We start from the raw sequence: 72,089 nt of genomic DNA, 5'->3' as shown, positions 1-72,089 counted from the left end.
TATAAGCGTTAAACAATACTTATATAACCCATAATAATAGCCCAAGTACTTATTATAAGTTCCTAATAACGTTACTATAATTAAATAAAAGCTATATTAAAAATAGCGTAGGTGTAGCTCACTTACAACGAGTTTTATAGAAAACCGGGCTTTGGTTGGAGCAGCATTCCCGAGCTGAAAATCTCTTCTTCTTGGAGTCGTCGAGCACTCCGGGGCTTCCACCTCGTGCTAGGGAGGTTCCCTAGGCTTTTCGGGGGGTTTCGGGGCTAGAGAGAGGTTCTAGAGAGAGGGTAAAGAGAAGAAATAATGGGAAAGGTGTGAAGAAAATGAGGGTGGGAGAAGTTCTATTTATATGGTGAAATATGGCTGAACTTGGTGCCACATGTGACCATCTGGTGGCAAGACTTGAGAGAAAGCAATGGCCAAGATTGTGCCACCTCACTCACTTACGCACACCACACTTCTCACTTCTAAGATACATAACTTTCACATACGAGCTTCATTTTTGACGTTATTTATATCCACACGTAGGTAAAAATAAGATCTACAAATTTCATTTTAACTATGTTGGCTAATTCTCGACCGATCTTTAATTTATAGTACGAGGAGATTATACTGTTAAATGTCCGCGTAAAATTCATAACTTCTACATACGGACTCTGTTTTCCTATGTATTTTTACCGCTGAGTTCCTATTAATGAGATCTTCAATTCTCATTTAGGTCGCATAGGCTAAAAACAGCTCGATCTAAAGTTCGAGTTTCGGGCTGCACACTGCTAAGCCAAATCTTAGAAAATTCATAACTTCCTCATACGAAGTAAGATTTAGGCATTCTTTTTTTGTATGTTCTCGGTTTAACATATACTACAACTTTTGTTCAGATTTATAAGGCTAAAAGGTCCTCCATCGTAAATTCACTATTTACGTCTCCCGGTGTCGTGCCAATTTTGCTGTAAAACTTCGACCGACCATAACTTCTTCGTTATAACTCGGATTTCAGTGTTCTTTATATGTACAGGACCCTTGAGATGTATTCTACAACTTGGTTAAGATTATTTATTCTAAATAATCTTTTGTCGAAAAGTCGTTTTCGACCCCTATTATCTCTAAATTGACTAGCCCGGATCTACGGGCATTACATATAGCAAGGCAATTCATATCAAATAATACAATTAATTAACCTATTCAAATAATACAATTAATTAACCTATTATCTTAATATTTGAAAAATGTCCTTTCATTTCCATAACTTATGAGTTTAATGCTAGTTTAATGTATTAGACTTTTCATTTTTCATAACTTGAAGACATGTTATGGACATCATTAAAATTCATTAAGATCAGTTTTCAACAACTTGATCATATGATTCTATATTGATCTAGCTAAACTCATTAACAAGATAATATCAAGTCAACAATTTGCCAGCAACTTTTTTTATCATATAATAACAACAAATATCTTAAAACTTTGACAATTATCTTGAGACTGGATGATCATAATCACTACCATATCATAAAAAACAAATTTAATGATGTAAAACAGTTTGTAGTAGTGATTCTTATCCAATCCAGGCCAAGAAAACTCAAAATTCTGTACCCAGAACCATGGACTCGACGAGTGCATGAACTGACTCGTCGAGTTGCGCTTGTTACTGAGTAGAATCGTCGAGTCAGCTAGTGGACTCGACAAGTTCATCAGTTAGAGGCCAAAAATTTGATTTTTCCAACTCTAAAAAATAACAAGCATCAAGTATAACATAAAACAAATATGGCTCTGATACCACTGTTGGGTGTTCAGCAATAATACACTCATATGGTGCACATGCAACCCTAAATGCATTGGATCTATGTTTCTCTAATTATACATGCATATTTTCAATTTTCCAAAACATTGTCCTAACTAGCATACATTTGAACGATTGAATGATACAACTAGTTAGACGAATAACCTCTTAGAAGGACTTGTAGTTCTTGACCTTTGAAAGCTTGAGCACCTCAAGTGTGATGCCCCTAATGGTTCACAAACACCAATATGCGAAAGGTGGTTCTAGAGAATAAGTTATTTAGCTCAACTGAAGGTGTCCAGGATTTTGGTTCATGAGGGTTCTATTTATAGTGTTGCACATGCTAGGGTTATACTTTGTAAACCCTAATGACCCATGACTTTCCACATTCGCATGTTGTATGGATTTAACCTCCATAGACTATCCATGGATTATCTCAATGGATTAGCCCATCTATATAATCATAGATCATTGGCCCACACTACAAGAATCATTAATTTACATAATCAATCCTCATATATTTAATTAGTCTCTTTTGACCATAAAATTAATTCCAAATTAGTTCTTGACCAATACTAATTAAATAATTTCATATTAATATATTATAATTGTAATATATTAATAAACCATAAATAACCTTATTCTCAAAATCTATCCTATCAAATTGCATTGGTGAAGGTAGCCCAAAAAGGACCATGCTACAATCGGGCCAAGTACATCCCAGTTATAGTTATGGTATTAAACACCAAATCCAATAGTCAAACCACTAGATCTAGTTCATGGGGCAGGGCCGGTCCAAAGGTATATGAGGCCCGGGGCGAAAAAGAAAAGAGGGCCCCTTAAAGACAAATATAATAAAGATTTAAAAAAAATATCATTTATTATTCATTATAAACGCGTTCAATTAGCAATAACAAGCAAGCGAAATTGTTTGTTTTTTGAGCTAGTTTGAGTTTGAATAAACTTTAGACCCTATAAATTATTTAGGTAATAATTTCTTTAGATATATATATATATATATATATATATATATATATATATATATATATATATATATATATACATACACACACATACACACACTACATAACCCATAAATTTTGGGCCCCTTGGAGACTTGGGCCCTGGGCGGTCGCCCGGGTTGCCCACCGTCTGGACCGGCCCTAAAAGGGGTCCGAAACCCATATAAGCTAAAGCTAAGGGTCTAATGAACAAGGTCATAGCTTTTTACCTCAAACAAGCTGGAAATGGAGTAGAGAATCAAGATCCACAAACACTTCCTTGATCCACAAACTTGCACCAAACTACTTCTTCTTGATAATGAACCAAAACACACCAAGATACACACTATGAGCTAAAATCACAATAGAAAATTCTAAGGTTTCAAGATGAGGCTATAAGGTTAGTAGAGGCTGTGAAATGAGGGTAACATGAGCCATAAGTGTGATTATATAGTGTCCAAACCCTCCAAATTAAGGTTTAAGTCAGACGCACTACGTTGGGTGTAGTTTGATGTACGATGGGCATAGAGCCTTAGCCACCAACGTTCATTAATGTATTACGTTGGGCGTACGGAGCCAAACACATATTTCTTGCAACATGCACATGGGACCATTTTGCAAATAAAATTAACACAAGGGCCAAAAGTATAATACCTACAAATTATAATGTTACAACTATCTATATCAATCAAATATGAGTGTTGTATAAGTGGGAGATTGAAATATATATATATATATATATATATATATATATATATATATATATATATATATATATATATATATATATATATGCTTAGGAGTCATATTAAAATGATATTGTTAATTAACATATGATCCTAAAGTGTCACACTACCAACAAGTGGACACTATTGATTATTTATTAGAAATTGATTTTAATAAATATTCATAAACTTTTATAATTAACTAGAAATTATTTATTTGATGGAAATAATAATTTCAATGGCATGTAACATAATATATACATTATATGGTATGATTTATTAAGTCATATACAACATTTTTGACTAGAAAGACTTTTGTCTTTTAGCCAAAAGTTAAAATTTATATAATATAAAATGGGTTATTTTTTATAAACTTTGGCTCTTTTTTTTTTATCAAATGTCGTGGATAGGCATCAAAGAAGAGGACATGACTTTTGGTTTGTTTAATAAAAAAGGAATTGTAAGACTTGCAAGCATAAGGGACATATAGGTCTAGATGCATGGAGTGCTTAAGGGGTTAAGGACTCATAGGTATTGATTTCACTTTTTAGAATGTTTTCATCACTCATTCTCTTATGAACATGTGAATCGTATCCTTTCCTTTTCTCTGAAGAATTTTTCTTGCAAAGTTTTATAAGTTATTGTTTACTTGTTATCTTGGAGATAGATGTAACACCCATTTTTTTAACACAAAGTACACCTTGATTTTTTTTTAACTTGTAAACAATAAAACATGGTCTAAAATGATGCTAATCAACTAGATACAAGTAGTTACCATTAAGGACTACAACAACGATCGAAGTCGATTACTACGAACTCCAACCTTCTTTATGATGCTTGCGTAAACTTGAAAGACACAAAAACACAAAGGTTAAGCTATAAGGCTTAGTGAGAAATCCTTAATTACATTGCATATGAATATTATACACATTAGTGAAATAAATATAAGAATACTAGTTCCATCGAATCACCAATAGTTTTTCACACAATTCAACATCCACACCTTTTGCATATAAATATATAAACTCATACTAATCACCAAACATATACCTAGTGGGATGTCAAGCCCACCGAGAAAATTACACCCTTTGTTTGCAAATAAAATGTAATATAATGGTAAAAAGGGGTATCAATCTTCGAGAAAATGGTTGTATTCAGTTACTAATGCAATCTTATAAAACTAGTGTAAATAAACTAACTACAATTAAACTAAAAAGGGGGGTGTTGTGATTGCTTGAAAAGTAAAAGACTTAAATAACTAAAAAGCTTGCAATTAAGCAAAATGATGAGATGCTCAAATATTGATGAGAATTGGTTAACCAAGGCAATTCAACACTATGAACATTTGTGTGTTTATCATTAGGATTCAACATAAATCTGATCATTAATCCCAAATTGGTTATAGCAATCATGAATCATGATAAACCAAGATTCCTCATAAGTAGTATGGAGGTTGGGGGAAGCCCACAACACACATTCTTAATCAAAATCAAAGATTCAATTGAAGAAATTGAACCCAAGAAGATGATTAGCCTTAAGAATGAAGGAATCCCCAATTCCTAAAGGATGTGTAACAACCCGAAGTTTTCCATCGCCGAAAAACCGTTCTACCCGAAAAATTCGCCGTTTATCAAATTCGTTTCGTTTTCGTTTTGGGTTAAATTATTTAAACTTATATGTTTATTATAATCTAATGAGTGTCCAAACCTGTAAGGAACTCACGAAATTAGCCCAAAATGCTTATTCCAAAAATTTTAGAAACCTCCCCGCCGAGTTACGGAAACTTAATCGGGTGCGACCAAAAGCCCCGTTTAGTGCCGGTATCGGGTAGAATTCCATTGTGCCCAAGTTTTGGGACCTATTTAAACATGTTCAATATTTCATTTGAAGCTTTTTGCTTCATCTCTCTATTCTCTCTCTAACCTCTCTCCTAAATCAAAGTTTAAGGGTCTAAATCACAAGTTTAATGCTTCCAATCACCAAGGTACCTTCCTTAACTCATTGGGTATCATCTTTAGCCTTCAAATTCGAGTTTAAACCATGGATTAGGACCATTATCATGGGTTTACGACCCTAGAACTATCCTAGGCCGTAAACTCATTTAAAGGGAGTTTTTGAGCAACAAAACCCTTCCAAACCACAACTAGATTTTTGATATGGCTAAATGACTTCATGAATTGGACTTAGAACATTTTAGACATGGATTTTGAGGGATTTGAAAGAGTTTATGGCCCAAAAGGTGCCTAGGCAGTAAACACTAAATTAAAAGGGTTTTTAGCCCTTAAACCCTTACTACACTCAAACAAGGCTTAGGTATGAATTTTAGAATAATGGTATTTGCCTTAGAACATCATAAACATAATTTTTGAGGAGTAAATAGGAGTTTATGGCCAAGGCTCATGCTTAGGCCGTAAAACCCTCAAAAATGGAGAGTAAACCCCTTTTAACTTGTCCAAATGCCTTGAAACTCAACCAATAGCCTTGTGGTAAATCCTAGAGCCATCTAAAAATAGTTTGGGGACCATAAACACATCAAACATCCTCTTAATAAGATTTTACGGCCATAGATCATGCTCTTAGGCCGTAAACTCCTAAATGTGAGTTAAATGGTTCCCTAAATTCATAACAAGGCTTGGAAAATTAACTAGAATCACATGTGATTGTTCCTTGTGCCCTAAAATAATTATTCTCGACCATAGGAGAGTTTACGGCCGTAAACTCCAAGTTTACAGCCGTGAACTCCCTTAAACATGGTATAAGTCCCCTTAAATTAATACAAGGCAATTTAGAAGTCCATTCCAACATTTCCCAAGTCCAAACAAGCCATTAAACACTCAAAATCACACCAACATGAGTTCACGGCCGTGAACTCATGTATGTATGTGTTTTATGGTTGTAAACTCCCTAAAATGTTTACTCTTGAGGAGTAAACTCAAATCCCAAGTCCTTAGTACCATTACACGTCTGTAAATGTCACCCGGGTCACTCCAAACACTCGTTTTGAGGTGTTTAATCTCATTGGAGTATAATGTTCCATATAATTAGTGATTGTAAATCTAATTAGATATATATGGACATTATTTCATTTTACATAGGGACATCGCGAGTAATCAGGCCCCGAACCGACGTTTAGTGTCTGAAATCGTCACATTTCCGCGTCCGGTGAGTTCATACCCCTACCCTTTTTCCGTGTTTTCAATGGTTTTTAATGTTTTCAGGGGGGGGGGGGGAATACAAGCAAAAAGTACAAGTGTATTTTGTACTTAAACTGATTTTCAACTCAATGGTTTTACTTACTAAATGTCTTGATTTCCAAAGATTTGTGATAACTGACGTTTCGAATTGCAGGTTAAATACAGATTTCTTTTAAAGTGTTATAAACTATATTACTTTGTGTAAAAGAAATGATACTAATCATAACTAAGATTAATACTAAACGAATGCGAATACAAATATAACTAGTAGGATAGAACGAATACGAATATAACTATTAGGTTAGTACGAATACGAATGCGAATACGAATATAACTAATAGGTTAGAACGAATACGAATATAACTATTAGGTTAGTACGAATACGAATGCGAATACGAATATAACTAATAGGATAGAACGAATACGAATATAACTATTAGGTTAGTACGAATACGAATGCGAATACGAATATAACTAATAGGATAGAACGAATACGAATACGAATCTAACCAATAGCATAGTACGAATACGAATGCGAATACGAATATAACTAATAGGATAGAACGAATACGAATAGAAATAGGACTACGAATGCGAATTAACGCCTTTGGATGATACCAAGACTTCGAATATACAGTTAGTGTACCCCTTGAGTGTCACCAGAGTTTCGAATTAAATACGAAAATATGCCTCTGGACCTCTACTGAGTTTCGAATATATCCGCCTCAAAATGTCGACAGAGCTTCAATTACACAACTAATGTACTCTTTTGGAACTCAACAGAAATTCAAAAATACTGTAATGTACACTTCTATGTGATTCCAAATATTCGAAAATACAACTAAGTTAGTAGATAATAGTCATTCGAATGTAGAATAACTAAGCGTTTAGAATACTTAACTAATACTATACACCTGGTAATTACTAGTACTTCGAAATCAAACCTAAGAACCAACTCAACGCATAGGAAAATATGGGATTTTCCTGGGATAACATAACAACCAGTAACGAACTTAGATACAAATAGGCAACTCAACACATAGGAAAATATGGGATTTTCCTGGGTACCACATCAACTCATAAACAGATAAAATAACAAACGAATAATTAAAACTATAAGGAAAATATGGGATTTTCCTGGAATGACATAACCAACCATTTTTGAAATTGTAACAAAGGAAACTCGATCTTTTCAAAACTAAACCGCTTATGATCTCACCAACTTTATGCTGATTTTCAAACCGCTTGTATTCTCAGGTCAGCGTTAGACAGGTACACCGCCACCTTTTGGAGAAGACGGAGCGTTCCGAAGACTCGTCTTTACTTTTGTTCATATTAAATATGTAAAACACTTGTACAAATTTACTTTCGAACAGATGTAAACAATATTATGTAATGTAATGTTTTGTGATTACTGCTTTACTATGTGCATTGGATTTGATACTCAACGTGGAGTCAACCCCGGAAATGTTTCCGCCTTTGGTTTTCGGAGTGTGACAGATTGGTATTAGAGCCCTTGTTTATAGTGAACTGGTATACCAAAGCTTACATGGTATAGGACTATAAACATTAAAGGGCCTAAGTGCTCTGAACTAAAAGTATACTCTACGAATATAAGTATTTTCTAAAGTATACAAGTATACCGACCGTCGAAATCCGTAACTACAAGTAGAACAAAATATAAGTAAATGGGTGTTGTACGCTGCGGTTAAACCTGGGTAGTTATGTAGTCGTGTCTAGGATCAATATAGCCTGGCCAACTATATTCATTCGAGACACGGCCAACATGTGCTTGGGAGTGACTATGGTACGCAGCATACCTAAAACTTACCTAATATCCCAAACAACGAGTCGTCGCTGCAGCGAACCATGAAATACTATGGGAGTATTTCTCGAGCCGATCCTTTGTAGAAATCCTCGTATACGTGTTGTTCCTTGATCATTCCTCTAGCAATAAAATTTTCTGCCGTGATCACTCTTTCCTGCTTTATCGCTTAAGATAATGTTATATCTGTCTCGATGAGATATCCCCTGATCCATATCTTTTGATTCAATTCAGAGGACTTATGATCCTCTCTTTCCTGATCTTTTTAGATCAAGATGCTTCCGAGGAAAAGACCCAGCTCAAAGAACACCAACAACCCTCCACCACCACCACCTCCTCTTCAAATCGATCTAGAAACACTTCAGGCAGCCATTTCTGCCACCATATCAGCTCTCCTACCTCAACTAAACCCCAATGGTTCAGGAGGTGGTTCCCAAAACGAAAACCAAGAAGGTAATCAGGGACACCGGAAGGAGTGTTCCTATAAAGCCTTCATGAACGCAAAACCGACATTCTTCGATGGCACAAGGGGTGTCATTGCTCTAACTCGGTGGTTAGAGAAAATCGAATCTATCTTCGAGATTTGTGCCTGTTCGGAATCCGACAAGGTAAAATTTGCCTCCTGTACGCTCACCGATAAGGCTTTGACTTGGTGGAACAGCCGAGTCAAATCCCTGACTTTACCTGTAGCCAATGCTATGGGATGGGAAGTTATGAAGGAACTACTACGTGCGGAGTATTGCCCTCGGGGTGAAATCCAGAAGCTAGAACATGAGTTATGGAACCTGAAGATGAAAGGTTCCGATATCGCCGCTTACACTTCAAGGTTTGACGACTTCGCACTTCTCTGTCCGGGAATAGTTACCCCGGAGAGCAAAAAGGTAGAAAGGTTCATCTGGGGATTAACCCAGCCAACAAAAGGGAATGTTATACCAGCGAAGCCGGATACCTATGATAGCGCTAAATGTATCGCGCAAACCCTGATCGATCACAATGATAACCAAGAAGAGGCAGACACCACTCCCGAGCCAACAGAAAAGAGTGGCGAGAAAAGAAAGTTTTGGAGAAAGAAGAAGAAGAGTCAGCCTTCCCCAGAACCCTCGAAGAAACAACAAATAGTGGCAGTCTACGCTACCACTATTCCTGCTGCTGTTTCTGAAGTCAATTCCACATCCCAAGTACCTGTCACCGGATATGCCAGTATCCTCCCGTGGTGTGACCGATGTAACTACCACCATCGCATCCCTGGCCCTTGTCGTGCAAAGTTCTGTAGAAGTTGTGTCCAGGAAGGTCACCTCGCACGAACCTGCAAAACCCCAACCCCGTCAACTAGTCAAGCTTCCGGAGCTTGTATCGGTCAAACCTGCTACAGCAGTGGAGAGGTCGGGCACTATAAGCGAAACTGTCCAAAGACAGTAACGTCTGGCAACACCTGGAGAGTCCTAACTATGGGGCAAGAAAGGACAACCACCGATCCCACCGTTGCCACAAGTATACTTCTTCTCGATAAATCGTGTACCTGTGATCCTTTTTGATTCTAATGCTGAAAGAATTTGCTAACCATTCATTCAAAATATCTTTCTAAACTAAATCCTTCGTTAGTAATCGAAACGTGCACCGTCGAGATGACCAACCAGTGAGAAAGAGAATGTTAACGTCATACCTATAGATCATATCCTCAATTCGGATAATTATTCCTTTCCATTCGATCTAATGATAAACTTTTCATGGAAAACTTTGATGAAAACTCGGCATGGAATGCTTTAGAAAAGCGAAATACTTCCCTCATGGTACATTAGACCCTTCGCGACCCTTGTAAAATAGATTCCGTAACCTTCAAACTTCGATTGCCCTCGGAACTTAGTAGCACCCATCTGATACTTCACGTATCGGTCTTTGAGAAGTATCTACCTAACAAAATCAAGACGCGTCCCGATAGTGAGCGTTTGCTGAGACGTCAAGCGGAGACCCGATGTCACATAGGAGCGCGAAAACCCAAAGCAGCAAATCCATCCGTATCTCATTCAAATTCATGTCTTGTATTGTAATCATTGAATTTCGGGACGAAATTCCCTCTAACTGGGGGATAATGTAACAACCCGAAGTTTTCCATCGCCGAAAAACCGTTCTACCCGAAAAATTCGCCGTTTATCAAATTCGTTTTGTTTTCGTTTTGGGTTAAATTATTTAAACTTATATGCTTATTATAATCTAATGAGTCTCCAAACCTGTAAGGAACTCACGAAATTAGCCCAAAATTCTTATTCCAAAAATTTTAGAAACGTCCCCGCCGAGTTACCGAAACTTAATCGGGTGCGACCAAAAGCCCCGTTTAGTGCCGGTATCGGGTAGAATTCCATCGTGCCCAAGTTTGGGACCTATTTAAACGTGTTCAAGCTTTCATTTGAAGCTTTTTGCTTCATCTCTCTATTCTCTCTCTAACCTCTCTCCTAAATCCAAGTTTAAGGGTCTAAATTACAAGTTTAAGGCTTCGAATCACCAAGGTACCTTCCTTAACTCATTGTGTATCATGTTTAGCCTTCAAATTCGAGTTTAAACCATGGATTAGGAACATTATCATGGGTTTACGGCCCTAGAACTATCCTAGGCCGTAAACTCATTTAAAGGGGGTTTTTGAGCAACAAAACCCTTCCAAACCACAACTAGATTTTTGATATGGCTAAATGACTTCATGGATTGGACTTACAACATTTTAGACATGGATTTTGAGGGATTTGAAAGAGTTTACGGCCCAGGAAGGTGCCTAGGCCGTAAACACTAAATTAAAAGGGTTTTTATCCGTTAAACCCTTCCTAGACTCAAACAAGGCTTAGGTATGAATTTTAGAATAATGGAATTTGCCGTAGAACATCATAAACATAATTTTTGAGGAGTAAATAGGAGTTTACGGCCAAGGCTCATGCTTAGGCCATAAACCCCTCAAAAATGGAGAGTAAACCCCTTTTAACTTGTCCAAATGCCTTGAAACTCAACCAATAGCCTTGTGGTAAATCCTAGAGCCATCTAAAAATAGTTTGGGGACCATAAGCACATCAAACATCCGCTTAATAAGAGTTTACGGCCATAGATCATGCTCTTAGGCCGTAAACTCCTAAATGTGAGTTAAATGGTGCCCTAAATTCATAACAAGGCTTGGAAAATTAACTAGAATCACATGTGATTGTTCCTTGTGCCCCAAAATAATTATTCTCGACCATAGGAGAGTTTACGGCCGTAAACTCCAAGTTTACAGCCGTGAACTCCCTTAAACATGGTATAAGTCCCCTTAAATTAATCCAAGGCATTTTAGAAGTCCATTCCAACATTTCCCAAGTCCAAACAAGCCATTAAACACTCAAAATCACACCAACATGAGTTCACGGCCGTGAACTCATGTATGTATGTGTTTTATGGTTGTAAACACCCTAAAATGTTTACTCTTGAGGAGTAAACTCAAATCCCAAGTCCTTAGTACCATTACATGTCTGTAGATGTCACCCGGGTCACTCCAAACACTCGTTTTGAGGTGTTTAATCTCATTGGAGTATAATGTTCCATATAATTAGTGATTGTAAATCTAATTAGATATATATTGACATTATTTCATTTTACATAGGGACATCGCGAGTAATCAGGCCCCGAACCGACGTTTAGTGTCCGAAATCGTCACATTTCCGCGTCCGGTGAGTTCATACCCCTACCCTTTTTCCGTGTTTTCAATGGTTTTTCAATGTTTTCAGGGGGGGGGGAATACAAGCAAAAAGTACAAGTGTATTTTGTACTTAAACTGATTTTCAACTCAATGTTTTTACTTACTAAATGTCTTGATTTGCAAAGATTTGTGATAACTGACGTTTCGAATTGCAGGTTAAATACAGATTTCTTTTAAAGTGTTCTAAACTATATTACTTTTTGTAAAAGAAATCATACTAATCATAACTAAGATTAATACTAAACGAATGCGAATACAAATATAACTAATAGGATAGAACGAATACGAATATAACTATTAGGTTAGTACGAATACGAATGCGAATACGAATATAACTAATAAGATAGAACGAATACGAATATAACTATTAGGTTAGTACGAATACGAATATAACTATTAGGTTAGTACGAATACGAATGTTAGTACGAATATAACTAATAGGATAGAACAAATATGAATATAACTATTAGGTTAGTACGAATACAAATGCGAATATGAATATAACTAATAGGATAGAACGAATACGAATACGAATCTAACCAATAGCATAGTACGAATACGAATGCGAATACGAATATAACTAATAGGATTGAACGAATACGAATAGAAATAGGACTACGAATGCGAATTAACACCTTTGGATGACACCAAGACTTCGAATATACAGTTAGTGTACCCCTTGAGTGTCACCAGAGTTTCGAATTAAATACGAAAATACGCCTCTGGACCTCTACTGAGTTTCGAATATATCCGCCTCAAAATGTCGACAGAGCTTCAATTACACAACTAACGTACTCTTTTAGAACTCAACGGAACTTCAAAAATACTGTAATGTACGCTTCTGTGTGATTCCAAATATTCGAAAATACAACTAAGTTAGTAGATAATAGTCATTCGAATGTAGAATAACTAAGGGTTTAGAATACTTAACTAATACTATACACCTGGTAATTACTAGTACTTCGAAATCAAACCTAAGAACCAACTCAATGCATAGGAAAATATGGGATTTTCCTGGGATAACATAACAACCAGTAACGAACTTAGATACAAATAGGCAACTCAACACATAGGAAAATATGGGATTTTACTGGGTAGCACATCAAATCATAAACGGATAAAATAACAAACGAATAACTAAAACTATAAGGAAAATATGGGATTTTCCTTGAATCACATAACCAACCGTTTTTGAAATTGTAACAAAGGAAACTCTATCTTTTCAAAACTAAACCGCTTATGAACTCACCAGCTTTATGTTGGGTTATGAGCATTCTAACACTCCTAAGTGTACATGCAACCCTAAATACCTTGGATCTATGTTTTCTCTATTATACATGCAAATATGAACTTCTAAGGTATTATCCTAATCTAGCATACACAACAATGGATATAACAAGATAGAATACACACCTATTTGATGTAGAAAGTCTTCATGAAGCTTGAGTGCCTAGTGCCCCAAGTGTGACACCTCAAATGGTTCACACAACACCAAATACACTTGGAATAACTTGAGAGAAATCTACACTTCATGAAATCGGCTAGCGCTTTCTTTTCTCACTCTAGTGGCCGATTTTTGTCAAGAATAAGATCTTTATATAGTGTTACAATTAGGGTAAACCCTAATTGTCATGACTTTCCATTTCCTTGGATCCATGGGTTCAAATACACCATGGAGCATCCATGAACCATCCTATGGGTTTTAGCCCAACTTGATTATCCATGGAGCATTAGCCCACTATACAAGTATGGATGATTTACACAATCAACCCATATATTTAATTAGTCTTCTTTTGATTGCTTAATTAATCCTAGATTAATTCTTCACCAATACTAATTAAATAATCTTATTATTCTTATTATTAATATACTAGAACTTATAATATATTAATAACCATAAGTGTCTTATTTCTCTCATTATAGTCTATCCAAGTGCATGATGCCATGCAACCCAAATGGACCATGCCGGGTCGGGTCAAGTCTTACCGGTTATAGTTATGGACTTAGACATTAATCCAACAGTCTCCAAGTTGGATAAGTCTAAAACTATTATTGCGTATGACTTCAAGAACCAACTGGCAATCGTAGCTCTCAAAAGCTTCTGTCGAACTCTGACCTTGTAGATGAACTCTGACCTTTGTCAGTGACTTGTCCATTAGAGAAGGGATCATATGTTCCTCCATTCTAGATATCATATGGACTGAGACATGGATTATAATCATTCTCTCTGTCCATTTGTTGTTTCCCGATTTCCGATTTATGACGACAGACTAATTGAACAAATCAAATCAGTCCTGGCCCGGCCGAGCACTTCCATTTGTGATCATCAAATCATCAAGGAGCGCACAGATATCGCTTTTATCCCGAAGGTAAAAGGAATGGATAAACTTCGACTCATATGGCTTGTTCTACTACTTGTTGAATCATACACAAAGGCACGTTTTATAGCACCGAGTTACCAAATGCATTTTTGTGCAATCAATGTACTATCAACTCATAGTAACAACTCATATCTCTAGGTTTGAAGAATATAAGATATTATCGTCTCATGATCACTCGTGATAAAATCCATGAAGTGATTCCAATGAGCGCGGGTTGAATCCAATACCCAGAACTTATGAGCACTCATGAGTGTTGTAGCCCTTTGTCCAACACCTTAGACCTCTACAAGCCAACCCATGACAGTCTTAATTAGTATCTACTTCCAACATATGATCGACTGTGGATGGTTTGAATAACTTAGTCATTCCGGAAGAATAACCTAGTTTATTCTGGAAGTCAAAACATGAAAAGTGAAACACAATAATAATTGAATCCAATATGGTATCAAAACCTATGAACATAAATAAAACACCTTTTATTTATCACCATATGATTACACATTATTCATTGTATACTGTTTCAGCTATCAACTTTATTCTTGAATTTAAAACAATAGTCGTCCCATGCTTCAAGCATGTACACTATGTTTTCTAAACACTAGTCATGTCATACACTAAGTATGCATACTATGTTTGTCTATGATCTTTACTTTGTGAACTAGATCCATTGAACATAACTTCAATGATTCTCTTTTCACACTCCCAAATCCTTACTACAAATACAAGAATTCCAAATTCATGTCATTTACTGAAATCTGTTAGATTCTAAACTTATATGCATTGATCCTCTTGTAATGATTATGCACAAAGTCAGAAAGACTTGACAACAATCATTACAGAGTATTCCAAAGGAGATCAGCTCCTTGGAAACATCTTTTTTCCATTAAGTTTCCTAATCTTAAACAGATTGAAAATTCTAACTTTGAAAACATTTCCAGATTCCATTTTGACTATCACTTCTGAACAAGAGTTGCCTCCTTACAGACTATGTCAATATGGTCCTTCCAGAATTATCACTATACTTCCAGCTGTCCTTGAGCACCCAATCTTTGGTAAACCTTAGATTGTCCTCGACAACTGTTTAATCCTTTTAGTCTTATCCAGTTCTAAACCTTTTCCCTTCTTAATGCCCCAGGCATTTGGAAAATTTCAGAAAGGATGAATATAGCACATGTGATCGATCCTATAATCTGAAGCATATTGGAATCGATTCGAGATGTCTCACATAAAGACTAAACCAGTCTTTTGCTATAACATTTCCATTTCAATTTGCCAAGTTCTCATAATTCAGATTATGAAAAGGGATGCCGTAATCATAATCGAATTTTACAACGCAAATAATGGACTCATATACAAAATTTCCTTATGTTGAGCCATTCCAACATGAAATTCATATATATCCTTGACTAAATGATTAAAACCTCATGATCTAAGCTTATAGATTTGAGATGAAGTATAATTTCCTCTCCCTTAATTATAGCAAAACAACTTTTCCCAATTGAAACCTTTTGTTTTCTATAATTAACATTGCTAACTTGCAATACTTATCATAATTATCATGCTCCCACTAACATGATGATTATTAGCATAACACTTATGCTCCCACTAGCTTTGACATGTACTCAGAAATCTCAGCTGGACTTCTAGAAATCAATACTTCATTGACTTTCTTACCAAAGTTCAGATTTCTGATACTAGATTGTTTTGATAAGACTTTATCAAAATCATACACCTTCCCTTAGATAGCACACTTGTGTGTCTAAACAATTATGAAGAGGGATGCCATAATCATAATGGTTAGACCTTTTTGCCACTTCTCACAAGTCCAGGTTAGTGTGCTGGTAAACCACACACACTCCACTAACGACTTTGAGAATGCAAATATCACAATTGCTATCTAGCTAAAATCTACTTAGTGAAAGTGTTTCCTCACCATCATTTTCATGAATCGAAGAGAAACCTTATGACACTTAGATTTAATGGTGTATGTGATCTTATCCAAGTGAATTGTCAAAACCATAGTCATAGGACAAGGATAATGACAAATCCAAACTCATATGGATTGAACTCAATCTTAACTTCTTGCCACCTGGCAGCTGAAGGGCCTGCCATTGCTTCCAAGTTGTTGTGCAACAAATTGAGAACTCTAAGAACTCATATGCAAAGCCAACTTTAACTGAAATGGGCACAGAATATGTCATCACGATAGGTTATAAACCTCAAGTCGTGTGCTAGTGAGGAACTTCAGGTTTTATTCTTGATTAGTTCTTGAGACTTTCAAGACCTTTAAGACTCCCATTGTCCTCTTGACATATAAGACTTACTTGTCAAATATTCAAGGGATAGTGTGGATTCTAATCAAGACAAATACTTCACACAATTGGCCTTAGTTGGTCTTTGTTTTATCCAAAACATCACAACTTACCAATTTCAAATGTACAAGAGTAGAAAACTTTTACTCTTACATTTGACAAGTGTTTTAAACCTTCTTTGAGACATGTCACTCAAGTTACAATCTTGGAGTATGACTCTAAGACTTCTATTGGAACGAAGTATGACTCATCTTCTTGATTTAACCATTTCAACAATTCAAGATCCCTCTTCTTAGTCATAAGAATGCACTAAGATTTCCTTAGAGAAATAATTTTGATATGGTTTCTTAATCATTAAGATGATCACAAAACCGATACTAAAGTACTCTCCCATCTTTTCAGATTTGAGAAACTTTTATCTTTCTGCCTAAGTTGATTCTTCTTATTCGCTCTGTCTTACATTGGAACCTTTTCGAACGTCTCAAAGTTACACTTAGCTTGTAAGTATAATCATATTTACTAAGCTTTAGTAAACTATGACGAATAGTCTTGTCAATCTTTTGTGGTAGACTTAATCAGTGCACAAGAATGTGTACTCGATCCCTTAGTCCTTTACTTGACTCACACATCCATGTGAACAAGTAATTAGTCTTAATTTTTCCAATACTTGAAAGTTCTCATTCATCATGCAATACAACTTGTATGATTCCAAGTTTCTATCCAACTGAAACTTGGGTGATGAGAATCTTTCCTTATTTGGTAAATTTAGACATTACCACAAATGAAAGAATCAATTTCATATTTCCACTCTTGCTATTAATGGAATCTTATAAGCAACATAGATTTTCACAAATGCCATTGTAAGGATACATAAAATAAATAAAATAAAAATTTCCTATTATTTTAAAACTTTGCAGAAAAAATTATCCTTACAATCCATATGAAAACTTGTTGTTATCTATTCCTAAGCAAAATTTCATAACTCCTAAGAAGTAGCCCAAGAATCCGATCTTCAAACTATGCGATAGAAATCCATCTACGCGATCAGATTCAGCATATTCTTTCTTTAAGTTACTTTATTTTTTCTTTGATTCTTAAAACATCAACATGTGACCCAGTCACATCATGTAATAAGAATCTCAAAATAGAAACTTAGCAGAGTTAGATAGTGGACTTTACCTGAAGTAGAGTCAAACTTATTGACTTTAACATCCTTAGGAAAATTTGGCAGCTTCACAACCAATGCCCCTTTCTTTGACAATATAAACATATGGACCCTTTGATAATGGTACACGGGACTATCATAGACTTAGCTTTTCTCTTTACCATTTGGTCAACCGAGTTGACTATGGCCGATCCCTTTCCAATGGGAAGAGAATGCTTTTCTGGATTTCCTGTGTCACTATTGTCAATGTCCATCAAGTTTTAAGGAAGTTGATCTTAACAAATAGATAAGATCATTAAGGGTCTTGTCATAGTCTGTTTCATAGGTGTCCCAAAGGAACTCACTATGTGACTTAGAAAGTGATTGAACCACCAACTTTCTCAAGACTTTGACACCCAACTCTCCCGGCTTGTCAATATGTGACTACATCTCCAAGACGTGACCACACCTAGACCTTGCCTTGCCAATTGGGCTTGAGTGACCTTAAATTTTTCAAGAACTTGTGGGTTGGGGAGAATAATTGGAGGAGGTGAATGAAGTATGATTTCCAAGGGACATCATCTTCATTTAGGAAAGCTTGTTTCAAGAGATTTGGGAAGATCATAAATGTCTAAACCAGGCATCTTTTGGGAGATATTCAAGATAGTTGATTTTTAAGTCCTTCATATGACACCCAATATGAAATATTAAGGCTAGGACCCAACAAACTATTTTATAACTTAGAAGAGGTATGTCGTAATCCAAGCTATAAAATATTTGAAAGTAGGTGAACGAAGATTCACCAATTTCCACCAAGATAAATGAAATGTATTATTAGGTTTTAATTGGTTTTTGAAACTCCTAGATCTTTGAGATTCATTGAACTGTTCAATGGCATGTTTCAATCTCGAGTGTGCCCTTCAGGTTTTGTGACTGGGATGCCGAGGATCACAAAACAAGGTATGAAGTAACCATGCAAATTACTTGGTACCCTTAAGTGTTTACCCCTCATTCGATGTGCCGGTTAACCACACACGCTCCATCGATACTATGATAAACATTAAGTTACCCTTTGCCTACCTTGTTAAATACGAGTTAGTGTGCCGGTTAACCACACACGCTCCACTAACCGACTTAAACAAAGTGCAAAGTGTAATTTCATGGATTAGCACCTTATTCACATTTTCCTAAGTAACTAAGATTGGGTATTATTAAGAGTTTAGTTACTTAGTATTTATCATTAATACTTTTAATGAAGGGAGAATTCTAGTCCTGTCAAACCCGTTCGGCTAACGACCCTCCACCAGTCAAGCAAGCGGTGGGTGAGAGTGGACACCCATTAAGTTGCCATTTTATAGGCAACAACCTTATACCCACCTTATAGACCGACTTCGTGAATGAGGCGTAATAGCGGTAAGACTGGCATTACTCTTATACATATATATATTATTAACTTATAATATTATAAAGTATAAGGGTTGAATTATAACTTTTAAAATTCTAAGGGCTAACTTGGAATTAAAGTATCTCTTTAAATCTCTCAGTGTAATGTGACTTCATATCAACACCTGTGATATAAATAAACTGAGTGGATCAGGTTGGGAAACCTGGTGAGTACATAGGGTTTTCAACCCACAATAATATAATTATTAGGTTTAAACAATCAAGCAATTAAACCCCATTACCCATCCCCATTATATTCTCTATTCTTAAGGGTCTACCCTAAGAATCTACTGTTCCTCGTTCATACATTCCTAAGGATCATCCTAAGGAATCGGCACGAAGTCCATCGTCACCGGGGTTTAGGCACTAAGTCTGCATAGTCGCCAGAAATTATACAATAGGCACTAAGTCTGCATAATCGCCAGGGTTTTGGCACTAAGTCTGCATGATCACCGCGGTCTAGGTATCAAGTCTGCATGATCACCAAGGTTTAGAGTACACCGAGTGAACACATCATTCACAACACCTACAGGTTGCGAGCTTGCTAGTGTTCCACTAGACTGTCTAGAATAGTCCGTGGTTGTCATCCATACTATGCTGAATGACGGGGACATCGTTTGGGAAAAAGGCTTCTCACATCGTACACCTCTCACCCATACCTCATAGTCTATATGACCTCTCAACTCATCGTCCAACTCATTTTTCATCTATTATATCTACTGATGTTTTACCCCAACGTTTTCGTAGATATAAAATACATATACAGTTTAAATCATTTAAGACGTGTATAAAATCGTTCATCCAGCATAGACAGCAAGTACTCAGATAATACACACACATAACACATAATTTATATAGAATACGTCATATCTATGTGTAAGATGAAAGGGACCATGCACTCACCTGAAAGGTGGTGACTCAGCACTCGGACAGCGCTTCGATACTCTCAAAACGATTTCCTTCGATAAAACCTAGTACCAATACCACTAGGGTTTAGTCTAATGATAACCGCGGCAAATTAATTAGTCTGACTATTATTAAGCGTTAATAACACTCAATATAACTCATAATAATAGCCCAAATAATTATTTTAAGGGCCTAATAACATTCCTATAATTATTTGAAAGTATATTAAAAATTGAGTAAGCATAGGACACTTACAGCGAATTTTATCGAAAACCGGAACTTATTTGGAGCAACGTTTTGAAACCGAAAGACACTTTTTCTCGGGACTCTGGGAGCCTCGGGGCTTCCCTCGGGAGCTAAGGGGTTTAACTAGGGCTTAGGGGACTCAAAAGGGGTTAGAGAGAGAAAGTAGTTTAGAGAGAGAAGTGAAAATGTGTGAAAAATCCGGGAGAATTCGCATGGTATTTATAGGGACCGAAGTTCGGATTTACGTTGGGCGTACCGAGGGTACGTTGGGCGTACTCCTCGGATAAGACCACCAGCTCGGACCCAGCTGTCTTGCACTCCATCGGATGGATCAGATCGGACCTACGCGGGGTGTAACTTCTTTGGACGTGGGGCGTACTGCGAGGGTGGCGTGTCACAATCCGAAGCGAAGCCTTGGTCAACAAGCAACGGCCCAGATGCAGCCACGTCATCAACCTCGCAACAGGTCTCGCAAATTTACTTTCCGACTTCTAAAAATCATAAATTTCGCATACGAGCTCCATTTTTGATGTTCTTTATATCCACGCGAAGGTGGGAACGTACTCTACAACTTTTGTTTAGACTCCATCGGCTAATTTTGGCTCGATTTTAAATTTTTTATTATTAACAGGTCGGGACAGGATTGGGCCGTTAAATCCTCATGACTTCTTCATCCGACGTCCGTTTTCGTCCATCTTTTTCTCGTTACGCTACTCTTGACGAGACCTTCGATTCTCGTTTAGGTCGTGTCGGCTAAAAATCGCTCGATCTAATATTCAAATTTCGGGCTGTACACTGCTAATCCGAAACTTCGAAAAATCATAACTTCTTCATACAAAGGCAGATTTGGGCGTTCTTTGTATCAATGTTCTTAGTTTAACATATTCTACGACTTTCGTTTATATTGCTAAAGCTAAAACTCGCTCTATCGTAAATTCACTATTTATGCTTCCCGGTTCCGTCGCGAAACTTTGACGGGCCATAACTTCTTTGTTATAACTCGGATTTCGGCGTTCTTTATATGTACGGAAACCTTGTGACATATACTACAACTTGGTTCAAATTATTTATTCTAAATAATCTTTTGTCGAAAATTCATTTTCGACCCCTATTGCCTCTAAATTGACTAACCCGGATCTGTGGGCGTTACAATTATCTCCCCTTTGGATGATTACGTCCCGGAATCATCAACAAAACACGGCTCGTATAATGACTCCATACGTCATCTATTCATCCTAAGTCATAACTTCGATGTTTTTTCGAACGAGTGTCTAACTCTTAGACTCCTTGACTACAGGCGGTGCTCGATCTTGCATCCGCTCTCTATCTTATGTTAGACTCCAAATTATGACCTTCAAGTCACAGTGTTAATCCTCAGTTGATACGAACTTAAGATAAGTTCTTTTATTACTACAGTGGACTAATGTGTCATATTCAAATGACCTCTCATCGTATGTTGCAAAGCTAAGTCTCTTAGAGTCAAATTCTAGAACAGACTATACTTTCCTTCATGTTCTAGATCACATATTATAAAGGTAGCATTTCTAGCTACAAGCAACTATTGCGATACCTCTACCGATTGCTTTGATTATCTTTTATTTCAATCTTCCAGCCTAAGTCAGATGCTACATCAAACTTGGTTCTCTGAACCATGTAACATACTTATCATAGTCGAACTCATTTCGATATGACCACCAGGGTCGGAATAACAATCATCCTCGTTGTCATTACCAAAACGATGGTAACGACATGCTTGAATAAAATGAAATCATTTAGTAGCTTCTTGGTAACCTTGTGACTTTCCCTGATCCAAGCGTGAGTCTTGTGCTTCCGGTAGTATATGAATCTACTACCTTTCACACCTACTCATACTCGTCCCAAGTATTGTCTCGCAGTTTTCCAAGTCACCATACAAGAAAATCACATAACTGTTTAACACATCAGATAACAAAACAAAGCTTTTATTATTTCTTGAAACTATTACATAGGTGTTCAAGTTCACCCTAGACTATGCCTCTAATAGGCTACATCATACGATATTATGGCTACTGCATAACTTGATCTTCGGATATGAAGTCCTCATCCTTGATTCCTCGCATGGTTTTCTGCTTCGTCGAGGATCATGTGGAATGCCCTTGGCCTCGGTGGCGTTTCTGGTCTTGCTGCTTTATTTTTCCCCGGGCAGTCCCTAGAAATATGCCCTTCTTTGTTACATCCATGACACACCTTCTTGTTGGACGCACGCTTGCTGGCGTAATGCCCTGTCTTTCCACATTTGTAGCAAGTCACCTCCTCGTTACATTTCTCGAAGTGCTTCTTTTTACACTTCTCGCACCACTTGGTTTCACCTCCTCCTCCTTCTTCAGTCTTTGAGAATTTCTTTTCCTTTTTGGATTTTGAAGATCCCTCATGCTTCCTTTTCTCGCCAATTTCAGCTCTTTCTAGACCCTTCTCTCGTATCTGGGTCTCCACATTCTTAGCAGCCCAGATGGCGGCTTTCAGAGTGGTAGTTTGCTTGACCATTGGACTGAAGTCCGCTGGTAATCCGAGGGCAAATTTGTTAACCTTGGAGAGTTCAGTTGGGATGAGGTGAGGAACAAGCTTCATTTTCTCAGTAAAGCTTGCAGCGTATTCAGTAACGCTCATTTTTCCCTTCTTCAGATTTTGGAATTCGTTGTTGATCTCCAGAAGATCCTGCTTAGAGCAGTACTGCATTTTTAACTACACCAAAAAATCCTCCCATGACATCTTGCTCGCTTATCCTTTGGGCATCAAATCGGCTAGAAGCTTCCACCAGCTTAGTACTCCAAATTTCAACAAAGGAACCGCGAGAGCGGTCTTCTGCATGTATCTACACTCGTAACTCTCAAACGTCGTCTCCATCTCGTAGATCCAGTTCATGACTTCCACCGGCGTCGGGCTTCCAGATAGACTCGGTGGCTTGGATGCCATGAAATTCTTCTATTTGCATCCACGTTTGTTATTTCCTCCATCTTGGTGGTTTTTCCTAACTAGCGGTGGGTTGGCTTGACCAACAGTCCCACTGTAGTTTCCCTCCTCAGTCTGCCTTTCGTTCAACTCGGGTTGTTCGATCTGGATAGTCTCTTCCTCTCACTTTTGCTGGAGCAAACATCTGGTTTCCTCCATTTGACGATCCAGCATCACCTAGATCATCGCTTGCTCTCCCGCCATCGATATTGGCTCAGCAGCGGCCACCACAACCGGTATTTGCTCAATCACTGGGGGTTGGTTTCGGTTCCCGTTTGCATTCACGTTTCCGCTATGGGTCCTTGCCATCTTGATCTATACACCGAATAAGGTGAATCTAGATCTTTATTTAGGATTGACGTTTGAATCATCCTTATCACTCCGAAATGTTTACATGCTAGTTCTAATATTGAAGTCGTATGTTTAGAATCCTAAACACATAAGGTTTCCAGATACGTTTAGCAACAGATCATAGATCCGATCAAACTATAGCACAAAGCATAACAAATCATTTAGCACTTAAAAGCAATTTAGGCATCATTCCTAAAATAAGCTAGTACTCACACCTCACAATCATCGCTTAGCATTCTAAGTTTATGTCTAGAAATTTGCTACAAATTCCTAGTTCGCTTAAACTAATGCTCTGATACCAACAGTGAAATCCCGATTTTCATGCCAGAAAAGACCGATTGTGTTTATGCTTTATAAAAATTAGAGTACTTCTTTTAATAAAAATGTTCCGGAATTTGTTCCCAGAAAAACATGATAAATACGTTATTAAAACATTTTCTAAGAAACGTATTTTATTCATTTTAAAACGTTCGGGATGTCATCGTTAATACAGAAACATAAGCATAAACAGAACTTACATTTATTTACACTAGTGATCTACATCTCTTTAAATCTCTCAGTGTAATGTGACTTCATATCAACACCTGTGATATAAATAAACTGAGTGGGTCAGGTTGGGAAACCTGGTGAGTACATAGGGTTTTCAACCCACAATAATATAATTATTAGGTTTAAACAATCAAGCAATTAAACCCCATTACCCATCCCCATTATATTCTCTATTCTTAAGGGTCTACCCTAAGAATCTACTGTTCCTCGTTCATACATTCCTAAGGATCATCCTAAGGAATCGGCACGAAGTCCATCGTCACCGGGGTTTAGGCACTAAGTCTGCATAGTCGCCAGAAATTATACAATCGGCACTAAGTCTGCATAGTTGCCAGGGTTTTGGCACCAAGTCTGCATGATCACCAGGGTCTAGGCATCAAGTCTGAATGATCACCAAGGTTTAGAGTACACCGAGTAAAACACATCATTCACAACACCTACAGGTTGCGAGCCTGCTAGTGTTCCACTAGACTGTCTAGAATAGTCCGTGGTTGTCATCCATACTCTGCTGAATTATGGGGACATCGTTTGGGAAAAAGGCTTCTCACATCGTACACCTCTCACCCATACCTCATAGTCTATATCACCTCTCAACTCATCGTCCAACTCATATTTCATATATTATATCTACCCATGTTTTACCCCAACGTTTTCGTAGATATAAAATACATATACAGTTTAAATCATTTAAAACGTGTATAAAATCGTTCATCCAGCATAGACAGGAAGTACTCAAATAATACACACACATAACACATAATTTATATAGAATACTTCATATCTATGTGTAAGATGAAAGGGTCCATGCACTCACCTGAAAGGTGGTGACTCAGCACTCGGACAACGCTTCGATACTCTCAAAACGATTTCCTTCGATAAAACCTAGTACCAATACCACTAGGGTTTAGTCTAACGATAACCACAGCAAATTAATTAGTCTGACTATTATTAAGCGTTAATAACACTCAATATAACTCATAATAATAGCCCAAATAGTTATTTTAAGGGCCTAATAACATTCCTATAATTATTTGAAAGCTATATTAAAAACTGCGTAAGCGTAGCACACTTACAACGAATTTTATCGAAAACCGGAACTTATTTGGAGCAGCGTTTCGAAACCGAAAGACACTTTTTCTCGGGACTCCGGGAGCCTCGGGGCTTCCCTCGGGAGCTAAAGGGTTTAACTAGGGCTTAGGGGACTCAAAAGGGGTTAGAGAGAGAAAGTAGTTTAGAGAGAGAAGTGAAAATGTGTGAAAAATCCGGGAGAATTCGCATGCTATTTATAGGGACCGAAGTTCGGATTTATGTTGGGCGTACCGAGGGTACGCTGGGCGTACTCCTCGGATAAGACCACCAGCTCGAACCCAGCTATCTTGCACTCCATCGGATGGATCAGATCGGGCTTACGCGGGGCGTAACTTCTTCGGACGCGGAGCGTACTGCAAGGGTGGCGTGTCGCAATCCGAAGCGAAGCCTTGGTCAACAAGCAATGGCCCAGATGCAGCCACGTCATCAACCTTGTTAGGGCTTAAATGTTGTAATAGTTGAAGTGTCAGTTAGATTGTTACGAAGTTTATTTTGTCTTCGTAAGAAGGGTCTTCGGATGTAATGTTATTTGTACTAAGACATTATAAAGAGTAGTCTTAATGTCTAGTCCTTAGTATTGTTATGCTTTTGTTCTCCTATAAATAGGGGTCTGTACTAAGTGAGTAGAAGAACTTTTCACTCGGTCTTTCCAGATTATTCATTGTACTCTGTAAATTCAAAAGCATAATATGAGCTGAACAAATATTATATTTACTCTCGTGTTCATCATTTTTCTTCTTTCTGAATTCATACTTGAATTGATATTAAACTCGATTACAAATCTCATCAATTGGTATCGGAGCAGGAATCCTTTCTGTGATCTGATTTTCATACGTTCAAAAAGATTTTTGAATCCACTGTTTGATTCAAAAAGCTTCCGTTCTTTTTTAGTGTGAAAAATTCTTCTTGATCTCAATCTAGGATTTGATTCTGCAAAAATATTTGTAAATCGAGTGTTCTTTGTGTGATTCTGATTTGAAATATACAATTTGATTTCAATATTCTCAAAGTTTTTGTATCATCTTGAAGCTTTTGTCCGTACAACAATGGCGTCATTCAATCTGAATTCGATGACATCATTTTCTCATTTGCTTGGATCATCCACAAAAATTCCGATGCTTATTCCAGAATATTATGATCAGTGGGCAGATCGGATGGAAGATTACTTGAACGGATTGGATGAAGAATTATGGAAGTGCATCTCAGGAGAAATCAATCAACCTGCACAAGTTCAGCCAATCGGTATGTTTTCAAGCAGTTCGGAAGTCGATAATCAAACCAATCGTTTAAAACAATTGGAGAAGAAATTCATGAGGGAATTAAGAGGTGCGTTGCCTCCTGTTGTGTACAGTTATGTTAGAACATGCACAACAGCTAAAGAAATCTGGAACAATCTCAAAGACAAATTTCAAGGAAGTGAAAAGACGAAGATCACAATGGAGTACAATTTGATATTTGTAATGAGTCTATTGAAGCATACTATGATCGGTTCAACGAGCTAATCTATCGTTGTAACCGTTATAGTATAATAAGGTCATCAATGGAGTACAATTTGCTATTTTTAATGGGACTTCGAAAGGAGTGGAGGAGTCTGAGTATGATGGTGAAAAATCAACAGAGTTTTGATACTTCGACTTTGAATGACTTATACAATCAATTAAAATCTCATGAAAATGAAGTTAATGAAATAGCTGAGGAAGCGATAGCAAGTCTTGGTGGACCATTGGCACTTGTTTCAAAGGTTTCAGAAAGAGAGAATGAAAAATCGAAGTCTGATGAAGAAGAAGGTTTTCTGATGAATTCTAATGATGAGGTTGTTGCATTTTACTCAAACAATCGAGTAAAGAAATTTTTCAAGAAACCTTTTAATCCAAAGATAAAGTCATCAGATTCGAAGGGTAGTTTTGAGAAAAAAAATAAAGTGGATGAGAAGAAGAAAGAAGTGAAGACTGATTCGAAGAGTGGAATGGAGCAAATGAAGATGATGTTGAAAGGTGATACAGGGATTAATTGCCATTATTGCTATGGAGCAAATCACTTGGCAGTAGATTGCTTGTTGAGGAAGAAGGAGGAAAAGAAAAATAAAACAAAGGATGAAGCTTATTACACTGAGAAACTGGAGGAAGTAAAGTCGAAAGCAAAGAATTTGTCATTGGTGGCTCATGGAGAAACTGAATCGGATGGCACATATCAAATATGGTCTTCGGGTTCAGATGATGAAGAGATGAAAAATCCATCACATGGAGCTATGTATGCAAAGATGGAAGAGGATTCAGATAAAGAACAGACTTACGAAGTGTTTGGGCAATGCTTCGTTTCGAAGTCTACTGACAGGTCGCCCATGACTACCAAGGTACGTAACATTCTTGAATCTTTTAACATTCCAGTTTCTGCATATAATTCTGAGTTAGTGTCTTTTGATGAAACTGTTACTTACTTTGATTCAATTGTTGTGTCTGCTAGCAATGAAGCGAAAAAGTTAAGTGATCAATTACTAGAGACAAGAAAAAAATTGGATTCAAAAGTCACTAGGATTGATTACTTAGAATTGCAAGTTTCGAATATTATGGAGGATAGGGAGAGTTTAGCAAAGGAAATAAACTTGTTGTTAGCACAAAGAAATATTTTTTGTAATTCTGCGAAAAGATTGTATGGAAAATTAACTGAGTTACATCATTCGAGTGAAATAAGTAAGGAACAACATAGAAAATTACTACCATTTTTAGCTTATGATAGAGCTAAGGTAGATAGTATTTCATATGATTGTGAAAAAGAAATTTCTGATTTCAACAAAGTTCCAGATGATAGGTTTAGATTTGGAATTGCTAAAGTCGAAGATTATCTTGATGCTAATGATTTAGTAAAAATTGTAAATGAAACCTTATCTAAATCAGAACAACTTAGAATTTTGAAAAAGACTGAGAATTCTACATCTAATTGTGAAACTAATTTTGCTGATATTGAAGATAATTTTGATAATATTAGTGAAATTAGTGATTTAGAAGATGTAGATTGTTCTCAATTGTCTGTCATAAATGTAGCAAATTCGTTTAAAGGGAAAGAAAAATGTGAAGATTTATTAATAAAAATTGAAACTGATGAACCCTCAACTTCGAAAGTTTGTGATATGGAGTTTGTGGAAATACATGATAGTCAAACCGATGATAGTGACAATGAGGAAGCAAATACAAATTCGAAGCCAATTCAAAGGTCGAAAGAAATTGAAATTCCTCGAGTGGTTGTTGATCATGTTTATTTGGATACACAAGAATTTGAGAAAATTCTTAGTGAAAAAGGTGTTCATTATCTTGAATCGAATATTGTTGTTTATCCAATCTTCAAATGCACTGATGATATTGTGTTCCCAAATCAAGTCTTCGTAACAACAGGTAATGTTGAAAATATAAAGCCTGAATTCAAAAAGATGGTTGAAAAAGACAATATGCAAACTTCAAATGAAGGATTCTTTTCGAATCAAAGCACAGTTGAAAACAATCTTACAAAGAACTCATATAAATTTCAACATCAAAAACCAAAAAGAGTATGGGTTGAAAAGTCAAAAGTTGAAAAGAAGAAAGTTAACCCAACTGAAAATGTGTTTACAAAGCACGAAGGTGTTAAAACAGATGTTAAAATAGTCAACAAAGCAATAACATTAAATTCAAAAGAATTTAAAGCTCAAGTTGAAAAATTTTCAATGGAAAATAATATTTCAAAACGTCAAGCGAGAAAAACAATTTTTTGGCAAACTATTGAATCATTAAATATGAAATCAACAAATTTTTCAAGAGGAAGAAAAGTTTTTAGAGAAAAATCAAAGTCTCAAAGTTTTGAAAAGAAAAATGATTCATTTTCAAATAATAAAATAAAAGTTTCAAATAGAACAAAAACAACAATTCCAAGAAAAAGTTTTCAGAAAAAGGTTGAATCACAGATTTCAAAATCGCAAATCAATACATCTTATCATGAATCATATCTTTCAAAACCAAAAGTGGATTATGTTCCAAGTTCAGCAAAATGTTATAATCCTTTGAAGAAACAAGCTGACAAAGTCTCATATGCGAAGGGAATAACAACGAAAAGAAATATTGATCATTGGTTGGAAGGAAAAGGAAAAATATATCAATCAAGTAAGTTTTCGAAAGAACAGATACATGAGGCGTATGACAAGTATGCTAATCCTTCAACGAATGGTAGTTCGTCATCCAAAGAGTCAAATATTTCAGTTAAAGTTTGGCAGCCGGTCACAAAAGCAAAAAGGGAAGAATCACAAACTCAAAATGCGAAGGGTATAATTAGTGAAAATTTGAAAATAATAAAAACTCATATATCTAACCCTTCGAATAAAAATGTTAAATTTATTGACAGTTTCAAAACAAAAGTTTGTGATTGGATTAATGGTTTTACTTTACAATTGAAAAACAAACCTAATATGAATGGACCCAACAAGGCTTGGGTACCTAAATTTTTTCAATAATCGTAGGTACTTTGTGACGAGCAATATGATAACAAGTGGTATATTGATAGTGGTTGCTCATGTCACATGACTGGTAAGAAGGAAAACTTGCGTGATTTTCGAAGCCTAGAAAATGGAGGAGTGGTTAAGTTTGGCAATAATCACAAATGCAAAGTCAAGTGTTATGGAAAGATAACGAATGGAAATTTCACTGTCAACCGAGTTGCATTTGTTGAAGGTTTACAACACAATTTGATAAGTGTTTCACAATTTGTTGTGGGCACTGGAAATCAAGTTCTTTTTAATGAAGAAGGCAGTGTCATTTTGAATGTTCAGACAAAGGAAGTTTTACTTAAGTCAAAACGAAAAGGTGATATGTTTACATTGGATATTGTTCCTATTGTAGGCAAACCTGCTGTGTGTTTACTCTCGAAGGCTGCTGCCGATATTAGCTGGTTATGGCACAGGAGGTTATCACACCTCAATTTTGAAACATCAACAAACTTGTCGGACAAGAACTGGTAAGAGGTTTACCCATTCTTAAATATGATAATGACAGTTTGTGTGCAACTTGTGAAGTAGGAAAACAACACAAACAAGGTCATCCTATCACAATAGATTCGAAGATTGTTGAACCTCTCGAACTCTTGCATATTGATTTATGTGGTCCTTCAACAGTTGCTACTCTTAACAAGAAAAGGTAAATTTTAGTAATTGTAGATGATTTTTCAAGATTTAGGTGGGTTTATTTTCTCAGGTTAAAATCCGAAGTTTCACAAATGATGATTGATTTTATCAAGAAAATGGAGGTTTCATTGAAGAAGTCAGTTCGAAAAATTAAAAGTGATCATGGAACCGAATTCAAAAATCGTCTTTTTGATTCATTTCTGGTGGAGAAAGGAATTTCGCATAATTTTTCATCTCCTTATACACCACAACAAAATGGTGTAGTTGAGAGAAGAAATCGATCATTATGCGAAGCTGCAAGAATAATGTTGGCTTATTCGAATTTACCTCAATATCTTTGGGCTGAAGCTGTTTCAACTGCTTGTTTTACTCAAAATTGATCATTCATTCATAGACGGTTTAATGTTACTCCTTATGAAATAATCAATAATCGAAAACCTAATGTCAAATTTTTTCATGTTTTTGGATGTAGGTGTTTCATAATGAATCTTAAGGATAATCTTTCGAAGTTTCAAACAAAAGCTGATGAAGGAATTTTCTTGGGATATTCACACAATTCCGTTGCTTATAGAGTGTTAAATAAGCGAACTCGCAAAGTGGAAGAAACTTTTAATTTGACATTTGATGATCATTACATTAAAAAGTCTAATCATCAATTTGCGAATTATCCTATTTTGCAAAATTCTTCAAATATAGATGATACAATTGAAATGGATGATGTTAATTATGAATCGATTTTTGGTATTTTAGATCAAGCAATTGATGCAGAAAGAAATGCAACCGATAATCAAACATCAGAAAATTCAAAGCATGACAATGATTCAATTTCGATTTTGAATCTAAACACAAATGAACAATCTAATGATCCAGTGGAGGGGGAGCACTTGGATTCAAATAGTTTTGTTGAGGGGGAGCGTTATAGTGAAAGTGATAACATGTCAACAAATGTTAATATTGAGGGGGAGCCCATAATTGAGAAGGATCCAATTCTTGAAGAAGAACATTTTGATGATGCTGAAGATTCAATTTCCATAAATGGATCAGAAACAGATGTTATGTTCGAAGATGCACCTTTGGATTTTGATCCTAATTATCCACCATTGGATAAATGGACAAGAAATCATCCAAAAGATCAAATTCTTGGCGATCCACAAGCAGGTATAATGAAAAGGGCACAACTTCATGCACGAAATGAGGTATTGAATAATCATCAAGAGTTATGCATGTTTAATGTTTTTATTTCCAAAATCGAACCAAAGACAGTTAAGGTTGCAATGGAACACTCTGATTGGGTTGTTGCTATGCAAGCTGAATTGTCTGAATTCGAAAGAAACAAGGTTTGGAGATTAATTCCAAAACCTGTTGATGTGTCAATTGTTGGACGCAAATGGATTTATAAAAACAAAACTGACAAAGATGGAAACATTATTCGAAATAAGGCTAGACTTGTTGTTAAAGGATATTCTCAACAAGAAGGAATTGATTACGAAGAAACATTTGCCCCTGTCGCAAGACTCGAGGCTGTTCGTATTTTTCTGGCTTTTGCAGCTCATAAAGATTTCGATGTCTATCAAATGGATGTAAAATGTGCATTCTTAAACAGAGAACTCGAAGAAACGGTATATGTTAAACAACCACCAGGATTTATAAACACAGAACATCCTGATCATGTTTATATTTTAGATAAAGCTGTATATGGGTTAAAAAAAGCACCAAGAGCATGGTATGCAACTCTAACATCATATTTGAAACAATCTAAATTTAAACAAGGATCAGTTGATCCCACTTTATTTTGAAAGAAAATTGGAAATCACCTGATGCTTGTTCAAATTTATGTTGATGATATAATTTTTGGCTCAACTGACCCTACTTTATCTAAAGAATTCGAAGATTTGATGAAAAGCAAATTTGAAATGAGTATGATAGGCAACATTAATAACTTTTTGGGTTTGAATATTCGTCAAAACAGGGAAGGCATCTTCATTAATCAGGAGAAATATACGAAGAATTTGTTAGAAAAGTTTGGAATGACGAATAGCACAAGGTTACGAATACCAATGGCAACGGGCATAAAGCTAACTCCTTCGTTAGATAAATCTGCTGTTGATATTACTCTGTATCGAAGCATGATTGGGTCTTTATTGTATTTAACTGCAAGTAGACTTGATATTATGTTTTCTGTTTGTAATTGTGCAAGGTATCAATCGAATCCACGTGAACCACATCTAACCGCAGTGAAGAATATTTTTCGATATTTGAAAGGCACTACTTCGTTAGGTTTGTGGTATCCTTCGAAAACAGGGGTCTTTGTACAAGCTTATTCGGATGCGGATCTTGGAGGATGCAGTCTTGATCATAAAAGCACAACTGGTGGGTGTCAATTACTAGATGGAAATTTGGTCAGTTGGCAATCGAAGAAGCAAACATGTGTTTCAATATCTACCGCTGAAGCTGAATATGTTGCTGCAACTGCGTGTACATCACAAATAATTTGGATTCAAAGTCAATTAAGAGATTATGCAATTAATATGAAAAAGATTCCTTTATATTGTGATTCACAAAGTGCAATAAGAATTTGTCATAATCCTGTGCAGCATTCGAAGACTAAGCACATTGCTCTTCGATATCATTTCATCAAAGATCATGTTGAAGATGGAAATATTGAAGTTCATTTTGTGAAAACAACAGAACAATTGGTAGATATTTTTACAAAGGCATTGGATGAAAAATCATTTCTTCGTATCTTAGAAGGATTGGGTATGATTAATGGAAATTCACTTCTATGTGATAAAAGCGAAGAGTGATGCGTCTGAATCATTTGGTGTACGGACGGAAAGGGTGATTCAGTGTTCAGAGGTTACTGTTCATGGTCAACGCTTCGAACGCTTCGCATTCGGAAGATTTATTCCTTGTTGAAATACATAAACAGAGATTACTGTTCAAGTCAACGGTTCGAATGCTTCGTATTTGTACACATTTCAACTAAGGTTAGACTTTTAGTTTGTTTAATTTTTTTTATATGAAAAACCTGAAAAATCAAAAATATTTTCTTTTATTGAAAAATTAAAAATCCAAAAAGATTTTGTTTCGGTTTGTTTTTAGTTTTTTTGAAAAATTTCAAAAATACCAAAAATATTTTTTGTTCTCTTTGGTTTTAACATGTGTATTGTGAGTTTTGTCAAGTTTCAAATACGAAGGATTCATGTGTCTGGTTTCTATGGAAAGGTATGATCTCGATGCACTTTGGATTAGTTACGATGTCCCTAGAAGCATGCTGCTGCATGTTGTCTCAAGCCTCGTATGATTCTATGTATGGGAAATGAAAGCCTTGATGAAATTATCTCATGAAAATTTCTTCCCAACAAGGCTTGTATTTGCATAAATCAACAAGAGCTACCTTACTCTTCTCAAATGAGTTAAGAGTTTTCTGTTTTGTCCATTATAACAGAGGTACACTTCGATTCTTATCCAATCTTTTTATACCAAACAATTCTTACATTCCAAATTTTCGAAGCAATTTCTCCTTGAGGTCTTTGATCAAACCAATCAAAACCTAGACAAATCACAAGTCTGTGTTTATGATCTAACATCATGAGTCCGTGATGGAAGTGAAACCCAAAATATCATCAACCTTAAGGAATTGACGGGGAACCATGTTCCAGATCTTACGAAGCATTTGTTTCAGTACCTTTTATACTCAAAATCATATTCATTTCTTTTGAGTGATCTTAATCAAACATTCGAAAACTACGATGTTTGTTCCCAACAAGATCCAAAATAAATTTTTTTTATGAATATGATTTCTGTGTGAGTACATTTTCAAAATTCTAGTTACTTTGAATATCATTCGCAACCAAGTTGTCACTGACTAAATTGGTTATACAACTAATTTTGTTTACAATTTCTCACCTTATGTTAAGGTTGATATTTAACGAAGTTTTCGAAGCCACCCATTTGACCTATAAAAGAAACCCTTCGAAACTTCTATACAAGTTATCGATTGTAATTCACGGGAAACCAAACAAGCTGTTAATTATCTCTCTTGATAATTTTCGAAGATATCTTTGCCTGGGATTAAACTGTTTTTGTGTCAAAATAAATTTTTGACATCACAAGTTTTCAAAAAAAATTTCTTTGTTTCTCATATAATTTCTTTTGGAACACAGCACACACGAAATCCTTGAGGTTTGAGTAACACCAAATTAAATTGACGATTTCGAAATTTTGGCATATGACTTCGCTTTTTAAACCTCAAAGTGAAAGAGCCTGACCTCTATTCCGAAGGCATCCGACGGTTACAATTCTTTTGGGGAATATCAAACAGTCTTGTTTCTTGATGACGCATGGTGTATGATAAGCGTGTAAGGCGTGTTGACAGTTACGATTGTTACTTTTTGATGAGTACATTCCGTATTTCAAGCTGCCATGTCAGCAAGCATTTATTGTATCCCGCTTCAAATTCAAAATTCTAGGGTTACATATAAAAGGGCAAATCAGAACTCAATAACACTTTATGCGATTAAACCTTCTGTAACACAAAATTCTCTTTGCAATTCATCTTCTTCAAACGTTCTTTGCTCTAATCATCAACAATGGCGACTACTTCATCACCAACCACAGATGAAAAAATTAGCGTTCCGATTCTAAAGATCCAGGGTTCCAACTACCAAGTAGAATCGGATTTGTCAAAGTATCCGGAGGAACTTCAAATGCTTGTGGTTGCTTTACAGAATTCAGTTCTGTCTAAAGCAATGTATGATTCCTTTGCTGCTCCGATGTCTTGGCTATCAAAGGCGGGTTCTACTGCATCATACAACAAGGAGACAGGTTGTGTGGAATTCACAATGGTGAATGATACGAGAATTAGGGTCTCCAAGCGTTTATTTTGCAAGATTTTGGGAATTCCAAATTCTGGTCCTTATGATGAACTTTCTTCTTCTCAAGTGGTGTTCATGTTCAACGAGATGGGCCATCAACCTCCTTTGACGCGTATCAGCGATTTCAAGAAGTCGGGGTTACCTACAATATGGAATTTTTTGTTTGGCATCTTCCTTCGATGTCTTACTGGAAGAACTGTGGGTCTTGATAAAGGAAGGATGGAGGTGTATGCAATGGTAGCTGGATTGTATTACGATCTGCAAGTAGATTACTCTGAACAATTATGGACAGAGTTTTTAACTAGCATTTCGAAGACGAGTGCTAAGCAGGGGATTTCTTGTGCACAATATTAGAGTCTGATAGTACAATATGTATATCAGAAGGAGAAAATCGAAGTTCCGGAATACTAAGAAAAAGCGGTTTTTCACATGTATGGTAGTCCGAAGGAGGTGCATGATGATCCGGCTATCTTTACAACAATTGCTCGCATTCCGGATGCAATGCTCAAGAAGGTGGATCCAACGAATGATGTGTTGGTGTCATATTTGCAATCCATTGACACAACCGTCGTTACTGGTATGTTACAACATGAAGAGAAGAAGAAGTCGAAGAAATCAAAGAAGACAGAGGGAGGGTCTTCGGAAAAAGGGGTGAAAGCAGAACCAAAAAATCAAGAGCCAATAGCTACATCTGGTACTGTCGAAGAGGTGTCTCCAATTTTAACCTCAGTGGTTGATACACCAGTAATCGAAGCGTCTCCATCAAAAGAAACGATTCCTTCGAAGACGGGTGTTTTTCGACGTATCAAAATCAAGAGAAAATCTCAGTTGGTGAAGAAAACACAGGTTACACATCAAGGGGTCACAGTTAGAGAAATTCCAGCTCCAGTGTCTCCATCTTCTAAGAAACGAAGGGCTGAAGATATGGCAAAATTTTTGAAGAAAACCCAACGAATCGAAGAAGTAGATCAAGTTCCTGAGACACCCGAAGATGAAATTCCTAAAGAAGTAGATATCAGTCAGACTACTGATATTCCGAAGCCTGCTGATGTGAAGCTTATTGAACCAACTTCTTTACCTCAGGTTACATCCACAACTGATTCTCCAACATTTCAATCAATTATGGATCAACCATTTACCAATATCTTTTCAACTCCATCAGCTGATCCACCCAATCCATCCTCACCTATTGCTGAAACCATGGCTGTTGATGATGAAACTGATAACGAAGGCTTTGGAGGAACGTTCGAAGCTCTTCATTTTGATAAAGCTGAAGAAGATTTTCCTGATCATATGCTGATGACCATGAAGCAGTTCAAGATTTTGAATTCGAAATTGAATTCTATCTTGCAATCTCAAGCAGATGTGGGAAGTGATGGAGTTACCATCATGGAAGTTGATTCAATAATGAAGGAAATCGAAGGCAGGGTTATTTCGAAGGCATCAGGATTAATTCGTGATTCTGAAACACGAGTTCTTGAGAAGACTGATCAGAATGATAGTTTTACAGAGAATCGAATCAATTCCCTGAGGTCTGATTTTATGAAGGAGGTGAAGGATTTGAAGATTGTTACGAAGGAACGTCATGTGCTCTTTGTACAAGTTAAGAAGGTACGTGAAGATGTTAACATGCAAATTCGCGAACGTCGTGAAGACATGACGAAGGAGGTTCAAAATATTCAGCAAGGGTATGAATCAGCACATCAGAAGATCGACATTATTTGTGATGCGGTTGTTCAATGTGTTAAAATGTTCGAGCAGATGAATCCTCAGATGACCTCTCTTTCTGCCAAAGAAGAACAAAATTTTGGAGAGTTGGTCAAATTGTTGAAAGAACTCCAAGACCTGTCTTCGAAATCTACCTCTCCAATTGTTTCTCAAGAATTTCTTTCTCAGAAATTTACACATTTCGAAGCCATCTTACACAAACACCTTGCTCCATTACTTCGTATATCAAGCCTTTTACCAAACGTATCAGATGCCCCACCTGCTATCACAGGGGTGCAAGGGGGAGAAAACGTTGGTCATACAAAGGCTGGGGAACATGTGAAGACAACTAAAGATACGAAGGTAGTAGGAAAAGTGCATCCTACGATAGTGGTTGTAAAGCCAACTGTTGTTTCAACTGCTCCAGTCATGTCGACTGTGACTACAACAGTTCCAATTTCAAAACCTATATCAAAAGGTATTGTAATTGAGAAACAGAGTGATGTCTCTTCGTCAAAGAATATAGCTCCTTCAAATGATAAAGACAAGGTAAAAGGAGTTATGGTTGATAAGTCTAATAAAGAGAAGAAAGTTGAGGTGGCAGTTGAGGTTGAGAGAATGAGGCATGTTCAAAGTATAATGAGACAAAGAGCTTTGGATGGTTTGAATGTTGATAAGGGTGATCCTTCGAAAGTTTTCAATTACGAAACAATAGAATCCAGGGTGATGTTTGATCACATGTATTCTTTTGAAAAGGTTCCGAAGAAGAGCTTTGTGGTGACGAACACAGATTTTGGTTAACTTGATTTTCCAATCAATGAATGATGTTCGTTATGCCACAGTTCAAGGCTGAAACAAAAACAATGGAAATTGAAGAGGGAACGAAGATGAAGATAAGATTTCATGTTGTATTAGCAAAGGCTCAAGAAGAAGTATGGTTCTTGGAGAAGATCAAGAAGGTGATATCTATAAAAAGGGATGTCATTTTCGAAGGGAAGTTTCAAAATCTGAAGTACATTGTGGCAAGAGCAAGTGGAAAGTTACAAGAATTTACTATGGCAGACTTTCCTTTGATGAACACTTATGATCTCATAAACATTGCCTTGATGCTTAAAGACAAGTCATTTTCTTTTCTCCAAGAAACAGAACCAGATGTTTTCAGGCTTGGGTGTAGGCACATAAAAATATTTTTGGAGAATTATTTTGAGTGCTTAGCTCAAACTGATGTCGAACTTGCTACTGTTAAAGGCTTCGACATAACTGCACCAATGGCACCTTCGAAGAAACAGAATGAGTCGAAAAAGTACGAAGATGGTGAAATATGTTTAAAGTCATTGGGGATTGTTTTTGCAGGAAAAGTCAAAGCTGGAAGAGCTAAAAGGTTCTTATTTCAAACTTCCGAAGTGGAGAGATACACAAATTCACAATATACGAACTTAATTGTTCGTATGAATCGTTGCAAGAAGAACTCAGAAGGAGACAAGAAAGAGATAAAGAAAGTTATCTCTTGGTACATGGAAATCCGAAGAGTGCTGATGTATGCCGTTCAATCACTGACGTCTTGAGGACTTCGAACTTTATTCCAAAGGGGGAGATTGTTAGGGCTTAAATGTTGTAATAGTCGAAGTGTCAGTTAGATTGTTACGAAGTTTATTTTGTCTTCGTAAGAAGGGTCTTCGGATGTAATGTTATTTGTACTAAGGCATTATAAATAGTAGTCTTAATGTCTAGTCCTTAGTATTGTTATGCTTTTGTTCTCCTATAAATAGGGGTCTGTACTAAGTGAGTAGAAGAACTTTTCACTCGGTCTTTACAGATTATTCATTGTACTCTGTAAATTCAAAAGCATAATATGAGCTGAAAAAATATTATATTTACTCTCATGTTCATCGTTTTTCTTCTTTCTGAATTCATACTTGAATTGATCTTAAACTCGATTACAAATCTCATCAAACCTCGCAACAGGTATCACAAATTTACTTTCCGACTTCTAAAAATCATATCTTTCGCATACGAGCTCCATTTTTGACGTTCTCTATATCCACGCGAAGGTGGGAACGTACTCTACAACTTTCGTTTAGACTCCGTCGGCTAATTTTGAATCAATTTTAAATTTTATATTATTAACAGGCCGGGACAGGATTGGGCCGCTAAATCCTCATAAATTCTTCATCCGACGTCCGTTTTCGTCCATCTTTTTCTCGTTACACTACTCTTGACGAGATCTTCGATTCTCGTTTAGGTCGTGTCGGCTAAAAATCGCTCGATCTAATATTCAAATTTCGGGTTGTACGCTACTAATCCGAAACTTCAAAAAATCATAACTTCTTCATACGAAGTCAGATTTGGGCGTTCTTTTTATCAATGTTCTTAGTTTAACATATTCTATGACTTTTGTTTATATTGCTAAGGATAAAACTTGCTTTATCGTTAATTCAATATTTACGCTTCCCGGTGTCGTGCCGGTTCCGTAGCGAAACTTTGACGGGCCATAACTTCTTCGTTATAACTCGGATTTTGGCGTTCTTTATATGTACGGAAACCTTGTGACATATACTACAACTTGGTTCAAATTATTTATTCTAAATAATTTTTTGTCGAAAAGTCATTTTCGACCCCTATTGCCTCTAAATTGACTAACCCGGATCTGCGGGCGTTACGATTATCTCCGCCTTTGGATGATTACGTCCCGGAATCATCAACAAAACAGGGCTCGTATAATGACTCCATACGTCATCTATTCATCCTAAGTCATAACTTCGATGTTTTTTTGAACGAGTATCTAACTCTTAGATTCCTTGACTACAGGCGGTGCTCGATCTTGCATGCGCTCTCTATCTTACGTTAGACTCCAAATTATGACCTTCAAGTCACAGTGTCAATCCTCAGTTGATACGAACTTATGATAAGTTCTTTTATTACTACAATGGACTGATGTGTCATATTCTAATGACCTCTCATCATATGTTGCATAGCTAAGTCTCTTAGAGTCAAATTCCAGAACAGACTATACTTTCCTTCATGTTCTAGATCACATCTTATAAAGGTAGCATTTCTAGCTACAAGCAACTATTGCGATACCTCTACCGATTGCTTTGATTATCTTTTATTTCAATCTTCCAGCCTAAGTCAGATGCTACATCAAACTTGGTTCTCTGAACCATGTAACATACTTATCGTAGTCGGACTCATTTCGATATGAACACCAGGGTCGGAATAACAATCATCCTCGTAGTCATTACCGAAACGATGGTAACGACATGCTTGAATAAAACGAAATCATTTACCAGCTTCTTGGTAACCTTGTGACTTTCCCTGATCCAAGCGTGAGTCTTGTGCTTCCGGTAGTATATGCATCTACTACCTTTCACACCTACTCATACTCGTCCCAAGTATTGTCTCGCAGTTTTCCAAGTCACCATACAAGAAAATCACATAACTGTTTTACACATCAGATAACAAAACAAAGATTTTATAATTTCTTGAAACTATTACATAGGTGTTCAAGTTCACCCTAGACTATGCCTCTAATAGGCTACATCATACGATATTATGGCTACTACATAACTTGATCTTCGGATATGAAGTCCTCATCCTTGATTCCTCGCACGGTTTTCTGCTTCGTCGAGGATCATGTGGAATGCCCTTGGCCTCGGTGGCGTTTCTGGTCTTGCTGCTTTATTTTTCCCCGGGCAGTCCCTAGAAATATGCCCTTCTTTGTTACATCCATAACACACCTTCTTGTTGGACGCACACTTGCTGGCGTAATGCCCTGTCTTTCCACATTTGTAGCAAGTCACGTCCTCGTTACATTTCCCGAAGTGCTTCTTTTTACACTTCTCGCACCACTTGGTTTCACCTCCTCCTCCTTCTTCAGTCTTTGAGAATTTCTTTTCCTTGTTGGATTTTGAAGATCCCTCATGCTTCCTTTTCTCGCCAATTTCAGCTCTTTCCAGACCCTTCTCTCGTATCTGGGTCTCCACATTCTTAGCAGCCCAGATGGCGGCTTTCAGAGTGGTAGTTTGCTTGACCATTGGACTGAAGTCCGGTAGTAATCCGAGGGCAAACTTGTTAACCTTGGAGAGTTCAGTTGGGACGAGGTGAGGATCAAGCTTCATTTTCTCAGTAAAGCTTGCAGCATATTCAGTAACGCTCATTTTTCCCTTCTTCAGATTTTGGAATTCGTTGTTGATCTCCAGAAGATCCTGCTCAGAGCAGTACTGCATTTTTAACTGCACCAGAAAGTCCTCCCATGACATCTTGCTCGCTTCTCCTTTGGGCATCGAATCGGCTAGAAGCTTCCACCAGCTTAGTACTCCAGATTTCAACAAAGGAACCATGAGAGCGGTATTCTGCCTGTAGCTACACTCGCAACTCTCAAACATCGTCTCCATCTCGGAGATCCAGTTCATGACTTCCACCGGCGTCGGGCTTCCAGATAGACTCGGTGGCTTGGATTCCATGAAATCCTTGTATTTTCATCCACGTTCATTATTTCCTCCATCCTGGTGGTTTTTCCTAACTATCGGTGGGTTGGCTAGACCAACAGTCCCACTGTAGTTTCCCTCCTCAGTCTGCCCTTCGTTCAACTCAGGCTGCTCGATCTGAATAGTCTCTTCCTCTCAATTTTGCTGGAGCAAACGTCTGGTTTCCTCCATTTGACGATCCGGCATCGCCTGGATCATCGCTTGCACTCCGGCCATCGATATTGGCTCAGCAGTGGCCACCACAACCGGTATTTGCTCAATCACTGGGGGTTGGTTTCGGTTCCCATTTGCATTCACGTTTCCGCTATGGGTCCTTTCCACCTTGATCTATACACCGAATAAGGTGAATCTAGATCTTTATTTAGGATTGACGTTTGAATCATCCTTATCACTCCGAAATGTTTACATGCTAGTTCTAATATCGTAGTCGTACGTTTAGAATCCTAAACACATAAGGTTTCCAGATACGTTCAGCAACAGACCATAGATCCGATCAAACTATAGCATAAAGCATAACAAATCATTTAGCACTTAAAAGCAATTTAGGCATCATTCCTAAAATAAGCTAGTACTCACACCTCACAATCATCGCTTTGCATTCTAAGTTTAAGTCTAGAAATTTCCTAGAAATTCCTAGTTCGCTTAAACTAATGCTTTGATACCAACTGTGACATCCCGATTTTCATGGCCAGAAAAGACCGATTGTGTTTATGCTTTATAAAAATCAGAGTACTTCTTTTAATAAAAATGTTGCGGAATTTGTTCCCAGAAACACATGATAAATACGTTATTAAAACATTTTCGAAGAAACATATTTTATTCATTTTAAAACGTTTGGGATGTCATCGTTAATACAGAAACATAAGCATAAACAGAACTTACATTTATTAACACTAGTGATCTACATCTCTTTAAATCTCTCAGTGTAATGTGACTTCATATCAACACCTGTGATATAAATAAACTGAGTGGGTCAGGTTGGGAAACCTGGTGAGTACATAGGGTTTTCAACCCACAATAATATAATTATTAGGTTTAAATAATCAAGCAATTAAACCCCATTACACATCCCCATTATATTCTCTATTCTTAAGGGTCTACCCTAAGAATCTACCGTTCCTCGTTCATACATTCCTAAGGATCATCCTAAGGAATCGGCACGAAGTCCATCGTCACCGGGGTTTAGGCACTATGTCTACATAGTCGCCAGAAATTATACAATAGGCACTAAGTCTGCATAGTCGCCAGGGTTTTGGCACCAAGTCTGCATGATCACCAGGGTCTAGGCATCAAGTCTACATGATCACCAAGGTTTAGAGTACACAGAGTGAACACATCATTCACAACACCTACAAGTTGCGAACTTGCTAGTGTTCCACTAGACTGTCTAGAATAGTCCGTGGTTGTCATCCATACTCTGCTGAATTACGGGGACATCGTTTGGGAAAAAGGCTTCTCACATCGTACACCTCTCACCCATACCTCATAGTCTATATCACCTCTCAACTCATCGTCCAACTCATATTTCATATATTATATCTACCCATGTTTTACCCCAACGTTTTCGTAGATATAAAATACATATACAGTTTAAATCATTTAAAACGTGTATAAAATCGTTCATCCAGCATAGACAGCAAGTACTCAGATAATACACACACATAACACATAATTTATATAGAATACTTCATATCTATGTGTAAGATGAAAGGGACCATGCACTCACCTGAAAGGTGGTGAGTCAGCACTCGGACAGCACTTCGATACTCTCAAAACGATTTCCTTCGATAAAACCTAGTACCAATACCACTAGGGTTTAATCTAACGATAACCACGGCAAATTAATTAGTCTGACTATTATTAAGCGTTAATAACACTCAATATAACTCATAATAATAGCTCAAATAATTATTTTAAGGGCCTAATAACATTCCTATAATTATTTGAAAGCTATATTAAAAATTGAGTAAGCATAGCACACTTACAGCGAATTTTATCGAAAACCGGAACTTATTTGGAGCAGCGTTTTGAAACCGAAAGACACTTGTTCTCGGGACTCCGGGAGCCTCGGGGCTTCCCTCGGGAGCTAAGGGGTTTAACTAGGGCTTAGGGGACTCAAAAGGGGTTAGAGTGAGAAAGTAGTTTAGAGAGAGAACTGAAAATGTGTGAAAAATCCAGGAGAATTCGCATGCTATTTATAGGGACCGAAGTTCGGATTTACGCTGGGCGTACCGAGGGTATGCTGGGCGTACTCCTCGGATAAGACCACCAGCTCGGACCCAGCTGTCTTGCACTCCATCAGATGGATCAGATCGGACCTACGTGGGGCGTAACTTCTTCGGTAGCGGGGCGTACTACAAGGGTGGCGTGTCGCAATCCGATGCGAAGCCTTGGTCAACAAGCAACGGCCCAGATGCAGCCACGTCATCAACCTCGCAACAGGTCTCGCAAATTTACTTTCCGACTTCTAAAAATCATAACTTTCGCATACGGGCTCCGTTTTTGACGTTCTTTATATCCACGCGAAGGTGGGAACGTACTCTACAACTTTCGTTTAGACTCCGTCGGCTGATATTGAATCAATTTTAATATTTATATTATTAACAGGCCGGGACAGGATTGGTCCGTTAAATCCTCATAGCTTCTTCATCCGACGTCCGTTTTCGTCCATCTTTTTCTCGTTATGCTACTCTTGACGAGATCTTCGATTCTCGTTTACGTCGTGTCGGCTAAAAATCGCTCGATCTAATATTCGAATTTAGGGCTGTACACTATTAATCCGAAACTTCGAAAAATCATAACTTCTTCATACGAAGTCAGATTTAGGCGTTCTTTTTATCAATGTTCTTAGTTTAACATATTCTACGACTTTCGTTTATATCGCTAAGGCTAAAACTCGATCTATCGTAAATTCACTATTTACGCTTCATGGTGTCGTGTCGGTTACATCGCAAAAACCTTGTGACATATACTACAACTTGGTTCAAATTATTTATTCTAAATAATCTTTTGTCGAAAAGTCATTTTCAACCCCTATTGCCTCTAAATTGACTAACCCGGATCTGCGGGCGTTACATACACATCCATATAAGAGCTATGATTCATAAGCTAAAGATGATTTCTACCATCATAAAGCTCTTGTTCTAAGTAAATTCAATGATTCAATGCAAAACCAAAGAAATAAACCAACAATTGCTCATTCAAGTACCAAGCTCATGATCAAAGTATCAAATAAGCATAACAAATATGAACTAGAACCATAAACATAAGATAAATGATAAATAAACAAGAATCCTTCAAAAACCCACAAACATTCAAAGGTTTTAGCCAAAGTTAACCAAAATAGAGAGTTTAGCCACTCGTGGCAATAGAATAACAATCACAAATATCTAATTGCATAAAGAAACTACCAATAACTTGGAAAGATAAAAAGAAATGAGTTTCAAGCTCCAAAATCGCCTTCCTCTAGTCTCCAATGGTGTAAAATCTAAGTTATGGCTGATAGATCTGATCCCCCAAGGTAATGGCAAGCCAAATGACCAAAATGCCCAAAACTGGGCAGTTGCGCGGGTACCCGCGCAACAAAAATTTCACCCGCGCAAGTGCTGCTGGAATGCAATTGGCTCATTTTTCCTCCATTAACCATCCCACTACCAAAGATTCCCTTGGACCCCTCCATGTCCCACATGATTCAAACTAACCAATCAACTTTTAGCTTCAAATATGGATGTTCCAAGCCCAAAATAGTAATTCATGACCCATCTTCACAAGCCCACTTCATCCAAGTCTTTAGCTTTTTAAGCCCAAATCTCCTTTAATGGATCCGCAAAGCCCAATAACGCATCGAGAAGCCCACAAAGCCCAACTCTAACCAAACCAAAACCGCAATGAGCTCCAAAACCCTACAAGAAATCTCATGCAAAATAGAAAGTCCCCGGCACAATCCATGATAAAGAAAATAAAGAATATACAATGCAATACTAATAAAAAGAGCTAAAATACTAAAACAAACTAATAAAAATAAGGAAATAAAATAAGCTATCAATACCTTCCTTAAACTACTCATCATAGGAACCAGACTCCTCAAAGATTAATAATACAAAGTACACCTTACATTTTTCCATTATGATTAAGCCTTATCATCTCTCAAAGGCGTAACCACATATGTAGTCAACTCATGTTTTTATCATAAAATATTACTTCGTTCCCTCCACAAGGATTACGTTATCTCATTGTCAACTCATGACATTATTAGGAAGACTTTATCATACTATCAACCCATGACATTTCAAGGAACATTTATCATAATGTCAACCTATGACATTTCAACAAGTATCGAATCACAATGTCAACCCGTGACATTCCAACAAATATTAGATCATCATGTCAACCCATGACATTCCAACAAGTATCGAATCGCAATGTCAGCTCACAACATTCCAATAAATATCGAATCACAATGTTAGCCCGTGACATTCCAACATGTATCAAATCGCAATGTCAACCTGTAACATTCCAACGAATATCGAATCACAATGTCAACCCGTGGCATCATTACTTAATTTCTCACCATTCCAGCCATATAACTATTTTTAAATTCTCAATTCAATGAATCAAATATTAATATCATACACACAAAAATCATTAACAAATTATCAAAGGGTCAAGATTATTCAAAGTATAGTTTTACATCCTTAGTAACACCATAACATCACATATTACTCATCACATAACTAGATATCAAACATCCAGGAAAAGAGTCTGGATACTCACCTTAGTAGCGACGTATGTCTAGATACACAATTCCACTAGCTCTTGGTCTTATTCGTTTCCAAGAATCCTTTGTTCCGAGTCTTGCATCGAACCTTCAACATTGACAATCACACTTTTAACAATGTACTTTCACTTTACCAATAGACTTTAATCAAGCAAAATACCCCAGATTTTCATATAATGTAATGACTATTCCCATCAAGTCATTCTAATAATCTTTCAACTCTAACTAATAATTATTTATGCTCCACAAAAGCTTAATAACCAAACTTGCCAATTTTACCATTCTGGTCCTATTTTGAAAACTAAGGCCCTGTTTGATACACATTTTTCCAGGTCCAAACAGATCTTTCTGGCTAAATGGACCGGAAAGACAGTTTGATTTACACAAAAGAAGAGGTCTTTTCCGGTAAGATATGTCTTTCCCATAAAGCCCCAAAATCATATCTTTCTGGCTGAATGGGCTGGAAAGACAATTATACACCAAACTCCGCCTCTTTCTTTCTTTATTGGAATATTATTAATTTTTTTAGATAACTTTTTTAAAATTTATTTTTTATTGAATTGTTATTTATTTATTTTTTTTCATCATTCAGCACAGTCAATCAGATGTACAATCAAACAATATGATTTCTTTCCCAGTCAGAAAACTTTCCCACACAACACTTTACCAGACAGCACTTTCCCAGACATAAACTATCAAACAGGACCTTACTAAAATCTCATGCATCCAAGTGTTTAACACAAATTTTCTCATTTAGGCATCCTACTTGCCTAAATGTGTTTTCTTTAAGTTCTAGGGTGAAATTTCATTAATCTTTCATGCCTAATCGGTTTTTTATAACAAAAAAATGTTTAGGTTGTCAAACCCCTTTCAAATTATTGACTTTTTACTCATTTTAACAATCTACTTCCAATAAAGTTTCTAAAATAACAAGTTGTCAAGTTCATAAAGTTCATAGCAACATGTTTGTGTTTTTACATCAATTTCAAGTTTCTGATCATGCTCACATTTATTACTAGATGTTTTTACTCAAAACTCAAGGTTTAACCAAAACATAAAAGTCAAAGGTCACTATTCATCATCTTCAACCTCAAGAAAAACCGAATCGACTCAACTAATCCCTGTTTCTTGAAATCAATTTATGATTTATTCATATAATCCATAATCAATTTCAACATGAATTACATTATAAGAATTACCAATTCTAGGGTACCAGATTTTACATCCCAAGAATCTGTCCAGCAGTGAAATTCGGTGATGATGGATTAGTTTCAGCAAGATATCGAACGAATGGGGGTGTTCCCCGACCACCGCCGCCGCCTACAGCAGCCGTTGCTGTTTCCTTCGTTCTTCTAATCTATTTCTCTCTTCCTCAACAGCACAAAATCGCACACACACATGCAGATAAAAATGGAGAGAGTCAATGGTCTCTCTCTCTCTCCTTCTCCTGCCGATTAGCGCACGAGCACTGTGTGCGTACCGGTTTGTGCCAAGCGCACGCAGAAGGAAAAAAAAATGCAAACATGTTTCTTCTTTGTCTCGTTTCAGGAAGCGTCCCTGGAAATAAACTCATACAACCTGATTTTGACTTGGTAGCTAATCAAAAGTACCAAATTGCCCTTACCTCCTTGGCTTAGAATAATTTCCAAGCAAAAATTATGATTTTTACTTATATTTCCAACCTCGTAACTCAGTTGTAAGAACTCCCATTTGGGAAAACTTTATATAGTTGGAAAGCCTGTTAGGAATAGTACAAGTTTCTTATTATTTGTATTATCTAAATTTGTCGAGAACCGGAGTTATTCAGCCGTGAACATGGAGGTCTGAACATTTCAGTATTTCATGTGTTTGAACAAACAATCTTCAAGCTACCATATCTCATTCATTACACATCTGTTTTATCTGATTCGTGTTGCTATCTATTCTATGTTTTATAGACTATAACTTTAGTATATAAAGTTATTTCTAATCAGCTATAGATATGGACTTATTAAGCTCCAAAGTTGACATCATGCAGCTGTCAAATTTCCTAATCAACATTCATTAACTTTTTGTCCAACTTTGCAACCTTATAGATTCTTCGTATGAACTCATTTTAAGCTGGTTTTTGTTGCTATTGCTTCATTTTCAAGTCCACTACAAGTTACCTTTGTACCATTTTCCCTTACCTTACCTCCAAGGTTAGCTTTTATAGCCTCAAAGTTTACACTTTATCACCTTTATATGAAATTACAATTTCATAGTTCTTTCCATTTTTGCTTTTATAGCCTCAAAGGTAGCTTGAAGATCATATATCAAGTTGGCTTGTACCATTGTCTTACATTTCGGTATTACAATAAAACTTTCATACCATTGTCTTACATCTTTCATACCATTGTCTATTCTCTTAAACCAACATTTCTTCATGCTTAGAATACCATGTATGGAATAAGAACAATGTGGAACACTTCGAATAGTCTGGAGTGGTGTCTAACATAGACCATATCTTTTCATTGAAACCAACTTTGATAAAATTGAATTAGCATATGATGGTTTTTACAAAACTCTGTTGACCGTGATATGAAAAACCTAAACGTGGTTCGTAGATGTTTGGTAAAAAATGGGCTAGGTGTAACTCAACCATATTAGTAAAGGTTGGAGTGGTGTGATCGGAATGCAATATAAGGTACAAGGATTATAAAGAAAGCCCTTGATATTAACTAAGATCTCTGACATAAAACCTTGGGAGCTAGCAATTTTCAGGTTGTCTTTTGTTGTGCTTATTGGTTAACTGAAAGAGTATACAGCAAAGAGAATTATTTTATTGATTGCAAGTAAAAACTAGTGTGTTCTTGTTTGTAAATATGTGAGATTACCTCCTATTTATACATAATATTTCCAACGACTAGTAACAACTATGCTAAAATCTCGGCATTATCTTCTATTGTGAGATTATTAGCAACCAGGTCTTTTTCCGTGTGTTTCTTGATGAGATTCCGAGTTATCCGGGTTTTCATTGACACATTCAACACCTCAATCAAAGAGACAGACAAATAAAGATAAAAATAATTTAATTAGTAGCCTCCAACATCTTGAACAAGATGTTAGTCAAGATGTTGTCTGGCATGCTGTCCCGAATACCCTATTTTTCTCAAATTATACAAACTAAAACTACTTGATCATCAAACATCACTATCAACAACCTTACACCACCTACAAGATGTGAATAACTAACCTACATGATATTGAAACTCCTCACATATTACAGTTTCTATCTAAAATATGCTATAACAGGAATTGCACTGATTTACAAGTTAGGTTGAGACTATAGAGGTAATTACTCTAGACATTTAAAAAAACCAAGATATCAAAGGGAAAACCTTTCACAAAGTAAACAAACCCATAAACATCTCGTCGGAGAATTCCATCGAACAGTCAGTATTCATCTAAAACAAAGGTAATAGTGAATGTATTATATTTTAATGACAACCAAGAAAAGTATAATATTGTTTAGCGACTTAAGGCAAAAAAGATAAATGAAAAAACGAATAAAAAACACTTAATTTCGAAAGTCACGAGATTTCAAAATGAGAGACAAATGACTTACAATTGTAGAAGGCTCCAGAATGTGTTCACCTGTATCTACAAAAAATAGAAAAATATAAGAAACGGATTGGATACGGATCATGCATGCATACTTCCGTATTGTACGCCAAAAATACCAATAAACTACTTTTGTCTTTTCTTTCTCACATCTAACCATATTAATAGTTGATTAGGGTTCTTAATTTCATAATCAGCCATAGGATTCCAAGATTCAGAATTATTATTTAACGCCACTGCTAAATTGCGATTTGTTGTCCACCTTGTAAAAATATGGTGAATATTGAAAGACACGGATCATGCAAAATAACCATTGGTGAACAAAAGGAACAAAAGGATCAAATACCAGGTTCATTGGCCATTGTAAAAAGTTCAGGGGACGCCATGGTAGACGCTTGCATATAACATATGCTCTTTGTGCTGCGTCTTGCTGAGGTTCTACTTCTTAATGGCATCAACATCTTCTCATCAGACTTTTCTTCATAGACATAAGTGTTTCCAGAGATAACGTTATCATATCCTAGATCCTCATCACTAACATGCACCACGGGGCCATAATCAGATATGCAAGTTGTAAATTGTTGGTGGAGTTCCACATCTCTCTTGTACACAATATGTGCCCCACATCTTACAGCTCTTCTGCCATTTGATAACATTATAGTCATGTGAAGATTACCTTCAATATGAGACCAATCTTCAGGTTGAAGATCATGATACATCTGCTGAAAGAAACCTATCGGAATATAGCTTATCCACATATTCCCATTCTCATATGTTTTGTTTGCATTCTTCATACAGTTAACCTCGGACATAGGAATCCCCTTTCCATCTCTTACAATTCTGAAGACAATGCGAGGAACAGTGGCTTCCGACCACTGATTCCCATGAAACACACCACATAACACGAAACCCATGACCTGGGCATCCCATTTGTGAGGTAACTTTAATGTTACTCTGCACCCATGCTTTTCTTCAGTGAACCAGCTTGGAATCTTGCTACCAGGAACATTGATACTTAATCGATGATTTACTGCAGCACATTTCTGTAACAAACAAAAAACATCATGCTTAGTTTTTGAAACAATATAAGCGTTTCTTCCATGATAGTGGGGTGACTGTTAGTTATTTGTTGTCGGATGTTCAAGATTTTCTCATGAAATGCGGGTCATTAATGTTAGAAGTATAAGCTAGACTTGCCCCTAAGGAATATAGTTATTATATTTGCAGTTATAAATTCGGTTGCTATGGAAGTTAACTTGGTTAACCCAATAAAAAAACGTCAACCTAGAAAAGTTGTGATGGTGAACATGAAGATGTGCAATGGTTGAAGAAAAAGATGCAACGTATAGAAGGGTTGTGTCTGTTGAAGTCTATATATATGTGTGCTATGTAAATTGTAATATTTGTGGAGGTAATAAAAGAATGTGTGTGTTTGTTTGTGTAAAGAAACCCTCCTTTACATTCTTCCCGATGCAAATGATCCTGCAAGTTCTTTTATGTTAGATTAAATCCAACAGATGATTGCATGATGATCAGGAAAAGAATGGTCCTCCATGGATTTGTTGTTACACAAACTTGAGGAAATATTGGAATTGCTTATTAACTCCAACAATTGCAGGACAGGTTGTACTGTGTTTATGGACAAGATATTAGTGGGACAAACATTAAAAAACTATTTTCCCATCCAATCCTTTCCAGCGTGACAAAAAAGGCCTATGTAAATTAAATAGGATAATAGAGATAGAGGGATGACCTTAATGAAAGACAGTTGCAACATCTTATCAAGGCATCTTACACTCTCTTCATCCTCTAGAAGTTTTTTGCATTGAATTAGCCATATCTTATACAACCATTCGCCCTCTTTTGATAGATCTCGGATCTTTTCCAATGATATACAATGATTTGCCTTCAATACTTGTATGCTAGATGGAAGCACACACAACCTTCGAAGTTGGCGACACTCATTCACCTCTAGGCGTTTAAGACGAGAAAGATGGAAGATACTTACAGGTAACTGGACTAACTTAGAGTTGCCACTTAAAAATAACTCTTCCAAAGAGGACAACACATCAAGATTATTGGGGAAGCTTTCCTCTTCAATTTCTCTCCAACTAAGATCTAATTTTCTCAAGGATAACAAATTTGTGAAACTATGAAAACCAACACTCTTCAGTGGCCTTCCAATTATGTGATCACGCTCAAATCCTAACCAAAGTTCTTCTAGCATTTGCATGTTTTGCAGCTTCTCTGGAAAATCTTTTAGTTTGACACAGTTGTGAAGAAGAAGACACTTAAGATACTTTAACTCACAAATAGAATCGGGTATGACCTTAAGATTGTTACAGTTTGTGAGATTCAAGTAGTTTAGGTTAGTCAGATATCTAATTGATGAGGGTAAATCTTTTATTTGAGAACAAGAATGAAGATTAATGTGTGATAATTTTACCATACATGGGGAGACTTCTGGAAACATTTCAAGGCACTCGCATCCAGAGAGAATTAGAGTCTCCAAGGATTCCATCTCAATGCTGGATGGGAGGCGCCTGAGCTCACTGCAACCATTTATATCCAAGTAAACAAGTCCTCTATGAGATCCAAGAGACTTGTGAACCTCCTCCAAACTATCACAATCTGACAAAATTAACCTCTCCATATTTGGGGCCCCAGACACATCTGGAAGAGATCTGAGGTTGTACAAGCTTTTAAGGTGAATGAATTTCAAGTGCGGAAGAATCTGACAAGTAAAAGAGAAACAAAAGCTAAACCTTGAGATCATATAGAATTTGATAAACACATATATGCACGTTTTGTGTATATAGATATAAATGATCATGAACAAAGAAAGTGATTTCATCTACTAGATACCTTTCGTCCCTTCCATAAATGTTTGATGTCTCCTTTGGCCATTTCCAGCCCAACAAGCTTACACATATCTGCTATTGGCAGAGACAAGAATGGGTACTCATTCCAACAAAGCCATCGCAACTCATCAGGGAGAAATGTAGGCTGGGTAGAAGTGAAATTCCTGTCAATATCAAGTAGACGAAGCTTTTTCATGCTTGCAAAAACATCAGCACTTAAACACAACTTTGCATCATAGTCAATAGTATGATATTCATTGTCCATCAACATTATGGCTTCAATCGATTTTGGACTCTGCAACAAAGAATTAAGGCATCTTTATTAGGATATATTAATTAGAAGCAAAAGAGAAAGCCACTTTGTAAAGATATTGGATAAATTTACCTTGTTTCCCTTGATGAAATCATGTACATGTTCAAGTTGAAATAGCCTGCTATTTGGAAAGCTCTCACGAACTATTTCCCAACCCATTTCCTGTATGAGGTCATGCATATGTAACTTTTTATTTGAAACAGTTATAAGAGATCTTTCAATAAGAATACTAATCCCTATTACTGGGTGAAAACCGAAGCTATCGAGTACTCTAGTTACATGTTCTTCATCTTTGCCCTTGAAGAAACATGCAATGTCTAGGAATATTTGTTTCTCAGAACCTTTTAACCCATCGAAACTCAACTTTAACGTTTCAAGAATTTTATCATCTGATGTTTTTCCAAGTCTATTTAAAGCATCTTCCCATACACCTACTTGTCTTCCACGGAAGAATGATCCTAAAACTTTCAGGGCTAGAGGAAGACAACTAGCGTAGTGTATTGCACGATATAACAACTCCTCATACCCATCCAAAGGACCACTTTTCCCAAAAGCATGCCTACTGAAGAGCTCAACAGCTTCATTCATAAGTAAAAAATCAGGTTTATAGATGGCATCAGTATCTGATAGCAAATGCTTGTCTCTAGTGGTTATGATGATTCTACTTCCAGGACCAAACCACTCACGTGTTGCAGCTAGGAATTCTAATTGCTCGACATCATCCACATCATCAAGAACAAGTAGAATCTTTTTATTGCAAAATCTTCTCTGTATCATCTGGGCTCCATACACGGGATCCACACGCGACAACTTTGAAGTCAAAATATTCCTTGAACCTAGTATTTCTCCTATAATCTTCTGTTGTAAAGCGCATTTATCTTCTTTACTAGAACTATTTTTTCTCACATCTTGAACAAAGCTACTACCCTCAAAATCACAAGCAATTTTTCGAAATAAAGCTTGGGCAATAGTTGTCTTACCGATTCCTCCCATTCCCAATATCCCTATCATAAGCACCTCTTCTGTTGCTTCCACGTCCAATAATGGATATAATTCATCTAGACGAGACTTGATACCGATCAAATCTTTCTCCATACCACTAGGTTGTGTACCTTCTAAGATATGTTTAACAATCACTACAAAAAAAATGCCAATTAGTGACCAAAACGAAATGGTCACTAACAGTAGAACGATTCGTCACAAAATGATTTAGTGACGAAAATTACAGTCGTCACTTTTCGTCACTATAGGTCCGTCACAAAATCGATTTTGTGACCAAAATTGAATATGGTCACTAAATAGTGACTAAAATATACTCGCCACTAAATTTGTGACGACCCGTTTCGTCACTGAATATTGTCACTAATTGAAGAAAGTCGTCACTGTTTTATTCATTTAGTGACGACTTTTAATGACCACAAAAATGTCACTGGTTTTCATTACCATATTAATGACCATAGTGACCAAAAAGTGGTCACTAAATATTTACTGTTAGAGACCAAAAAAAGTGGTCACTAATAAAAAAAAATACAAGAAAAGACGATACTTACAATGTTGATGTAATTGCTATAAATTAAAAAAATACTTAATTATTTCAGTGATAATGTTTGAATAAAATTACAATAACTAAACCCAATACAATCAATCAAACCTCATATTAGCTTCCAATAAATGTGTTCTATTATCTTGAAACTTGCTCATATTTTCTTTACAAAACATTACTAGAACTAGTGTATTTCATGACTATAACCACCTACATATGGCATATCCATTCAACTTAATTACAACTAAGTATCCAGGGAGTAAGATACTCATCCTTTATTTCAATATTGTAATAGGAATTGGAAGTTGATTGACTCTCCTTACATCCTTGTATTTAACCTAAAAGTTCATAAGCTAAATGCATTAAAAAAACATGGTTGTTGCTCACTTGTTGCCACTTGTACTACAGTCTTCATGGTTGTTGCTCATTGTGCCACATGGGTATCGTTCTTCAGTGCCAGGTGAATCCATGTCAGCATCAACAAGCTTATTGGATCCACTTCTGGCTTCAACAGATAAAGCGGATTCCGATTCCGATGGTTCATGTCCTATCTTCATTCCTTCACCTAAGCAAAAAAAAATTAATTGATCCAATTCCATTCCATTTAATTGTGATTCCATTCCATGATTTCCATCGTACCAAACAGAGTCTTATCTACTTACATGAAGGGTTTGGAGCACCAGAGCTGACAATGCCCCTATACACACAATACTCATGAATAAGTTCATCAAGCATGGTGATGTCTAATCTCATCCGACACACTTCATTCTGTTAACAACCAGGATTAAAAACGACATTTCATAGAATGACTGAATGAGTAGCAATTCTAATTGACCATTATAATGTAAGCTTACTTGAAATGCTTGGAATAGATCACCCTTTGCAAATTTTAAGCTGTCAACTGCCCCTTGTCTTGTAAGCTCAACAGCATGTGCAAGTGCTTGTATATCCACCTGATATCAGATATAAAAAAAAGCTATTATATAAATGAATAATCATAAATCTAACTTTGAATTGCAAAGTGGCATATTGAAAGAGATTTCCTTCAATACATAGTAACAAAAAGAGTTAGAAGTTGGGAAAAAAGAATAAAATAGCCTTGATGAAAGTAATGAGATGTACTTGTTCTTTTAGAAGTGATCTCAAGCTTTGTGTTGATTAGGATACATAAGCGTTCCATGCACCATTAAGGTTAGTGAACATTCCCACAAATTGTCCGGTGCAGGCTGTAAATTCGAAAGAAAATGCATGTCAGAATAATCAGCTAATAAAGAGTATAAAAAGATAATTACATTTAAAAAAGAAACTGTTGTAGAATAAGTTACAAATGCTCTTGTGCAGCATGAGATAAAGGCTTTGACATGAGAGTAAAGACAATGCTGATATAACTGAAGGAAGTAGAGAGCATTATAGATACACCCACAAGATGTCTCTTCCACCACAAAGCAAAAACTTGCCATCGAAGCATGTACTAGCTGTTGTAACCACTAATAATAAAACCTCCAAGGTGTAAGAATTGTCATGAATGGTTACAACCATATACAAAATACACAAACACCCTAAAAAAGGCCAATTATGTAATTACAATTAAAATATCCACTTACATTCTAGCAGAAGGAGTGGGGATAATCAATTCGATGGTGGCATCCATCGTCACCATCACCTTCTTCTGTCATACTTTCTGAATAACAACCACCATTGCTACTGTTTCTGCTCCGGCTACTACTACTTGTGAAATTAGTCACTGATCTGTTACTCCCCAAGCTGCTTGTATGACTAGTAGGGTTATTGGGATCTCTGTAATGATTCATCAGACCATCGTTCTCTTCACCACCATAATTAATCACTAATTTTACTAGTGATCGATCTCCCTTGTTTGGGGTATGCATGTCTGGCATTTTTGCACGAACATTGCCTTTGTTTTCTTCCGTAAACCCCTTGTTCTTCCCTATAAGATTTTTTTTTTGATTAACCATAAGAGCAATACATCTACATACAATACATATCAGATCAAATACACATGATACAAAAATTCACATACAAACACAAAAAAAACTGAGAAAAATCACCTTGAGAAAGTCACTGTTCACGACGAACATGAAGTTTGCTCTGCTTAAATTTGACGGTCCTATTCACCTTCAACATTGAAAAAAAACAGGTTAGATCGTAACAAAAAACATGAAGAACTTCTTGTTTTCCCAAAAAGAAAAAATCAACAAGTTTCTGTCGCAACTATCCATCAATCAAACGATACACATCATAAAATCGAACAATTGAATAGAATTCAATAAATGTACCCGCTTTTTCTTGCCAATTTCCTTCGGATTGGAAACCGAAGTCGGGATCGAAGCGTTGGCGATCGAATCGTAAACCATGGCTGATGAATTCTCAAAAAAAAACCCTAGAAAATTCGTTTTGAAAAAACCTCCGAATCAAAAAAACAAGCAAAATTTCTCGAAGAGCAAAGATATCGATTCAGAGAAAACGATGGATATCTAGGATTGAGAGAATGCGAAAAGATTGAATTTTTGTGTGGATAGATAACGGAATTTGCTCTATTTCGTTCGCCCTTTTGGCAACGCATGAAACAGACTCTGCCCTCAAGTTGTCCTTTTATAGTTGCCTATTTACAATTATACCCTTCAGACTAATTTTCAGATGATGGCGACGATGGGTTAATGGATCGTAAAAAGGTCCGACTCGTAATCTTGTTTTATTACTTGGAAAAAGGCTTTTATATAAAAATATATTTATTAAATAAATTGACGGCTGATTATTTAATTTGTATAAGAAACAAATATATAATCACTCTTTGAAAAGTATACCATCTTACCAAAAAAAAAACAAAGCTAATTTAACGCATATATTTCTGTCATTTTTTCTTATGGATAATATAATTAAATCAAAAATAGTAAAATAAAGGCATTTTTGTAATTTTACGTTGATAAGTTATAAGCAATTTTCTTATCGATGAAATTAATGAAAAATAAAAATGATGTTTATGACTTTGAAATTGTAAAACAATGATTTCTTTTTCTTTTGTATTTTTCCAGTTACCGTAATATTATAGTCAGAAAATTTCCGCAGTTCTAACTCATAGCCAATGACCATTACTCTATTGTCGCATTGTTTCTCTATGTAAAAAAATCGTTTGTATTCTTTTTCTGATTATACTAGTGACCACTATTTTCTAGTCACTAATTTTTTCCATGTATTGACAACTATTATGTCATCACCATGTGTACGGTTTGAAAATATAAATACAACCCAAGGCTTTTTTTCTAACATGTTTCTCTTTTTTTTCAATTTTTTCCAAATATTATCATAGTAAATATTTTTGATACAGACCGGTCAATGTAACAAGTTTTTGTAAAATTATGTGTAAAAAAACAAAGTTGTTGTCATTTTCAAAAATAAAAAATATTATATATATATATATATATATATATATATATATATATATATATATATATATATATATATATATATATATATATATATATATATAGTCGGTTACCATTGTTTTATGATCACTAATTGTTTTTTAATTGTAATCCATTAGTGACCACTATTGAGTGGTCACTAATTGTTTTTCCCATTTAAGTAGTTTTCAATAATGAAAGAGTAAGCATGTGGTTTTGAATAAGTGTAATCAGTGACCACTATTTTTGGTTACTAAACCTTCAATACAGTGAACATTTTTTTGTCACTAAGCTTCTAGCATAGTGACCATTACTCTTAGTCACTATATTGTTAACATAGTGACCATTATTTTTAGTCACTAACTAGTTGTTATGATATGAATTAAAAGTAATTTAATTTTTTTGTGGTTTAGTGACCGAGTTAGTGACCACCACATACAATTAGTCATTAAATTTGTAGGATTACCAAAATTCAGTGACCATTTAATTTTTGGTGACTAAAAGATGCTTTTAGTGACCAAATTTTAGGTTGTCACTAAAAATTAGTCACTAATAAGGACTTTTCTTGTAGTGAATCTCCTTGATTATGGCAGATTCTCCCCTACAAATTTAAGCATTGTTACCAAGTTTAAGTGCATATTTGTGAGTAGTTAATTCTGGATGAACATAATACATTGTTCTCATTTTCTTTTATGTAAATTCTACAATTAATATGCTAAGATGAAATTTGTATTCGTGATTCGTAAAAGGAAATTAGCCCAAAGTTTATACAAATGGTTTTGCAGAAAATTCGTATATCTGAGAACAGAATAACCCAACAGAACCTTTGAAACTATATCGATCCCAAAATCAAAGTTTACCCATAACTCCATGGAATTCACATTTGTGTGTCTGATCATGTAGGAGATAGATAGATGAAAACTTATTTATAAAACCATATGAAGATTTTCGAAGGCAAGTTTCAGCAACAATGATAACAAAATAAACTAATATACAGTTATGTACTTTGTTCCTAAGGTTTTTTTCTGTTACTCCCTTGGAATTCTTTGATTGTGCATTTCTTATAAAAATGAGAAATAATGGTAGTGAGATTTTAGTAGGTGTGATTAGGTGTCGATAAGTAAGTGAAGCATAGATATAGGGAAACTAACCCATTGCCTGTTTCCGTGACATGCCAGCCAGATAAATTAGCAGCTGCCGCTAAAGCTTTCCTCCACTTATTCACTTTCTCCATCTCTCCCTTAAACGTGTCCTCGTGTTGCTGAAAGGCAGTATCAAAGTCTCTTTTCTGTCCACGCACATGGGATGGATCTACATGGTAGAACACCGGTAACACCATCTGTCCCATATGAACTTGACATTCCATGATTTTGACAAGCTCATCCAAACACCATGAGGAGTCCGCATAAGTTTTAGAGATAACAACCACAGAAAACCTTGATTCTTCAATGGCTTTCAGCAGCTCCGTAGAAACTGGTTTCCCTTTGTCGAGTTTCTCGTCGTCTTTGAAGGCATGTATTCCTTTTTGAAGTAGAGCCGAATAAAGATGATCTACAAAGTTGTTGCGAGTGTCTTCACCTCTAAAGCTTAGGAACACGTCATTTTTCCATCTTCCAGGTGGTACGGAAGATGATGAAGATGGTGACGACTTCAAAGACGCCATTAAAGACTTCAAGGAATTGAAGAGGCAAAATGCAATCAGTGGAATTAATGCACAAAAGGAGGCGATGGCCTTTCACCTCTAACACGACTTTCCTTTTTCTATTTGAAATCTATCATGCTGCCAATATTATTATATGTGCTAGTGGTGTCTTTGATAGGGGGAAGATGTTATTTTTTAATCTTATCTCGTTTCCAAAGGAATCTTGGAAAAAATGAAAATTTTAGACATCTACAAGTTGATAGCACCAAACGTGGTATGACTATCGTATTGACGTGATTTAAACTTAAAGTGGATAGCACCATACATGTCCTCAAAAGAAACATTTTGCTTAAAACTTTTATGTACTATATCTCATCTAAAAAGGAATCACAATGTGCGATCTTAGGAGTGTGTCCATTTCTAGTGAAATATACATACTTTAAAAATAATAAATTAAATAATTAAATAATTAAAATAAAATAAACTAAATTAGAAGCTTTGACTTAACTAATTTGAACTAGGACTTATTTGCGAGGAATCTTGATGGGGTAGGACTCATTGTGTAAATATAAGTTACTAACTAAATTCTCAATTAAATGGTCATAGAGTAAGGTTATTAAATGGAGGGACTAATCATGAAAATGGTCTAGCTAAACTTTTGAAATTAGATCATCATTCCTCTTTTCCATCCTCATTAAAACGATTTCATCCTTATCCTCTCTCCATGGACAAATTTCTCTCTCTAACCTTCCTGATTGAAGCTTGAGGTCCTTGTTGAAACCCATAGTAAAATCCTTGCATAATCTATGATCTCGAAGGTAAAACCTTATATATATATATATACATATATATATATATATATATATATATATATATATATATATATATATATATATATATATATATATATTTCTTTTTAGTTTTTTTAGGACATCTATCTGATTGAACAAGTTAATTGTTGTTTATGTGTGATTGCATTCAGTACGACTGATGGTCAATTGTTGTTGGTTAATGATTACATCAGTACCACTCATGGTCATTAGGGGTTGCATCATGTGATGACATGAAGAAGCTTCATGAAGATCCGTAGAGTTCAAGCCCTAAAGAATGAAGATATGAACCTTATGTGTCAAGGAAATATGACATTGGGTTGCCATAATACGAAGACTCCCACTTTATTAGGGATTTCATTTACATATTTGTCTATAATGTATGTTAGGATAAGATCCTAGGTCTTGTGTAATATATATATATATATATATATATATATATATATATATATATATATATATATATATTTGTGAGACTGTGAGACGCAATCCTAACCACTCATTTGGTAGATAAAACAAAAACATTTCTAAAATGCAAAATAATTGAAAATTTTCAAAAAAAAAAATCCAATATTATTTTCGGAATATATATTTTCCAAAAAAAATATACCAAAAAATAAATAAATAAATAAAATTCATTTTTACATATTCTACATAAATATTAGAATATTCTACATATCTGACAAATTTAGTAGAATATTCTAACATTCTAAAAATCATATTAGAATATGTACAGTGTAATATTCTGTTGTTATATTTCACGTATTTTTTCAAAAAAAACGGTAATTTTTATTTTTATTTTTATTTTTTTAGTTAAATAAAGTTCCGAAATTAATAATTAAAAAAAAACAATTTGTGGATTTTCTTTTTATTTTGCATTTTAAAATTATTTTTAGATTTGGTCTCATGGTCTCAAATTAAACTGAACCTATATATATATATATATATATATATATATATATATATATATATATATATATATATATATATATATATATATATGGTGAATTTCAATAGAAAACTATAATTAACCAAGGAACCAATATTTTTTTCAACATTTAGAGCTTGTTATATGTATATATATATATATATATATATATATATATATATATATATATATATATATATATATATATATATATAGCCTTAGGTTATTCTATTTAAACTAATTATTGTGTTATTGTATGCATAAATGTGGACCAATCATTTTAGTTAATTTAAGATTGTGATTAATATATATTATTAAATTAAAGATAATTGAAAAATACCATTTAATTTCATTCTAAGGGTATTTTAGAGAATTGAGATAAATTTAAAAAATGAAAATTTCATATTTTTCGGGATAATTAACTCTGTTATTTTTAAAATTCTGATTTTTTAATTACTTTAATTTTAATTATAACGTAATTTTTATAATTAAACCCGATTTTATTTTGTTAAAATCATATTCTCTACGAATTTCAGGATACATATTTCTATTAGAATGATATTTTATGAGAATGTCAACACCGACTAATAACACATTTTTTTGATACAACTTCAAATATTTCATTACATTCTTAAAAAAGTAAAAACTTTATATAATATTCTATGACAATGAAATACTCACTAATAACAAATAAAAATATGTATATTATTCGACCTGAATATTGAAGCAGAATATATTATTACATATACCTATATCATTCTATTGTAGATTATTCTATCATAAGAATAGCTCTTCCCTTGATCATCCATGAAATTAGACATTTAACAAAATAACTGTCATGAATCAAATCATGTAAGAATAATATTCCCTGAGAATGCTTAGAATCATTTTGAAACTCGTGGTCCATTCTTCAAGCATCAACTTCTGTCAAAACAAAACCAAATTGTAGTTTAGATTCCAATAGAATTGGAATTCGTGATTCCATTCGAACAGAATTGGAATTCATGATTCTTTTTATCTTCTTCATGTCAATCTCAAGAATTGTACCACACGTTTATGTTTTCTTTCCCTTAGATCACAATGTACTCCATATCTATCAAAATTCACAACTATACAATAAGATCATCAAGATAATTGATTTTTTTATCTATTTAACTTGTAAAACCCAATCAAAAGAAACATACCTAATCAAAGAAGAGATCATCACCATTGTTCTTCCTACTCTTTTCTGTCAAATTAAGCAACCAAAGCTTCGGATATATATATATATATATATATATATATATATATATATATATATATATATATATATATATATATGCTATCTCGTAATGTTCATCATAATAGATACTTTGAAGAATCGTAAGAACATATAGCAAAAGCTTCGGATAAATCAGTTACAGGAGGTATTAATATTTAACATCATCGGATTTAACAGAGAAGATGAAGATAGTATCGAGAGTAAATTAAGGCATGAAATCGTAATATGATAAATTTCAACTACAAAATTGAAGAACTAATAACACATTGCATTAGGCAAACATGAAAAAGGAAAAGTTACCACAAATTCGTGATCTAAACAATCGAAATTTTTGCGCCGGCTTCTTCAAGTTGTTTCTTAGCCTCTTCTGCTTCATCTCTCGATATTCCTTCCTTGAATTTCTTCGGAAGTCCTTCAATAAGCTCTTTGGCCTCCTTAAGCGCCAGACTCGTCAAAGCTCTAATGGCTTTAATCGTCATAATCCTCGCGTTACTAGGAACCTCATCAATCATAACATCAAACTCCGTCTTCTCCTCCACGGTAGCAACTGCTTCAGCTCCAGCGCCAGGTGCGGCAACAACCGCAGCAGGAGCAAAGGAGGCGGCGGTGACTCCAATCTTGTCTTGGAGGTACTCAACTAGCTTTTGTGTATCTGCAAGGGTTAGGTTTCAAATTTCATCGCCTACCTCTATAACCTTCCCCTCGGCGACGACGGGAACGGGGCGAAGAAATGTCGATCGGTGGGAGAGTTTGGGGGTTCGGAGGGGGAATTCTAGGGTTTGTTTGGGGGAAAAGACTGTGGGAGATGCAACTTGAGTGGTGGCGGCGTAGTAAGGATAAGAGAAGGAGCACAAAGTAATTGTAAAGAGAGTAGAAGACGTCATTAGAGCAGAGCTCGGGAGAGACTGCAAGAGAGGACCGGGGAGCGTAATGTAATTCCAGCATCGTTTTTTCCTTCTTTACTTCTCAAATCCGATCGACACATCCCAAAATAGCACCTCCTCTTATTCGCGCCTCCTCCCTCCAGTCGACAGAAGTGAAAACGAGCCAGATTGATGTAAAAGTCGAGTAAAGATAGGGAGAGGCGAGTACGCTTCATTGATCGACGAAGATTAAGCCACTACCATTGATTTTCATCAGAAACTATAAATGGTATTAAGTGGAAGAAGCAGTGGCGAGGAGAACGATCAATTGGTAATGGAGACAATGAGGAAAGTGGCCTACGACGCAGAGAAGAAGAGAGAGGCGGATTTAGGATTTAGTTTACCGGTGTGATCCTATTACGGTGTAAGTGGATTTTAATAGGGTTCATAATAAAAGTCTTAATAAAAAATGGATCCCTAAAATAAAGGGACTATTTATATAATTCATTTATCAAATTACTAAACAACCCTCATTGATTTATTTAATTAATTATTTTTATTTTAAATTTTGATTGGTCCATATTTATGCATACAATAACACAATAGATACATTGAACACCTGAACCTATCTCTCTCTCTCTCTCTCTCTCTCTCTATATATATATATATATATATATATATATATATATATATATATATATATATATATATATATATATATATATATATATATATATATATATATATATATATATATATATATATTCATAACTTTTTATCCATTTTCCAATGATATCAAATTCAATAAAAAAAAATCGTCAAATTCACAGTGTGAATATATGTGTAGACTCACAATGTGAATTTGAATTCACACGGTGAACTCGAAAAATATATTTTATAATTTATTTGTTACCATTCACAATGTGAAGTTATTAATTTAGAAAATTTTAGTTTTTTTTTAAAACAATAAGCTCTAAAACTTGAAAAAAAATGGTTCCTTGAAGAACCAATAATTAATTGTTCTTTATTGAACTATTTCCTATATATATGGGAGCATTCAATCGAGAACATTTTTTATCGCGAGAACATTTGAAAACAAATTTAGACCACACAATTTTTTAATTAAAATTATAAAATAATATTCATATAAATAAAACAATAGTTACAAACAATTAAAAACCTTACTAACTAACACCACGTACTCACCAACCACAACTACTACCTACCACCCATCACCACCACCCATCACTAACCACCACCACCAACTACCAACCACCACCTACCACCCATACCCACCACCACCAACCACCACCCGCCACCACCAACTACCACCACCACCACCACCACTCACCACCACCACCAATCACTACCAACCACCACCAGCCACCACCATCACCACCACCATCACCAACCAACCACCACCACCCGCCACCACCACCCACCTCCACCACCCATTACCACCACCCATCACTACTCACCACCCATCTTTACCCACCACCCACCACCTCTCGCAACCACCCACCACCACCACACCCAACCACTACCCAAGCACCACTACCACCTACCTCTACCACCTATCATCATCACCCAACCAACATCACCTACCACCACTACTTATCACCCATCACAACCACCCACCATCACCACCCATCACTACCCACCACCAGTAACCAACACCCGCCACCCATTACTACCCATCACCTATTACCACCTGCCACCACCACCACCACCCACCACAACCACCCACCATCATCACCACCCAACCACCACCATCTGCCACCACCACCCACCTCCATCACCCATCACTACCATCACCCACACCCACCCACCATCCATCACCCATCAATCGCAACCATCCACCCATCACTACCATCTATCACCATCACCCCACCTCCACCACCCATCGCCACAAGCCCCACCCTTACCTACAAAAACCACCACTCTTCACCACCAACCACCACTATCCACCAATCACTACCACCTGTCACCACCACCTACCATCACCACCCGCCTCCACCACCCATCACCACCACCACCACCCCCCAACCACCCGCCCACTACCACCACCCATTACCACCCACTTACACCACCTATTACCACCAACCATCACAACCACCCCCACCCACCACCCAACAAGACCACCACCACCAATCAACACCACCCAAAACCAACACCAACACCCCCACCACATGTGATTATATGTATACATATGATTTATATGGATACGATTCATTTTTATCTAAATAAATCATATGTGATTAGATACCGTTTATCACATATGATTAAATACACGAGAATAAGAAAAATGTATATTATCCACATAAATCACATGTGATTAGACATATATAATCACATCTGATTATATGTTTTAATCACATACGATTTATGTGAACAACATGCATTTTCGTGTTGTTGATTCGTTAGTTGTTCTCTTACACTTAATCACATCTGATTATATGTATGATGTATCTAATCACATATGATTTATATTTACAAGATTCATTTTTCACATTTTCTCTTCAACAAATTTTTTTATGTTTTTAATCACATGTGATTTATGTGGAAAATATTTATTTTTGTGTTGATTCAATAATTTTCTCATGTATTTAATCATACATGATTAATGTGGACAAGATTTGTTTTTGTTCATATAAATCATATATGATTAAATACATATAATCACATGTGATTATACATAAAAAACTATTGAATCAAGAAAGCAAGAATGAATTTTGTCCACATAAATCTTTTGTGATTAGATACGTGTGATTATATGTATATAATCATATATGATTTATGTGGACAATATTCATTTCTTATTTTCCATTCAATAGTTGGTCTCATGTATTTAATCATATGTGATTATAGGTATTTAATCACATATGATTTATATGGACAATATTCATTTTTATGTTTTCGATTCAGTATTTAGTCTCATGTAATCACATGTGATTATATGTATTTAATCACATATGATTTATGTAGAAAAAAAATATTTTTTCACGTTCTTGATTCAATAATTGTTCTCATGTATATAGTCACATGTGATTAAATGTATCTAATTACATAGGATTTATGTGGACAAAATTCACTTTCGAGTTTTAGATTCAATAATTTTCTCACGTATTTAATCACATGTGATTATAAGTATATAATCATATGTGATTTATGTGGACAAAATTGAATCGATATTGTCTATATAAATCATATGTGATTAGATACATATAATAACATATTATTAAATATACGAGAACAACTATTGAGTCGACAACACAAAAGTGAATATTGTCCATATAAATCATATATGATAGATACATATAATCATTTTTATTATATCAGTTTAATCACATATGATTAATATGGTAGAGAACAACTATTGAATTAAGAATACAAAAACAAATAATGTCTACATAAATCATACGTTATTAGATACATATAGGCACATGTGTATTTTAATCACATGTGATTTATGTTAACAATGATTTGCTTTCATGTTCTTGGTTCAATATTTGTTATCATGTATATAATCACATATGATTGTATGTATCTAATCAAATATGATTTATATAGACAATATTCATTTTTTCCAAATAAAATCATATTTGATTAGAAACATATAATCACATCTGATTAAATGTATTTAATCACATATGATTAAAGTGGTAAAAAGACAATTATTGAATCGAGAATATGAAAATGAATCTTAGCCACATAAATCATATGTGATTAGATACACATAATCACATGTTCTTATATGTATCTAATTGCATATGATTTATGTGGACAATATTCATTTTTATGTTCTCCATTCAATAGTTATTCTCGTGTATCTAATCACATGTGATTATACCTATCTAATCATATATGATTTATGTGAATAAGATTCAAATTCGCGTGCGTAATTCAATAGTTGTTATCATGTCTTTAATTATATGTCATTTTATATATTTAATCACATATGTTTATTATGGACAAAGAACAACTATTGAATTGAAAACACTAAAATGAATCTTGTGCATATAAGTCATATGTGATTAGATCATATAATCGCATGTGATTTAATACAGAAGAACAATTAGCGAATCGAGAATGCGGAAATGAATCTTGTCTGCATGTCACGCTAAAAAACAAACTACATTTTGCCTTTCCTTGTTCACTCTACCAGATTAGGGTTACCATAAACAATATCATAAAACAAGTAATGCCTACATAAAAGGAGAGTTAATGCAACTCGCCTCCTTGAACTTGAAAATCAGCTAGAATGAGAAAGATGGATCATTTCCTTTCTGAGAACCTACACAACAATCATAACATTATTTAGCTTGTGCTTTGTTGTATTACTCTTATAAAACTTATGTATATATTTTCTTATTTTCTGTTTGATTGTAGTGCTCTTTTGGGATCTGTTTTATTACCTTTTAACCCATTCTTAAATTTCAATAAAATAATGTTAGTAAAGTTCCCTCTTTTATCTTTTCAGAAATATAAAGATCTCGTTCTAATGATTTTTGGTTCATTTTATATTAAATTTACAAGTTAGTAACTTTAAGCTATCACATTCTGGACCACTCAACACTATTGAAATAAACTGTAACAATCTAATAAGAATTACATCAGACCCTTTATATGTGGGAAACTATACATCCATATCTAACTATAGGCTTTGGAATTTTGGCATTTGGAGTTCTGATTAATTTAATATGATTTTTTAAGACAATGCATGAAATATGTGACAACATGGACCAAACTGAGAAGATTGCCAATTTACCCCTCAAGGATTTAGAATTTCGAAATGTGATTCAAAGTTTGAAGAGACCAAACACAATAATATTTCAATAAAAATAAGTCTCATGATTGTTAAGTGTTCCTAATGACTTGCACGAATTTTAGAAGTTGGAGGACATATTTCAAAAAATCTATCATAATAGCTTTTAAATCACTTTTGGTGTTCTATTACGTACTTAATGGTTAAACCTTAAGTTTATCAACATGATTGTTGGTTACTCATTAGGATATCGAGATGTGAAATTCAATTTAACCTAAGGACCTTAATGTTTGGCTTAATGAGGGTTCAAAGTTAAGGATTCTCACATAAAATGCCACTTTTACACTTATTAGGTTCTTTCAGACAATATGACAAACACCTTGTGTGCATGAAATCCTATAGTGATCATCAACTTTCTAGTAGACTCCAATCTAGCCCCTAGAGATTACTACTTTTAGTTATCATTGACACCAACAATGAGCATAAAGAAGAAACGATTCATGATTATAAATGAAAAGATGCCAGATTTCACAATATCAAGAATTTGACTCATAATTAGATCAGATCCATTGTTTTCTTGATCAGAGTACAAATCAAACTAGAATGTGCTAATAAGAGAGAGAGAGAGAGAGAAAGAGAAAGAGAAAGAGAAAGAGAAAGAGTAGTGATAGTACCTTCGGAACATCAGATTGTTGAGTTTGAGCATTTGAATTTCTGGAAGAAGTATTGTGCATAGATGAAAGTTCATAGGATGAAGAAAAGCACTAGGAAGTCGGGTCAATGTCGAAGAGGCATAACGGGAGGAGTCGGTGTTGGGCAGATGGAAGGACCAGAGAAGGGTGTTACTAACTTTGTGCGTGAAAAACAATGCACAGAGAATCATTAGTTAAATTACAGATAACCCCTTTCTTCATTAGCATTTAAATGACGCGTTCCTTTTTTTAGATGTGTAGTTGAAATTTGTTCTCAAATGTTCTCAATATAAAAATTGTTCTCATTTGAAAATGCATCTTATATATATATATATATATATATATATATATATATATATATATATATATATATATATATATATATAGGATCCGATTCCGGTGAGGACTTGTGAGAAAACCTTAAAAAAAATTGAAAAACAAATCTAAAAAAAATACAAATCATAAAATTGAGCATAGTACCATATCCGGGAGAAAAAAATTGGAAATAAAATTTGCATCATTAAATTGAATCATGGATCATAAAAGTTGAATCATAGATCATAAAAATGATTCATGCTTCAATTTTAACGATGCAAACTTTTTTTTTTCCAATTTTTTCTCTCATATATAGTACTATGCTCAATTTTATGATTTGTGTTGTTTTAGATTTTTTTTTCAATTTTTTAAGGTCTCCTCACAAGTCATCACTTTAAAATGAGTCCTCACCCGATCTTATCTCTCACTCTCTCTATGTCTTTCTCTCTCTCTCTCTCTCTCTCTATATATATATATATATATATATATATATATATATATATATATATATATATATATATATATATAGCGAGAGAGAGAGAGAGAGAGAGGAGAAAAAAGGAGTTAGGTTTATATATAAACTCGAAGTACTGTATGAATGTATAACCAATTGTGCACCAATAAAGATTTTCTGAATTTTATTTGTAATTATTATAATAATAAAAAACAAATCCTATATTTATAAAGATTCCCCTTAAATCATAGAGTAGTTACAAATTATAAAGATAAAGAACGAATTCACGTTATCAATTTTCAGGTTCAACATCACTACATGTGATCACCAAAAATCTCAAATCAGCCAACAACAACATCGTCAGACCGGTTCAATTGCACTGACACACTATCTACAACAAAGAACGACATTATCGTTTCCCTAAATCTCGATTTGCCCATGATTTGGGACAATGTAACATTCCAAAATTCTCAGATAAAATTTTCATTTTAAATTCACTCCGATGGTACGATAATCACATCAAACAGTTGAAAATATATCATAATAAAATATTATCAGAGTAAAAAATCCCAAAATCTTGTGATGCGGAAAAATATAGATTGATTTAGTGCGATCAGGTCAATACCTTCCCTTTCGAGTTGGAAGTACCTGAAACATAAACTCAAAACTGTACGCACAAAGCTTTGTGAGTTCTGCCAAAATACCCTAACCATGCATATATAACAGTCAAAAACGCTCTGACTGCTGACTCGTGAAGTCCTCTCCTAAATCACAAGTAAAGAAACCCTAATTAGAAATTAGGCCAATAATCCAATCCATAAGTCTAAACCCTAAATCCTGACTTTAAGGGCGAAAAGGCTGCTTAGTCCTTGCCTTATTGGGCCTACCCTACCAAGGCCCAAATCCAAACTAGCCCAAAAGGCATTCCAACTCCAACTAAAAAGGACCCTAAGGCCCAACATGGGCCCAAGAGCTCCATGATGGCCTAAAGCCTACAAATGAAATGATACCACAAATAGGTATAAGGCCCAAACTCAATCAAGGCAAAAAGTCCATCTAATTCCGAGCCCAAAAATCCAAAGGCCCATAGACAGACATACGCACGACGTACCTGCCTCGTATGCCCAGCGTACGTTGCTGATTCGGAATCGAGGCGTTGGCCTAGTACGCGTAACGTACTCAGAAGTACGTCTAGCGTACTGGTCGGACAGCCAAACTACTCCAAATGTCTTAACCCATTAAGCTTTTAACAACAAAATTCAAATCCAAGTTCATTAAAGTGTATTAAGCCATAATGCTGCAAACTTTATGCTTTTGAATGACTTAATGGGACTCAAACCATGGATTAAGCCTTTTATCTCCCTTAAGTGGTCACCAAATCATGCATGGTTGAGTTCTAACCTCCAAGATACAAAATTTATGACTTCATGCACTCCTAAGAGTCTAAAAGGATAACTCAAATGGTCTGATTAGTCAATACTCCATGAGACCAAAGTTATGGGACCAAAATATTCTAAGTTCTTCCCTAAACTTAGATCTGGAGTTAGAATGAACAAGTTTCAGACTTTATACCTCCAATGAGCTAGAAACGATGAACAACTTTTGGATCTACAAGCTCCTTCTTGTCCAATGCTTCCCCTCAAGCCTTTTTCTTCTTCAAGATCACAAAAGAACACCCAAAAACTCTTAGTTAGCTCAAGAATACTCTCAAGATGACTAGGGTTTCGAGATTAGCTCAAAAAGGAAATTGAGATTGATAAAGTGAAGGAATTGAGGGTATTAATGAGCTTAAATAGGATGAAAACCCTAAAAATTAAGGTTCGCTTTTGGCTCACGTACACCCTGTGTACGCGTGGGTATGCCCAACATACGTAGGGGACATACTCACTTCACGCAGGCATATGAGTATGCTGTGTGTACCTTGTGTACACCCAGCGTACTCATGAATAATCAAAATAATTAGCAAAGGTTTTTCCTG

At 35.6% G+C, this 72,089-nt stretch overlaps 1 protein-coding gene, 1 long non-coding RNA gene and 1 pseudogene across 9 annotated transcripts; all 3 read right to left on the bottom strand.

Moving 5' to 3' along the window:
• Positions 1–47,764: 47,764 nt before the first annotated feature.
• LOC111917362 (disease resistance protein RPV1) lies at positions 47,765–60,115 on the bottom strand. Of its 4 annotated transcripts, none has more exons than XM_042899025.2 (8): positions 59,513–60,115; positions 58,939–58,962; positions 53,469–54,531; positions 53,088–53,378; positions 51,976–52,956; positions 50,569–51,265; positions 50,227–50,261; positions 47,765–50,065 (listed from the first exon to the last, which is right to left on the bottom strand). In XM_042899025.2, exons 1-8 carry the CDS (start codon positions 60,022–60,024, stop codon positions 50,003–50,005), a joined length of 3,666 nt encoding a protein of 1,221 aa, XP_042754959.1. In that variant the 5' UTR covers positions 60,025–60,115; the 3' UTR covers positions 47,765–50,002. The 4 variants fall into 4 exon arrangements, with proteins under 4 accessions (XP_042754959.1, XP_042754960.1, XP_042754962.1 ...); XM_042899026.2 differs by having other exon boundaries at positions 50,227–50,255; XM_042899028.2 differs by having other exon boundaries at positions 52,669–52,956.
• On the bottom strand, positions 54,960–57,539 carry LOC122196441 (uncharacterized). 5 transcript variants are annotated; one of them, XR_006187881.2, is made up of 7 exons: positions 57,237–57,538; positions 57,009–57,075; positions 56,265–56,887; positions 56,062–56,165; positions 55,794–55,892; positions 55,602–55,707; positions 54,960–55,504 (listed from the first exon to the last, which is right to left on the bottom strand). It is a non-coding gene; the product is annotated as an uncharacterized LOC122196441 (long non-coding RNA). The 5 variants fall into 5 exon arrangements; XR_006187880.2 differs by having other exon boundaries at positions 56,062–56,426; positions 56,544–56,887; positions 57,237–57,537; XR_008230128.1 differs by having other exon boundaries at positions 56,544–56,887; positions 57,237–57,537.
• A 2,330-nt stretch (positions 60,116–62,445) lies between the features above and the next one.
• On the bottom strand, positions 62,446–64,304 carry LOC111917366 (50S ribosomal protein L12, chloroplastic-like; annotated as a pseudogene).
• Between the last annotated feature and the right edge of the window lie 7,785 nt (positions 64,305–72,089).

This window comes from Lactuca sativa, chromosome 2 (genome assembly GCF_002870075.4).
Source record: "Lactuca sativa cultivar Salinas chromosome 2, Lsat_Salinas_v11, whole genome shotgun sequence".
In the NCBI taxonomy this organism is placed as follows: domain Eukaryota; kingdom Viridiplantae; phylum Streptophyta; class Magnoliopsida; order Asterales; family Asteraceae; genus Lactuca; species Lactuca sativa.
Note: the sequence above shows the minus strand (reverse complement) of the source record. Positions and strands in the feature narration are given on the sequence as shown.

Excerpts from the sequence above, each read along its gene's own strand:
- LOC111917362 (XM_042899025.2), bottom strand. The coding sequence starts at position 60,024 with ATGGCGTCTTTGAAGTCGTCACCATCTTCATCATCTTCCGTACCACCT. Across the intron at positions 54,532-58,938 it reads GAATCTGCCATAATCAAGGA|GATTGTTAAACATATCTTAG; the intron begins GATTCACTACAA and ends TTTTTTTGTAGT. Across the intron at positions 50,066-50,226 it reads TTCTGGAGCCTTCTACAATT|ATGAATACTGACTGTTCGAT; the intron begins GTAAGTCATTTG and ends CCTTTGTTTTAG.